The following is a 59,818-nucleotide window of genomic DNA, read 5'->3' as shown; positions in this document are numbered from 1 at the left end:
AATGGGGTCTGCAGAGCAAAATTTAAGGGATTTGCTTGTGTGTGGCATTTAGGGGTCACCTTTCAAACCCACTCTCACACCCTTCTCCCCGGGAGCTGAAAGTGTGTTTTTGCTGAAGGGAGGAGGACTCATCCAGTGCTCCCCATTTTTGGCAAGGTCCATTTATCTCAGGAAGCCTTTAGCCAATGAAATACATGACCCACTGGGGGAAGTGGCACTGAACATTTGGCTCTGGAGTGTAATATATTCAGAGAAGTTTGATTTAAAGGTAGAAGAGAGGTGGGTGCAGGTCTCACAGCCTGTTTAGGGGGAGCAGTGCCTTTCAAGGGATTTTGAGGTCATTTGCCTTGAAATCAGATGTGACAACAAGCCAAGCTCAATGACACCAGTGCTTGGAGTGTGGGGATGACATCAAAGAAAACTGCAGGAGATGCACCACTGTCCAGGTGTGCCTACACTGGGCTCAGTGGGACTTTTCCACCACTCAGAGGTCGCTCCATGACAAAGGGCTCTGCTACTTCTTGAGCTAAAATGCTGGCTGATGTCAAGATCCCAAACCTTAAATCAAAAAATATTGTAAACAAATCCAAAAAATATCATAAACAAAACAAAAATCCATCACTAGAGACCATGTGCAATGTCCCCACCTGTGCTGACTCCTGCCCAGCAGCAGGAGGGAGCTGATGCTGAGCCTCTGTCCTGACACAGGCTACTCCACAGAAGGTTTAAAAGAAATAACTAGCTACAGTAGTTTAAAACACACACGGCAGCATTCTGCTGGTCCAATGACCTTAATGAGACTGTAAAGTGTGGAAAATGTTGATAGGAAACAGTGCCTGCCTGGAGATGATAAATAAAATGCATTGATCTCTAAGCACCGAGTTGGCAATTCTTTGTTTGGAAGAAAACACACCATTAAAAGTAATCCAGCAGCAAATACAGAGCAGCCCCTCCACCTTCTGTTGTGGGACAGGCTGGTCGAGCACTGAGCTACAGGTCAGTTTTATACAGCAGCTTGTGATATAATTGTCCTTTCCAGCCTCAAAGCTGAGGTCTGTGCAGCCATCGATGTGCTGGCAGCGAGGCAGAGGGAGATTTCCTTGGAAAATCCCACTTGAACTCACAGATGGTGAAATGGGGAGTCTTTGCTCACCTGCCAGTATCATCTCCATCTCCCACCTTGTGTCATGGGCAGTCCCTGGAAGCCTCATGTGGTTCTTCAACAGCAAAAATGCTGCACTGTTTCCTCAGTGCTTCTATTCAAGTGGCCCCAGAGCCCAGAGGGTCAGTGCACTGTGCCAACGTGCTCTGAGGGCACCCAGGGCCAGGTGGAGCCAAGTATTTAACACCTGCTCATTGCCAGCCTGGCTATAAACCAACTCTCTGCAGACCCAGGAGTTCATTACTGGAGTTGTTCAATACAATTACGTTTTCTAGGGCTGGTCTGGGAGAGTGAAGGTGAATCTCTGCAAGAGCAGGAGGGTTTCAGTGCTCATATATCTAAGGGCTCTGCAGGTGATTTCCCCAGGGAGGGGTGCTGGCAGCATGTGCATTGTCTCCTTCACCCCCTCAGCTTGGGATTGCATTTCCTCCCCACAAAGTCCCTTTCTTCCTCTTTAAATAAATCCTCCAATACTCCCCAGTGTTATTCCATCTGCAGTTCATGTCTGGCACATCCACTCAGTGCTGCCCCTCGCTTAGGGAACAGAAAGGGAAGCAAGTAGGGAATTTATTTTGTTGGTTTTGCCATTGAGGTAAGGACCTTTTCATCTCCACACTCCTGAGGAAGTCAGAATATCTTGGCAAAAGACACCCCAGTGAGCAGCGTTTCTTGCACTGTTCAGTATTTCTCCTTCCCACCATTCCCACATCCACAGGGTGTTTTGCTGGCCCTTTTTCCTCTCGTCTCTCAGTCTCCAGTGCTCCTGGGACTATTCTTTCACCCCTATATCTCTCACAAAGCCAGAGGAAAGCTGGAATCATCCTGCATCTCCATACCCCAGAGTACATGCTAAGTGCCAAGAGATCAGCAAACACAGCATTGGCATCAGATTTGGAGGCTACAGGCAAGAAACCTGGAGCAGTGTGTCCATCCTGGTGCACTCTCAATTGCTCCCATCCCTCCTTTTCACACAGAAGTGCTTTCTCTGTCCAAACTGCAGTATTGGTTTTACGTGGCACGTGCTTGGTTTATGATGCCTTTCAAGGGACTTCTCTGCAGAACTATGTATTAAATTCCTTTCCAATTCATGCTTGTTTTGGTACCAGAAATGTGTTATCATACACCAGATGGAGCTAAATAAAAATACCACGAGTGCTGCAGTATATTGCTGTGATAGATATATAATAATTAGATGTGCTGTAAAGCTATTAAGGCTGCAAATCTGAAGTATCTATTATATTTTCTCCATTTCTATTTCTACAACATCCCTCAAAGCACAGTGACAACTGGCAGTGTTAACATCCACATACATCTTTTTAAGGCATACACAGACTGCAATATCTACAGGATTTATCTTGGTGTGACTCAGTCTATCTGATAATAACAGAATGAAAGCAAAGCCCTCTCCCTGCACAGGAGAACACTCCAGATCCTGATTAATTCCTCCTGGTCAGTGCTGAGCATCCCCGCTGTGAGGATGGGCAGGGACAGAGGGACAGGGATCGAGGCAACCAGGGACAGCGTTTCTGATGTGGAAGTGTCACCACACACCAGCTGAAGGTTTGCAGAGCCACCAGCGTGGGGACACTGCTCCCTGCCTGCAGGCAGCAGGAACAAAAGTTCGGCGCTGCTGCCTTGCATGGGATGCCCGCGGCTCCTCGGGGATCCCTCGGGCTTGTAGGGTCCCATTGCTCTGGCTCGGAGAGACTGAAGGGAGCAGAGACGAGGAGGACAGAGCGTGTCCGAGCCAGCATGGGGGAATGAGTTACCTCTCTCCAGCAGGTCCAGTGGAAAAACATCCCAAAACAATGCACCTGTCTGTGTTTTCCCCTTCAGCATCCCTTAAGTTAAGGGACCAGCACCCCCAAGCTTTCTGATGCAGCAACAGCAGCCGGATGTTCACAGTGCCAAGCTGCCAATTTACCCAACTTTTCTGGAGAGACAGCATCTGGCAGGGGATGCAGTGGCTGAGGCATCTGTCCCAGATCATGCCTACATCATGCTTCAGGGGAAACCCACTCACCACATGTGCCCCCAGTCCACATCCCGCTCTGCTGCCCTGTGCAGCCAAAGGCACCTGGACTCACACTTCCCTGTGCCAGAAATGCCATCACTCACTCCACTGCTCCCATTCCCTGGCAGGGAGAAGCAGCTTCCCAGCCCCACTGCAGCCCCAGCACAGCCACCCACTCTTTATCCATCGGCTTTTCCAACTGCCTGCAGGCTGTTGTGTTGGCGTTTCTCTCCCAAAACACTGGATTTTATAACTACCCTGTCATCTGTGATGAGTGGGCTCTATTTTAAATCACTCTTCATGTTATTCAAAAAAACCATGCCACTTCCAAAAAAACCCATAATGAGAATCCCACAAAAAGCCACCCCAGGAGCCCCGTGCCAGCTCCACACAGCACAGCAGTGGCTGCATTCAGAGAATCACAGAATCATCAAAGTTAGAAAATACATTATCAAGTCCAACCTTCAACCAAACACCACCTTGCCCAGTAACTCCTGCTGTGAAAAGCCACATCGACTCATTTTTTGAACATTTCCAGGGATGGTGACTCCACCATTTCCATGGTGTTCCAAGGCTTAGCCAAATTCACCCTGTTTGGACACCCAGGTGATGCCCAGGGTGTGGGTGGCCTCACTGCCCAGGTGCCTGTGGCCCTACAGCCTCCCTCTAACCTTGGAAAACGCCATTTTAAGGATGTTTTGACCAGTTCATCCCATCCTTCCCACCTTCCAGGATTGTTTTTCACTGGTTGCACTGGTGAAAAAGCCAGAGCCAAGCCCCTGCAGACACAGCCATGGCTTTGGTCTGCAAATGCCAGCCCAGCCCACCCATCACTGGAATCCCATCCATCATTGGAATCCCACTGAGGCACTGCCCAATTTGAGTCCTCTGCTCTGCATCCCAACCTCCCCCTGGGTTACCCCAGTCCCACTGGAAATCCCTGGAGTTTTGTCCCGCAGGCAGGGGATTTTGTGCCTGGGAAGAAATGCTGATGCTGCCTGTTCTGAAAGTGGTGAATGAAGGGATTTTTCCTACCTGTTTAATTAAACATGTTACGAAACTGCAAGAAGGGGGTTTATTGGATTTCCTCCCCCCTTTCAATGCACTAGGGCTCATTAAAAAATAAAGGGGAGGGGAGGTGTTTGCTGCAAACACTGCTTTCAAATAAGTCTTAATTTAAATAATTAAACAGGCAGCATTTATTTTTCGTGTCGTTTTTATTTTCCTACCAGCTTCCTTGTCAGTTCAGCTCAGCTGTAAGGTGCTTTGCAGTGGTGAGCTGGGTGCATGCCTGTGGGATGCCATGGGCTCTGGACCCTAAAAGGTATTTCAGGAGTTTGTCATGTCTTGCCAAGACCCCAGGAATGGTCCCAGGCTGCCTGTATTGGATGATGTTTCTACCCTGGTAGGACAAAATGTCCCCCCCTCACAGTCAGTCTGCAGGGGCTGTGCTGAACTAAGCAGGCATCCCTTTCCCCATAACTGCAGCCAAACCTCCAGAGTTTCTGTTTTCAATTTTCAAAGAGCTTTGGGATACATTAGACAGGATAAAAATTTTATAAGGGAAACATTATACACTTTTATATGTATAACCCTCATGTTTCAGGGTAAAAGGCACCTTCTAACTGCCTGGGATGAGGAGGAAACTCCTCCACTGGGTGCATTAGAGCCTAATTGTTTGTTATGGATGTCATGTGGTGCCCTGTAAGTTTTTAATAAAACTTCCAAACTTTCCTGAAAACACACACACACTCAGGAAAAGTCTCATGGGACAGAATACCCAGACTTGGCTGAGGGCAGGCGTCAGCATCAGCCACAGCAGACTGGGAGGAACTGCCTGCCCAGGAGCCTGGGAAAGGGCCAAGACACTCATGTGGAGATGGTGGGATGGGGAGCTGAGGAGGGGCTCAAACATAGCCCATCCCTGACATCCTGAGCAGATGGGGTCCCCTCTGCTCCCAGGCAAACCCCTCTGCCAGCCCTGCTGAAACACAGTGTGCTTTTCCCATTAGCAAACGCAGCCAACAAACCTGTTTACATTTCAGTTGTGATCGGTGTCACATCCCCTAAGTGTCTTAAAGTAATACTTGATGATATTCTCTCCTTCAGTAAACATATTGATTAGATTACAAATAAGATTACCACTAAACATGGCCCTTCACAGAGCACGAGGCACCACCTCAGCTTCCCCCTGTCAAGTAGGTTTGAGTTCATTTGTTGCAGCAGCTCTTTATTATTGCGATTTAATGTGACTCTGTTCTTCCTCCCTCCCGGGGACACCAAACAATTAGTGGCTGCATTTTGGGGTGATTATAACACACCTTGGGGGTGTTCAGGAGGCAAAGAATTAAAGAGCAAAGGACTTAATGACGTAGAAAACACAGCTATTCCCTGGCACTGTGCTGCCTGTGGGGTGGTTTGACCTGGAATCGATGCAGCAGTTGGGGCTGAGACATGACAGCATTGACAGCCAAGCCCAGGCCAGCCCTTGAGCCACAGGGTGACATTAGAGTGTGGCTTTGGGAGCATCTTGGAGGTCTGCAGTGACCTGGGTACTCAGGGAGATGGGAGAAGGGGCAGGCTCAGCCTTTTGCTTGCTGCCAGCAGTAGGGATGGGTGGCAGGGAGGTCAGGTCACGCCACTGCTGTCCCCATAGCCTGGCCCTGCACCCACCTCTTCCCACCTCTGCATCCCCCAGTGATGGGTCAGAGGACAGGAATCCCACCAAAGCTCAGCTCAGCACACATTAACTGGGATTTAGGGCCAAGAGCCACCGGGATCCTGGCTGGATCTAGGCAGCCAGAAATTCAGACCAGCCCACTCCTCCACATGCAGGAACTGTCCCACAAAGGCAGGAAACAGCAGCAAATAGGATCGTGACAAGAGCCCAGACAGACCCTGCTCTGCAGACCCCAAGAGAACTCCCAAAGCACATTACTGGGATATTTGGGATTTCTTACCTCCAGCAGCCACAGCTCCTGGCTCAGCTTATCTCCACCTCTCCAAACACATCTCACATGGAGCCTTGTAAGTTTGTAACTTGTAGGAATTGCAGTACCTGAAAGAAGGGAGGAAATTAAAAAGAGGTGGTTAAAACGTTGACTCTGTGGGTACAGTGCTTTTTGACACTGATTTTCTCACATCTTGCCATCACCAGAAGTTCCCTTTGAACATTTCTGTCCTGTTTGTAAATGTTTCTAATCGGTGGCTTCACTTTTTTCTGCACCTCCACTAATTCCCCCCGGTTTGTACCTGCCTTTGCACTTCTAAGCTCACAGACATCTGCTCCACTCAGCTACTGTGCCCTCCAAAAAAGACTTAAATACATAAATAACTAGGCTGGGGCAACCATTCTGATCAAATGTGCTGAAGCTCAGAGGGCTCTCCTCGTTCCTCTTTTTTAATTTATTTTTTTAATTGGCGGTTTGGTTTTTTTCCTGCCACATCATCCAAGCTATATCCCCTTTTCTCCCCTTTGCACTTTCTATTATTTAGCACTCAACAAATGAATAATTTATACTTTGCATTAAACAGAAAGGCATCGCCCCCACCGCGGCCCGTGGTTTCGGCAGGGCTGTGTTTCCCCGAGGAGGGATGGAGCGGGGATGGAGCGGGGATGGAGAACTCTCTCTCCGGGCTCAGAGCACCATCTGCTGCCCGTCGAGGAGCGCGGCCGCCCGTGCGCGCTCCCAGCTCTTCCAGAGGGAGAACAGGATCCGCTGCCGTATTAATGACACAACAGCAATTATCCAGAGTTCCCCAGCCGAGGGTTTCCATGGCTTCCCTCAGCAGGAATTCAGCTGAGGCAGGGATGGGATGCCGTCGGTGTTGATCCCCTCTGACAGGTGAAGGCATGGGACAGCAAGGACCAGCTGCCTCCATGATCCTGCCTTTTTTCCCAGAAATCATGATTTCCTTCTCCTTCAAGCACAGGGCAGGGGACCCCCAGCACTGACCTCTTTGCTTCCTCCCCCCTACTCTGCGCTGCCCCCGCTCTCTGACATTAAACTCACGCTGAGTGTTGAACTACTTTGTCAACACTTTGATTTCTTTTTTACCTCTCAGCTTCTCACACTTCCTCCCCTCCATCGCTTTCCAAATCCAGCCACAAAACACTCTACAAACAGAAATGTTCACTGGACACAAGGCTTAAATATCCATGAGCTTTCCTTGAAGCAGCTCTTAGCACCCCTGCCCTCAGAGTGAGCATCCCCTGCAGTTTTCATGCACAGGATGAGACATCCAAGGGGGTCCTTGCTGCATAATTACAAATCAATTCCCTCGTACACCTCTAAGGAGCTGTAACACTTACACTCCCCAATTCTGCAAAATCACCTTTTGTTGGGACCAGAGATGCAGGAGAGCTGCTGGGACACAGAGCCAGCCTTGCTTCAGGGAGAAGGGAGTGTCCCTACACAGACTTTGATACATATAAAGCAGACTTTTATAAATACCTATATGTGCATGCATATATTTCTATACAAATGTATATATATATACATAGACACATATATATGTGCATGTATCTGTCCATAAATTAGGTGGGCTGGGAGCAGGGACAGTGCCTTGGGGCAGCCCATACCATGAGGAGCCCGGGGAGCTCCCAGCACATCCTGACCTTCCTCCATGTTTGCAAAGCAACTTCATAAACTCACAGAAGAATCTTTCCAAGCCTATAAACTTCCCAAGACAGCAGTTCCCCTCTCAGGAATGTGATATTGGCACTCAGAGGGAATGAGTCTCCTCCTCACCTCCACAGCCACTGCTCACCCAGCTGACCCCGCTCACCCAGCTGACCCCACTCACCCATCACACACAACCTTCCCCACACTCCCTGCCTGCTTCTGTTGCCAAGGAGATGGGGGATGCTCACACAGACCTGCTTTGTGTTGTGTAGATACCAGGTTTGGCTATTTTTTAGGGAATTCATTTATTTTTAAAATTTATGGGCAGCCTTGGGCACATTCCCACTGGGTGAAGCTGCTCAGAGTTTCCAGCTCACCCATCCCACTCTGCCTCACACCTCAACTCTCCAGGTCTCTCATTCCCTCCTTTCCAGTCACCAGCTCCTGCTCTCACCCCTATGCAAAGGAGCACAGGCATTCAGGAAAATGAATTTTGGGGAGTTTTTCTGGGATCAAGCTGCAGCAGAGCTGTCCATGCAGGGACAGGAGGGGCAGCCCTCCTCTGGGGCCTGTGGAGGAGAGTGGCTGAATGGCAATGGTGCTCACCCCCTCTGGCACTCTCAGCTCTGCCAGCACAGCTGGTTTAGGGCTGTGCTCTAAACAGGGACCCTGAAATATCTGAATCAGGAATAAGCAAACACACACAAAACGTATGGCCACCACTCAAGAATAATAAGAATGATGAAAAACTACTGTATGGCAGAAAAACCCCAACTCCCAATCACACACCATTGCTGTGCATCAGCATGGAAAGTAAATATATATATATATATAAAGGAATTTAACTCTTATTTCTCAAATATAAATGATCAATCCCATCAATTCCACCTCCAGGTGAAGGACCTTACCTGTAACTTGCCCAGATTTTACTCTTGTCCCTCTCAAAGTAGAACAAAGGAGTCAGGGTGCTAAACAGTGGCACGCTTGACAAGACAGTAGCATTTTCATTTTCACTGAAAGAGGTTATGCCTAAACATCAGCACACTGCTCTCCTGGGAAATTAGATATATTGTTCTTCATATTCCAATCTGCCATAATTGGGCAACACTCCAAGCGTTTGCTTGAAATCAGAGCACCAAATGCATCACAGCAAACTAGAAAGCACTCACAACTTTGGTTTTGGCAATTCAATTTTGTTATTGGATTGAAAAAGTACGTAAGTGCCCAAGTAAAGCCGTACAGTAGTTTTGCAGTGCAGTAAAAGGCAGATTTGTTATGCATTTATTCAGCACTTGCACAGCAGTGTGGTGCATATCACAGCCCAAACGCTGCTCACACTGTTTGTACAAGTCTATTGACTTCGGAACAAGGAAACTCCCAGGAGGAAACCAGACAGGGTGCAACCCAGCTGATTCCAGGGAATAATAGTAAATAAGCCAAGCAGGAAAACAAAGGGAAAATATACTGTGTTTCACGAGCAGAGCTATTTCTGAAGGAGCAGAACAAAGCAAGATCAGGCAGTGGCTACGAAGCCTCCCCGCAGTGTCCCCAGAGCTCTGCTCGCTCTCCCACATCTGAGGCTGCACAGGGCAAGCCTCTCTCAGGTGCCACAGGAAAGCAAGGACCATGACCGAATTCCTAAAAGCAAGTTTTAAGGAATGCTTTTAATCCCTTTCTCCCTTTGTGTGGTGGTTATAGCACCACCACACAAAATAAAGGAGTCCTGGCCTGTGTGTTCCCATCTCTGGTGCAACCGATTCCCAGGATGCCAAGGGGAGAGTGCAGGGTTTGGTCACTTCACTGTGCAGGGGCAGGACAGATCTGTGCTATTAAAATGCAGTTTTAATCCCCCCAGAGCTCAGCCTGGGGGATATCCTAACTGGGAGGGCTTTTGCGTTGGGCAAACAAAAGGCAGGTCATCCCTTCAACAAACAGGCATCTCCCAAATTTGTCAGCCTGGCAGGGAAAAGTCACTTTGCTAAAAAACCTCCTCGAATGCTGAGGAGCAATCCTTACACAGGGGGCTGCTCACATGACATTCCCAAAAATCTAAAGGTTAGGATCAACCCATACTACTGGAACATTTTTCCTCTTGGCATTTTATACATTTTAACACATCAGGTTTGGCCTGCACTTGCCTAAAGCCCTGATGGGCAAAAATCCTGGCACAAGCCCTGGAAGTCTTTAAAGAAGGCACCTTCCCACCTTGCACACTCAAGCACAGGGCCCTGCACACTTACCTGGGAAGGTGGCTCCACACTGACACACTGCAGGGAAATGTCACTGCTCAAATGGCATCACCCCGTGTCCCCAGCCAAGCTGCCACCCCACCTGACTTACCCACAAAGGTTAAGACTCTTCTCTGTAGATGGACAAAGAACTGTAAGAAAATGGTTACATTTCATTGCATTGGAGTTCTAATACTATTATTGGAATTTAAGCAATCTGATATATGGGGAAACTTCTTGGATCACATGGAAACCACCAATAAAATCTTAATTACTGTGAATTTGATGGCATTTACCAGGGCACTCATACATGCATCTCTCACTATGTATTTCAGTATCTTTCCTGAAAACATACCTATTTAATTTTAGATCTGTGAAATAAGAAAAACAGGCTGAATTCAGAGTGCCTGATTATATCCTACTTGCTCTGTTCAATTTTTGTGCTGGAAAAAGAATTTATCAGTAGTTTAGGACATTACAGCTATGGACTGTCTCATCAAAGGTGTTAAAAATACAGAGACATCAAGACTTCTGTAAAAGACAGTAGAGAGCCCACTAAAAGTCACACACTTGCAGGCAAGAGAGAAGAAACCTGTCTCTGTCATGAGAACTTCTCACAAGTGCCACACAAGTGTTCACTCCAGTACTGACAATAAAGTTATGTGCCAATATCCCAGTACAAAATTCCATGAATTTCAACTACTGGAAGGAGTTTTTGCAAACTAACAGAACAGGAACTTTTAAAAGCTGGGAAAGATTATATGGAGTGAAGGGCTGACTGCACACTTAAAACCCATGTTATTTAAAACAAAACCAGCAACTGAGGGCTTAAAGATCTCTCCCTCCCTCCTTTGCCTCTCCAGCATATTTCTAAGTTACTACTGAACAGGGAATGCCAAGTACAGCACACCATGTCCTAACTTTAACTTTGCAAACATGTCTTGCCCCCAACTTGCTGTTGGAAGCAACACCTGAAGGTGAGCTCCTTCCCCACTTGCCCTTGCAGAGACCGTGCCAGTGGTGATTAACAATTACAACCAACTCTTGCTACAATGAAAGGAGGTTCTGACAGTGCCTTGGCCAAAAGCCAGAGGTGTTTGTTTCCCTTAATAACACGACACACTGGAAAGACAGCCTGGAGTTTACAAACAATGAAAGTCTTCAGTTCAGTGTCGTAGAGGTGAGTCCATCCCTTGAGCAGCTAATCCACCTTCCCAAAGCCACGGATGTCCCGTGGGATGAGAGCCAGCTCTGCTGCAGGGTGCTGGGGCACAGCCTGGGCACAGGTTTGTCAGGATGAAAGGAATAATCACCACATTAAGGTAACAGCATTACAATTAGGCCCTTGTGAATTATTATTAGACAATTGTGAATTAAGTTGCCCATGAGAGGAGGAGTGAAAAAAAAACAAAATCAAAAGCTAATATTCACTACAGAGCATCAGAAATACTTCTCAGATTTTCACAATGATAATCAAAAGTGTCCCTGATTATATTCTTTTATAACTGTGCTCTAAATTGTGCTGTGTGTCCCATCTTCCTCTGCAAACCATTGGAGTTAATTGTGTCTGAGGGAGCACATTGCCCTCAAGGAGAAGGTGTTTTATTAAACCTTCACTAGACAAACCCCAAACATTTCAGATCTCTTCAGACACTTTCCCTGCTTAAAAAACAAACCAAAGCCACTATCCATTGATCTCAGTCCAAGACCTCTAAAACAGCATTTAAATGTCAAGATTCATAGTCACATAACTCCAAAACATTGACAAAACAAAGCAATATAAAAACATCCCAAAGTGCATCTTTAGGAAACAGCATCCCCTCAAACAGACTCAAGTTTTACTGTACCAAGAAAAATAAATCCAAGTGGAGAAAAGATTTAGAGAGAAAAATACATTAGCAAATACAGATAAATTTGTTTTTAATAAAGGAGTTAATTTTCTTTCAATCCTATATAAAACAATAGCAATTAAAAACTTCATTTTTGAAAGTAAAATATTTACATATGAACAAGTAACTGTGCAAAATTTACATGAAAAAAAAATGGAAAGACAGGATTTCCTAAAAGACAAAATAAAAGGGGTGTAACAGTTGTCAGGTGTTGATAAAAATACTGATCAGCATTCAGTTTACACGCAAGAGAGTTAAATTCTACCATGAGAGTTCACACAAAGAAAGCCAAAGTATTTACAGTCATAAAAGTACTATCAATAGACAATTTAATACAATAACCTCTGAAAATATAAAGAACCAATTAGTATATTTGTAATAAAAAAATAGGTACAAAGAAGGGACTTTGCTCTGGACATCTTTAAAGTGGGCCCACAGCTTGCATACAGTCTTTTAGCAAAATAATTATAGTTTACATAGCCATTTTTATGTTATGTGCCAAAAATTATGTACAATTACTGACAAAATACACCAACCATTTTTCGACACTTGATTCACACTGAGAAACAGTCTTTTGATGATTCCTCTCAACTTTTGATTTTATTTAATCTAAGCTTTCACTTTAGCTAAAAAACACAGTGCAAGTAAAATATATTTATGCTGAAAAGGTTTCTCTTTTTTTCCTTTTTTTCCTTTTTTAACTTTACAGCTTTACAAACTATAGCAAATAAAATGCATTTTTACAGATGCTGCTAAAACATTCAGAAGTAACCCTCCTTTATGGGATTTCAGGGCCTCTAATAAGCAATAATGTGATTAAAATTGAGGTTATGTTTAAAATTAACTGTATATCCCTCTAGATTTTGAGCATTTTGGGGAAAGATAAATATTCTTAAAAATCAGTTTGCTTTGCTAACTGACTGTTTTAAAAAAAAAAAAGCTAAATGAAATGAGGTCATCTGCTGTAGACATATGCCTATATAATGGATTTAGTTGAATAAAACTGAACTAAAATGAACAATTAATGTTGAAACTGCTACAGGGCTGACAAAGGGTAGCTAGTTATTTGCTAAACGATTCCATCAGTCTTTATATATGGCTTGTTTGGCAAGAAGGCCACTCAATCAAGAGATGAGTTAAAGTTTAATTGTCCTTTCATAGTATCCACAGGCCTTGTAAGTATTCCTCACTGTTACAGAAATGTATTTCTCTTATACTGAAGAGTTTATTTATAAACAGGAATATAAAACTGTTCCATGTAAAGAGGTGGTTGTTTTTTAAACAATATCCCATTCGCTTGTTACAAAAAGGCGTAATTTGCAAATATATTAAAAAATGTCCTCAGGCGTCTCTCCGTCAAAAATACCTTGATCTTTTCCATTTTACTTAAGGAATGCTTTGTATAGCAATAGTGAATGGCTTGTCTCTCGCTCATTTTCTAAACAAAATATGAGGTCCCTGAGGTTCACCCGCGTTATCCTTTGTCGCGTAAACTGTCTGGTTGTTCCAACTCCAGAGCTGCCTGGGACTGCTGCACTTGAACCAGATCCCTGCAAAAGAGAAGGACAGGTCGGTCAGTCCATGCCCCCAGGTATTCCAGAATTTATCAAAGAAAATATGCAAAGTAAGAACTAAGTGACTATGTACAAAGATTTTAGAGATATTCTATTTAATTCTTATTTATAAACAATAGTTGAACAATTAGAAGTTTTCAATAATTAATACAGACAAAAAAAACCCTCGAAGCGCTGCTTATATTTCAGGAAGGCACTGGGGACAGGCAATCCCTACAACCAACCCAAACAGAAGGGACAGGATTCTTTACACCACCAGCATACAGGTTCCAAGCACAGCCCTGGAATTCTGGATGACCTGGGGAACAGTCCCATTCCCTGCACTGTGAGGCCTTGAATAATGTCTTAGGTCCCCCCAGTCTTCATGGTAGAAGTCATGACCTCTCCTTTTGGTGACAACAGCTGTAACCAAGCTCGGGACTATATTTAAAAGCAGCTTTCCTAGATATTCTGTAACCATCCCTGAATGCTTCTCCATCCTTCAGCACCACTCATCCCTCTGGTACACACTGGTATTTTCCTACACAAAGTGGCAACATAAACAAGTAGTGTATTATTATACTTGTCACTTAGAAAAATAAAGAGAAAAAAACAGAAGGACAAAAACTATTTGCTGTCTTTAGAGACACCCACATCATCCTTCACCTCCTCAGATGCACTCCGTGTAATGCACGTGAGGTATAAAGCAAGTCTGCTGGGGCCAACTCCAAGGCAATTCCACTTGCAGCAAACACAGTTCTGATAGGAAACGACTGATGCAACTCTGGGTGCGGAGCGGCAGGACAGGGATCAATCCCAGCACCGCCGCTCCCGCTGGGGCTGCAGCACCGGCAGCGACCCGCAGATGGCGCGCGCACACCAAAATCCAGGCTTTTCCCTCCGTTTTGGAGCCGGGAATCTTTTGGGGCAGGTTGTTTACACTTAAATAATGGATTCTTTTGAGAACAGGTTATAGTTCTGTGGTTCATATATGGATTCTCTTTTCCCTCCAATTTCATTTGCTGGAATAATTTTCTCTTTTCTTTTTTTTCTTAATGTAACTTTGACACCAGAAGGTCCGAACACAACTCACTAGTGAGCAAAGATTTATCTCACCAACAGTTTAGAGAACTTTAAAGAAACCTTTTCTTAACAAGAATACCCCAGACTTTAAAGAAAAACATGATTTATTGAAGTGCAAAAGTCATGTGAATAAACCACTGGGGCTCACACTAACACAGTCCTCTCTACAAGTGGAAATAATGGATTTAGGATCAGTGACCATTATCGCACTGGAAATGATCACTCTGGGACAGCAGAACACTCTGAGCAGAGCAGGTCCAGTGGCTTGACCACACTGCTAACAGTGAGGTCAGATTCTTGATTCTCAAGCAAGTTCCCTGTTGGCTCAGCAAAGAGCAAATCACCAAAATCCTGTAGTTAGAACTGCTTAAAGGCTGGATGTTCAAAGGGATGTTTTAAAGCATTTTCACAAATTAGGTGACTGTTTTCCATCACTGCATGGGAAATTAGAAGAGAGCACTGGATGCAAAGTAAGTTTTCTCAAATCCATACACATGATTACTGGACAATAGAAAGAATGGCTGGAAGGGGTTTATTTTTGGTTTTTAAATACTCTTTAGTAGAAACTCAAGCTTGATTTTATTCTGTAGATCATAAAACTTACAATGTAAAGGTAAAATTTCAGGAGTCTTTAAAAACTGTGCTATACTCCTAATAGGCATGGAATAGGTTAAGAAGCTTTTTGGTAACTTCCAGTAAAAACACGTGGACATAAAACTCTAAAACTGACAGCAACCCGTTTAGTTGAATTTGGAAACAAAACAGTGCAACTACTACTGAGAAGTGATTTTCCATGTAATTAAGATTCAGTATTCCTAGACATCAAAAGCTTGCTTTTACAAATCTGTGCCTAAGTAATGACAAACCTTATTTTCCACACCTCTTGTAACGTGCCTTAACCACAAACTGCACACAAATGGTGACAAGTGGAGCCCAATTTAAAAATGTCAAGTGACACAGCAGCAAAAGCACAGCTGTGAGTATCAGATCAAAGGCAGCTGGTTCTTAATTAAACAGACAAAAAGATTAGATTTCCAGGGAACCTGTAGTTAATTGGTTAACCAGTAAGTGATTAATCCAGGGTAACTAAATTAGTCAGATTTAGATGAAATGCAAACAAGTGTTCAGAGTAGATGTAAAATACATCCCATAACCTCAGTGACATTAACAGACCATTAAGGTGGCACAGCTGAGCGTGCAGGAGGAGGCAATGCCAACATTAACTCTGCATGAGGTACTTCAGCATATTCCTCTGAGGCAGCTTCATTTGTGTGCACATCTATCTTTGTAAAGTGCCCTATTCTGCAATTTTCATAATTTTAAACTACATTTATAAACCTTTAATACAGTTATTTGTCAACTTATATAAAAATAAGTCTTATTATCAGTAACAGACACTTCAGTACATTTCAAAACTTAAAATTACTTTAAAGATGCTCAAGAGGTTTGAATTCTTTATGAACAAAAATAACATTTTCTAGTATTCAGATTGTTCTCTAACATTTTATATCAAGTGCATGTAAATTATTGCTTCTAGAAATTCAGCATAAACCAAGGTGAACTCTTTGGAGGCTCTTCTACAGTATAAATCCTGTAGCACTGAAAATTCAGAATGCTCAAGAAATAACGAACAGGATTATTAAACTATTACTATCCTGTCACTTGCTATCAGAAAAAAAACTCCACAGGGAAAAATCATCAAATTATGAAGACAGCTTTTGGCCCAATAAATGACAATTTTCAAAAAGATTTTGTTCTCTTTAAACACTAGAGAAATCTCACATTGAATGTCTCGTGCAGAAAGTAATTTTATATAATTTTATGTTTATTCATTTGTGTAGAAATGCAGTAGATAGTTCTCTACCAGAATGTAAATTAATACTGAACAAATCACACACTGAGCCTTTTAACATTTAATATGCAGAGAAATATTTAAAAGGCCAGATTCAACAGTACAACATACAAAGGATATGCAAAACCATCATAATCAGATGGAACTGGTCAAACTGATCTGCTGTGGAGACACTAAAACTAAAGCAAATCTGCTGCTGAAGAAAAATTAGGCAAGTTCCTGTAACTTGAAGCTCCTGCTGTCAAACTTAGCTGTGATTCAATTCTAACCACCCCACCTACCTCAGCAGTGTTACTCTGCACTCTTAGATTGGCTACAATCACAAAAACATCTTCCCAACACTATGCAGAGACTTGTGAAAACTCAAATTTTATAGATGCTAAAAATTGATTCTGGCCTTGGAGTGAGCAAATCCAAGCACAAGATTCACTTGGGGTTCTCAGGAAGCCTCCACAAACTCGAGAAAAAGCTGTGAACAGAGAGATTTGCACAGAGGCAGCAAACCCAAAGGTGAGAGTGATACTTTACCTCTGCCCCTGATCCAGATCCTGGGGAGTCCACTTTCCTCTTCTTCCTGGGACCAATGGCAGCTAACGCAGTCAGGTTGGCGTCCCTCTGTCTCATCTGGGCGAGCTCCTGCTGCTGCATCTGCATTGGCCAGAACAAGTACAGCTTATTACTTTACTTTCAATTTCCAAAATAAAAGCTCATGTCAAAGTGAACACTCACCTCCTTGGCCTTCTGTTTTAACCTAAGCTGTTCTGGATCTTCTTGTCGAGATCGAGACTGTGTTGATAAAGGATGGATGGGCATAAAATGGTTGGAGGAAGAGAAAAAAAAATTCAGTTACAAGAGCAGTTAAAGATTTTAAGTTTTACATAGCATATGAAAGCTTTTCTTAAGCTTCAGCACGAAGTGGGGAATACCTACCACTCCCTGAGAGGGCAACAGGGGAAGGCAGTTTTTAGAAATTAAAAGGAGTTTCTCAATTCTTAGATTTTTTTGAAAAAGCATCTCCTTTTTCACTTTGTTAAAGACAGCAAAGGAATAGACAGGCATTTATACCTTAAGCAAAACCATCAGAAGAGACAAATTACACAGACCTGTGTACAGACACTTTGCATATGAAAAAAGGAATTAGACCTGTACTTTTTTGAAAAATTCCTTCCCTTGCTGTGTAACTATGCATTTAATCAGAACAGATCTTTCTACTACACCTACACACACAGGTCAGGCTCCTGTCTGAACAATCTGCAGCTGAGTGACCCACAGACCATTTACATCAGCAACTGCCCATTTCACTGGGCCCCTGCAATTCCTCGGATGTGTCATACGTTCAGAATCACATAATTGTTTAGTTTAGAAAAGACCTGTAAGAACATCAAGTCCAGCCATTTCCTCAGCACTGCCAAGCCCACCACTAAACTGTGTCCCTCAAGTGCCACATGTACATGTTTTTTAAATCCTGCAAGGATGGTGACTCAACCACTGCCCTGGGCAGCCTGTTCCAGGTCTTGACAACCATTTTAGTGATGAAATCCAACCCAAATCTTCCCTGACACAACTTGAGGCCATTTCCTCCTGTCCTATCAAATCCTGATTTCAGTTAATCCTACACTTTCTTTAGACCAACAGCAAAACAAGTTTGGATTTTGACATTATCAATTCATATCAGATCACAAAATCAACAGAAGCCTTAGGTTGCTTTGTGAATTATTTCTAGGGTGCTTTTATCTAATTATATTCATTCCTTATTCACTGAGTAAAACCACAAAGTTTAATGTTTACATTTGTGCTTACATCAACTGTTTCCTATTGTATTTCTCCAACTTGCAAAAATCTGAGTTCTCTTTCTAAAAGTCTCCAAAATACCTGTAGCCTCTCTATTACATTTAAGAATACCAAGCTATAAAATTCAACTTTTCCACAGTGCAAAATGCAAAACCTTAAGTTTTAAGGCCTACTTTAATTTGGGAACATGCAATGGGACTGGCAGAGAAGGTGTCTGATGTGCTTTACCATGAAAAGCAAAACTGAGCTCTAGTTAGGAACACATTCATCAAGTTCCACCTTTGAAGGTTACTCTTCCCCTTCATTGCAAGTGTTTTAGAATGAAAAGCAACTCTGGTGTTTTGATGTCAGAAATGACACTTTGCAACCACGTGTGAAATCCAAGCACTTGCCTTTGCTGCGCGCATTAAAATTTCCCTTTCTTGTTCATCTTTGCGCTGCTTTTCTATTTGATCAAGTTGTTCAAAGAACTTGAGCTGTGCCCGAACGTCACTTGCTTGTTCGTATCTTTCATCATCCTGAAAATACAGCAAATATGTTTCTCATTACTTCCTTAAAAACAAAGCTGTTAACTTGTACTGTACTGGGGAAGAACATACACTCTCAAAGCTCCAATCTTCACTGTGTCCTTTGCAGACAAACAGCAAGTGTATATTTACACCAGTCAAACCAGGCAGAACTCTTAAAAGCATTTTGTTCTTTTCCATGAATCATCAGATTTTGACTTCTAAACTAATATCATTACAGCTTTAACCTCTCAAACATATTTCACAGAGCTGTGTGGGGTTTTTTAAACACTGCTCAGGCATTTGCACCTATTAAGAACACACTTCTGTCAGGTAACAGTCTCTTGAGAATTCAGAGTAGTGCTTTTATCTGTCTATCTGACTGTACAATCACTCAGACTCTAAACATCTGACATAACAAATAGAGGGGGGGGCAGTTTCTCTGCATTTGTTTTAAAACCATTTTGTATATGCAAGTTGAAAAGTTCTAGTCACCCACGTGTATTAATATCTTAATGGCAGATGAATCAAAGAGAATAAACAACCACCTGAACTCCTGCATTACAGCCAGCATGACAGCCTGCTGAATATCTGCAATTTTGCCATTTTGTTTGTGCAATTAAATACAGTTACCTTGTAAGAAATATTCCTTTGCTGAGCAGTCTCTGATAACTTTTCCACGAGGTTTTGTAGTCTTTGCTGTGTAGCATGTGATACGTAGCTAACTACATCAGGATGGATTTCTGTTATTCCATGTTTTTTACCTACAGTCAGGACAGAAGTCAGTTGTAAATAAACATTTTACAGCACAGATAAACATGAGGCCATTCTCAGCCATGGGAATTTAAATGCCTTTTGCAAAATAATGCTTTCAGGTATTCCTCAGACAAGCATCAAAGGGAAAATGGGTACACACATGACAATTTACATTAGTTTAACCAAATTTACAATATAGTAGCAAATGCTGTATACTAAAGTATAACAATTCAAGACTGCTTTTTGTTTCCCTCTCAACTCTAAATTACTAAGTAAACATGGTAAGAGTGTTTCTGAGTTTATTTCATGGTTTATGTCACATTTGTATTTATGTCACATTTGTTACACTGTATCAATTCATAATCAGAATTTTAACCAGGTTGCATAGTTTTGATGTGGATGGCCATCACTTTAGAAGGCAACTCCATAGGTTTGCTATCCTTTGACACTCTTCTACTTTCAGTAGTGAAATCTGCTTTATTAATGTACAAGATATAACAACATACCTATTTCTAATATCCTTCTTTGTAAAGGTGCTGGGAAAAGGAAGGTTTCATCTTTACAGGACCTTGTTAATGTGCCCACCAGCTCAGAGTTTGTTGCCAATATCCGAGCACTTTCTTCTGATAAGTTGACTCCAGCCATTGATGCAACATCATTAATGTCATCATCATCCCTTCAAGAAAGGAAAACTTACTATAATTATAATATTTAGTGCCTCTCTGTGCACACTGCTACAACATCACAGCTGCATATAATGAATTCCAGAGTTCCTGAACAATTCCACAAAACCTGAACACTTTTATTTTTGCATTTTATTTGGTTTTGTTACATGATAAAATAAAACTAATTTGATTGTAAATGAGAAAGAACTGCTTTGATTTCAAAGAGCACTAATTTTGTGCTTCCTGTTTTATCAAGATCCATTCTCACGTAACGTTTCCACACCTTAAGAAACACGAGACCAGACAAATCACTACCACAAAACAGTAATAATCTGCCCTCATCACTAAGACAGGCTGTGCATCCAAATAACTTAAGTAGAGCTGAGAGAAGTGAAGGAATGAATTCCATTTGCTTGTCTAGGCAGGAATTGTTTATGAGGTTTAGTGCCAGCTAAATGCTAAAACCAGTCTGGCACAAATATGTCCAGTGTTGTTTGTTAAAGTCTTCAATGAAGAAGCAAACCTGCACCAAAAAATCCACCTCTGGGATACTGTGAGTTTCCACAGCTGGATTCAGCACCCAGGAAGGTCCCAGAGTTCAGCTGCCCAGGTAGCACAAGCACAAACACACAGTTCCTCACCTAAAAGAGCCTCCCCCAGGTTCTTTCAGTTTATTCTTCTGAGCAGCAGCTACTTGTGTCGAAACAGTGGTAATAGCTTTGTTTCCAGGTAATACTGCTGGTTTTACCACAGGTACTGCAAGAAGACAGACAGGATTTGTACTCCATCAGTGAGAGTTCAGATGTACAAGCCAGTCACAGGCAGTTATGGCAACAGATCTGGTATAAACACTTTACCCTCAAGAGTTTCTGAAAGCATTTCACCTAAAAAACAGGACCCTCCCACACAATTCCAGCACCCAAACAATTCTGCAGCTGTAAATGTTGCTCAGACAGATGCGTATGCCCAGCCACTATGGCACTACACATTGAACATTTTAGCAGTAGTACAAAAGCCATCACATAGCTCCAGGACATTTAAGAACTGACATTCACAGCATCACAGAATGGTTTGGGTTGGAAGGGACCTTAAAGATAATCTTGTTCCAGCCTCTCTGACACCTTCCACTAGACCAGGTTGGTCTCAGCCTCATTCAGTGTGGCCTTGCACACTTCCAGGGATGGGATGTCAACTTCTCCAGGCAAGCAGTTCCTAAACCACACTTCAGGTAATGCTCTCAAATGTGGCATTTACCAGGTATCTCACCCTCTTACCTGTCTGAAGTTGATTCAGTTGGATTTGAGGAGTCGTGAGCATAATACGACTGTGTGGCTGCCGCAATGCGACCATGGGTGTCTGTGTCAACGTTACTTGTGGGGGCCTTATCAATGCCCCTGCTTTTTGAGACTGTTGGATAACCTGCAAACATAAGGAAATAAAGAACTGTAAATAACCTGAGAACCAAGTGGGAAGAACAAACCCTAACAGCACTTCAACCAAGACAGATTTTAAATTACACTTTTTTTCTCAGGAGCTGTTTTCCCTGAAGAGCTCAAAGATCTTTGAGCTAAACCACTCTGAGCTGCACTTCAGCTCACGTACCAGTGGCGTGGTCTGGCCTTGTTTACTAACACCAACTTGTGTGGGCTGTGTGAGGCTGATGACAGGCTGCTGGAGGGTACTCGTGACAGTGGCAGTCGCCTTCCCTGCCGTGCGCTGGACCGAGGAGCTGAGCAGCACAGCCGCTGCCGACGGGATCGTGGCTATCGTCGCCTGCGTCGTCGGCTGTTGCTGCTGGCTTTGCTGAATGAAAGCTGCAGAGTCTGGTGTTAACTGTCTCAAGGCAGGTAAACTCCTCTGAAAAGAAGGAAGGAAAGAATTTTGTTGAGTTTTTTAATCCTCACACAAAAAGATGTTAATGGGAGAAAAGCATCGCGTTTCATTTCGGTGCATTGGATCGGCCTGTGCGCACCTGAGAAAAGGTGAGAGGTGAGCTCACAGAAATAAATGTCAGGCTGCTCACATTTAGTCAGCAGGACAGAGGAACCTTTTGGATATCAAGGGCATCTTGGTTATGCAGCCTACCTGGAACCCTTGCTATGTACTTAACAACCCAAGCCCGTGCTGCCCTCCTTGACTGTGCTCCTACACACATTCCCAGCTACATGTGAAGACATACTGGAACACCAGGGAAGATTTCAGAATAGCTCAGAGACCACAGTGTTTTACTGGATTCTTAAATTAGTTGTTTTCTTATGGCAACAATTTTTATCCTCAGAAACAGCTCAAGGTTGAACAGCATTTAAGAACCCAGAAACACCAACACACACCTACAACTATATCCCTTAATCATACATTAGTCAAGAAGTTACACTCTTACTATTCAATGCTGTTGTTCCATCAGATGGTAAAAATTTTGGAATAAACACTATTTTAAAATGTGTCCAATTACTACAAAATTTAAGACAAATGTGATTTATTATTGAGAGGTGACAAAATTCCCTGCTTATCCATACAAACAGGTGTACAGCACAGGCAAAGGACTTGCCCAGAACGTACAGTTTTCTGTCTCATTCAATCCCTTGTTTTCTTTCCAGGACTAAAAAGAGAATAATAAATCAATTCATAGGTTTGCTGGTATCCATGATAGAAAGAAAACATTTCAGATTTCTCAAAAGAGCTACAATGTGACACTGTGGTAGAAATAACATTACTTAGGAGTAGTGATGTAATTAATACTGTGCCAAGGGATCACACTAACGAACTCTTGGAATACAGATGCAAAACTATTTTATAAGGGAGCAAGAACCTAACCAAGCACCATTTAAAACTTCCATTTACATCATTTGGGAATTCCACCTACACTGGTAAAAGATGTACTTGTGTTGATGATATACAGGAAATAAAGAAAGAGCAGTGAACACAAGTTACCTTCAGGAAAGGCACAAGGTACGGTTGAGGTGAAGAATTAAGTTCTCTGTACAGCCTACTGGTAAAATCTTCTGGTTCAATTTTTCCATCCTTTAAAACAGAAAATCCAAATGAATAATCTTGTAGAAATTAACCTTTACAGACATTCAATTAAAAAAAAATAAATGTAACAATTTATTGAAGTGGCTTTATCATCCCTCACTATTTTTGGCTACAAAGAGCTTTATGGTAGCAACTAAATTTACTATAAATTTCAACTAGTAAGACCTACAGACTCTGGTTATCACATGAGATCTGGAATATGCAACTCTACCTTAACTTAAAGGTTGCTAACAACTAGGCCAAGCAATACTAGTACTCATTCTATAAGTATTGATCATGACAAGGGATTTACATTTGAATCATAAAACATTACCTTTTTTTTTCTAAAAATATGAGATTTCGTATACTCAGCTATTGCACTGGCTGTAGTGCTTGTCTCAAGTACATAATAAATCTTTTTACTCACCATTTTATCAAAATACAGAATTTAAAGAGCCACTATTTACATTACAGTTCAATTTAACTCATGTTCTCATGCCTGAATATAAGCAGTAATGTTTCATTCACAAACTTAATGGAAAATTTATGAATCTATTTTAATTCAGAAGAAGCAAAGTTGATTTATCTCAGATTTTATAAACACCCTCCACTGAAATAAAATAACCCCCTCAGTTTTGAGTCTGAATTTGCCCAGGAATTTTCTCTTACCAGCAGGTTCTGTACTAATTCTTTCACGTTGGCCGCAGTCTCTGAAGACTGTTTTCCAGATGATGCCAGTTTTATTAATGTGGACAGAAAGTTTTTGCATTTCTTCACATTTTCCATAGTTTCCTTAGAAGGAAAAGTTAAAGGGAAACAGTCAGAGAAGGGAAGATCAACTCTTTAATACAGGGCCATATACTTTGAGAAATAAAGTTCATAACTGCAGAGTATTATTTATAGAATTACATTCCTCAATGTTTAAGACATAATAAATGATGATTCTGCTTCACATATATGTATGCATTGTACATTTTTGCTATCAAAACTTAAGAAAGTATGATTCTTCATGAAGTTAGGAAACACCAAGGATTTTAATAGTGGCACATGGTGTATGAGAAAATAAGTGTTTTGGCAGGACAACAAATAGCAAAGCTCTTCTTTCACAGTGCACAGTGCCTGGATTCTCCCTGTTCTGCAGTCCTGGAAAGAGACAGCTTGAATGAATCAGTGCCAACTTTGTATCCCTTGTCATGCTGATTCTACACAGTAGTGAACAATTCACTGTTCAATAAAATACCTGTTTTAAAAAATAAGTGCTTTAAAACCGTTAGAGAAACAAAAATTAATACTTTGGCATCTGTCAAAATTCAAGTGACCTGTAACCACACCTTGTGAATTTTGTGGTTTTACTGAAAGTTCACCTTTGCAAGACCAACAGCCCACAGAATTCCTGTCCATGAACAAGAGGAGATGTTAAATTTATCAGTCTCTTACTGTGGCAGCAGTGGAGGTGGCCGTTGTCCCTTGCACCGTTCTCTGAGCAGTTCCAGTTTGTACAGCTGTTGCTGTCCCCAACGTGGTTGTTTGTGCAGTACCACCCAGAACAATCTGAGGCTGCAGAGAATATAAATACGATATTATTTTACTTCAAACGTATCAAAACTTTGTTTTCCTGAGCCATCAAACAGAAAATGAGCCCCGGGATAGGACACCTTTCACAGCTGCTATAAATAAGTTACTGTGTGATCTGTTGCAGTGGACGGAAACAGCCACCAGATGGCACTAAACACTGTCAAAACGGGAATCCCAAAAGCTGAAAAATTGCGCGTTTTTTGGTCACTGAATAAAATACCATAAATATATCTTCAGTCTCTGAGGTTGAAAAACACAACTAAAACGACTGCTGAATTCCTGTGAATGCAACAGCTTTTCCTGCCTGTTTCCCAAAGGTCGCAATTTCTAAAACGGCACAATGACACAAAAGCTCAGGTCTCATCAAGGTCTTTGATACAAACAATGGGATAAAACATTTTTCTAGTTTTGTAGACAAATCGGTAATTTAAAGGAGGAATATTCCCTCTAAAGAATCACCACTGTAAACAAGAACTTCTCACGTACACAGCTCATTCATGGCCTTCCTACACAGTCTAATTATTAACAACAACCCTGGGACAGCAATTACTATCAAGTTACAGCTGACACTCAGAATTTTAACAGATCATTTGTAAACTTGTTCTTTATATAAAGGGCTTTATATAAAAGAGGCTCCAGTGCTGCCAAAGCTAACTTTCACTGGTATTTTGGGAGAAAGTAAAGGAGACAAGGGTTTCATTTGTCTCTTTTTTTTTTTTAAATCAGGACAAATGAAGTCCATGGTGTGATTATTACAGCACAAAATATGCAGATGAAATGATTCTTACTTTTTTTTTTGTCCAGAATAACAGCAGTGCAAATTAAGGAGACTCAGTCAGGTAAATTAACCCTTAGATCTGGAAAGACCACTGGCATAGGCAAAGGCTCTCTGAGGGGAGAAAGGTTAACTGGATGCACAGCAAACCTGCATGTTTTAAATTAAAACTCTCTAATCCTGTCTACTCAAAGGCTGAAGAAAGCACAACGAGGCAGATCAGGCGACAGCAATCAAATTGTATCAGTGCTGATTGGAAGCCACGTGGAGAATTTCACACTCTTGCACTGTTTTTCAAACTCACACCATCACCTCTCAAAAAAAAATTGCCAAGCAAGCCCGTGACTCGTAAAGGCCAGGCTAAGAGGAGTCAGCAGGACTGGCACCACAGCCTGTCCTTCAGTGATCGGCCTCCAGGAGGACACAGACCAAAGCAGAGACCAGTGTGAGGGAGCAGGCTGGGGAAGAGAAGGCTGCCAGTGCAGTTGTCTTTGCAATTGCAAATTGTGCTGCAGATCCATCACAGGAATAACACCACAGCTCCAAATCCAAAGGGAATTCTTGTCACTTTCTTGAGGCAGAAAACATAAAGGTATTTCATGTTTGTCAGCTCTGTGGTTATACAAACTACTAACAGAATTAAATAGACACACATACAGGTATGACATGAAATAGTAAGGATATATAAAATTTTATCTCTACATCCAAAATACACACTGAGACCTGCAAATGTTTTAGAAAGGATAATCCAGAAGGTATTTCTTCTCTTCACTTAGCAACTGCATTTCCTGTCTGTCTGGCATCTCATTTACACACTACTTTGCACAGACTCACTTGCACAACCGGGGGCCGCTGTAACGTTGTCGTGGGTTGCACTGTTGTTTGAGCCTGAGACACTTGCTTGATAATCGTAGTTGGTGTCACCTGTCGTGCAATAATGGGCGTTCCTGGAGCCTGGGGAAGAGGGAAAAAAACAAACACATCAGTGCCTGTAGTTAAATATCCTCTGCCTTATCTAGTATTTTGTCTCTGGAGAGTTAACATTGCTACAGATACCAAAGAGTGCATCTAAACCACTATAAAACTGAGAAGGATTTTCAGACTTGAATTTAATGCAACTGTCAAAATCTCAGTGTACGTATACCCATACCCACTTTTTTCTTTTAGTCTTACATTTTCCCTGGGGAAGACAGTCATACACATTAATCATATGTGGTCTTCTCTGTATCAAAGTTTTAAACTTAATGAGATTCAGAGAGGTAAAAATATTTTTGATGAGTAAGAGCCAAACTGTAACAGAATTAGGAACAAAATGCAATACGTAGGCCATGTGGAAAGAAGATTTAGAATAGACATTAGGAAAAATTCTTTACTGTAGGGGTGGTGAGGCCCTGGCACAGATTGCCCAGAGAGGTGTGGACTCTCCATCCCTGGAAGAGTTCAAGGCCAGGCTGGACAGGGCTTGGAGCAGCCTGGGATAGTGGGAGGTGTCCCTGCCCGTAGCAGGTGGGTTGGAACAAGATGAGCTTTAAGGTCCCTTCCAACACAAACCATTCTATGAACCTGTGAAAAGCCTGTATAGTCCCAGTTAGACCTATGGTTTCTTCAGTCACTAGCACCATACCTTACTTTCAGGTGTTTTCTTCACAGGAGGAAATAAATCTTAGAGTTTTTACAAATCACTGACCTGCACTGTCGATATCTGCACTGGGGGTGCACTGGTCGGTGTGGCAGGACGAGGAGTCAGAGTGTTCTGAGGCTGAGACTGGGCATGTGCCTGTGCCTGCATCTGTGCCAGGGCTTGTTGGGGGATCATCAGCAACTGCCCATTCTCACTGCGCACAAGGACCATGCCTGGAAAACACACACTGGTCAGGAAACACACATCCTTTCCAAACAGGAATGAAAATCTTTTTCTGTTGTTTTTTTTTTTTATCCAAGTTAGATACATATGGAATTAATGTACTGCTGAAGGGCTACACAACTAACAAAAGAGGTTTAGAATAAAATCAAAATATCCAACTGCACTATGATATTTTTTGTAAAATAGCTTCATTTCAGAAATTATCTAAATGCTCAGTATATTGTACATCAGAACACAGCGAGTTGTTACCCCTCAAAAACATTCCATGTGACTCAAAATTAAAATTAACAATCATGTAAAAATCCTACCTGCTCTTTACTAAGAAATTTGTTTTATGAAACTCCACAAATAAAAGAAAATCTGTTAGGCAAGATTGCTGTGAAGAGGGAAAGAAAAATAATCAAACATAAGCCTCACCATCAACAGGAAACACAATTGTCTAAGTTCTAAATTAAATTCCCATAACCAATTTAGTAATGAAAGTGGCTATAAAATCATAATCTCTCTCATGTGCATCAGCAACTGGCTGTGTTGTGCCATGTTACACCCCAAAAGAAAAATAAAACAGAGAGGGAAACCAGGCTCAGTCACTCAGGTCAATGAGTGGGCAGCTGTGGGGAACCAGCCTTTAACAGGCACATTTTCAGAGGACACTCTTCCCTGAAGGCACAAACAGGATCTGGACAACAAGAACTGTTTTCCAGGATCTCCTTCATTCTGCTTGTGTCAGTCAGTCCACGAGAGCCTCAGGACCTCAACAGCTCTGAAAAAGCCACCTAAGGAAACAAACTGGGCACTCAAATCAGTTGGCTTTTCTGAGCAACCACAGGAGGAACCTTCACCATGAAAATCAAGAGGCACTACTGAAATCAGGAAGTTTTTCTCAAGTGGTGTTCAGTGAATCAAAAGCCCATACACGCTCCCCAACAGTATCTGGAGATCTGGTCCAGAGCATCTCAGAGCACGACCACTTCAAAAGAAACAAGCTCTTATTTGCTTTGCTGTTCCAATGAAGTGCCAAAATGTTTACAGACAACACCTAAAACAGTTTTCTTGGACTGTTTGGAAGTTAAGCTGCAAAAATCCGTACACTTATTTCTACAAAACTCAGTTCAAAAGAAAAGTCTTAGTTGATTGCCTCTAATTTTCTCCATACATTCTCTAAATTAACCCTCTTTTAATGAAAAGTCATACAGAGACATTAAACTGATTTATGTCCAAAAAGTGATTTGGCATTGCAACTTATTTAAAAGTGGGACCCACAATGTGCTATTGACAACAAGAGTTAGACCTAGAAACAAATATTCTCAAACTGTTTTTCTGTAGGAAAGGAAGATGGGCAGAAACCTATTTATAATTTTGCAGACTGTAGAAATAAATACTCTTTGTTTAGCTGTCAAGTCCAAAAAACTATTTTTCAAGCCACTCCAAACAGTAAGGTCTTTTCTCCTGTAACTTATGTAGGGACATGTATTTCCCTTAAAACAGCAAGGGCACACACCCCACCACAGCTTATGAGAGACTTAAAAACACAGAGCTTGATCTTGTCATTAGAACCATCTCTACTTTCTCTCCATCAGCCTCACACTACTCAAACTGACAAAAAACAGAGAGATTTAGTATTTTAAAGATTAGAGAGTGACCTACTACTACATGAAGTTCATTTCTGCACAAACAGAACCTGCCATCCTCTTCCCATGTTCAAACATAAAACCTTGGGAATGAACTCACATTGCCCATTTTTGTCATTCCTCATAATAATCAGCTAAATGTGGACTCAGCAGAAATCTTCAGTATGATTATAACTGAAAAATCAGTTATAATACAGTGCAATCTTATTAGAGGAGCTATTGTCAAGTCAACATCAAATATTAAGGCTTGTTGAGTACCATTTATTTTCCAGCAACTGGAAAGGCCCAATGCAACCACCTGTGTTGTGCTTTCAGGAGTCCCTCAGGGTCATTATACTGACATCCCATAGAAAACACTTTTTTCTTAAAACTCACCATTTTTGGGGTTCCCCAGGATATTCTAAGGTTAAAATACAATCCAAGTTCTTTACAGTTACATATTTTTTCCTTGCAGAAGGAACATAAGAGACCTGAACCGTAGTTTGGGAAGGGAGGGTTGTTTTTCAAACTTCTCTCCCAGTGCAAATGTGACTAAAATTATTTGAAAGCATCAAGTCAAAGCACCTCACCTGCAGATGAGAAACTTTTATAGCATCAGAGCTCTGTGATACCTGTTCCAGTCTCCAGCCCAACACACACCTCAGGCTCAGGGTCTGCACCACACAAACGTCCTGCAACAGCACAACCACCTCTTGGCACAGCAGTCCTGTCAATTTACTGGTTTTCTCCCCAAAATATGAATGAAAGGGGGAAAATAATGACAAAATGAAGGTTGAATACCCTTGAATGTCTGAACAATGAAATATTCTCCCTGAGCTACATGCAAAATTAGAACATGCCTACACATTAACAGAGCACAACTGCTCAAACAGACAGCTGAAAAGCACAGTAACGTGAGCTTTAGAAAACATATCAAGAAAGTTCAATTTCTGGCAGCAGACAGATAAAACAATCATTTGTAATGCAAACCCTGACTTTAAGCACCCTGCTAGATGTCTAACTATGGAAGTTTTGAAGCCTTTATAACAAAGTAACTCAGACAAAGCTACATTGCAATAGTTCTTTCGCACCCAATCAAGTTTGATACATAGTTTTCAATTTACTGAGTGTCCACCTCTGTTAAATTCCTGTTATATTGGGCTATATACAAACATAAAGCCAATTACAAACATCCTACTAGTTTTGCCTAAACTTTAATCTTGGTATGATGACATGAGACGTTTTATCATCTTGAAATGCCATCTTGTTGGTGTTGGGTGGTTTCAGAAGAGGTGGAACAATTCAAATTGAGATGAACTTGGTTACTGGAATTCTGGGCAGAAATTCAGCAGTACCACAGTGTGCAGGCAGCTGAGTTTGGACTGAACACACAACACCCCTCAAGCCTTGTTGGGAACTCTTTAAAAAGGGAGGTGGAGCTGCTCTCTCAGCTTCTCTCCACTCAGCCCAAATACAGACTCTTTTCCAACCTAATTGGCTAAAAAAGGAACTCTCTAACCCAAAACTATACCCAGGCTGGCACTAAGTGGATTTTCAGTGAAGTTCAGAAGGCTCATTGGCACTAACTCGATTAAGAATTAAGAAGAAAGTCCCATTTACCTCCTGCTTCTAAACAAAGTCAATGTAGGACTGGAACAGCCCCCTCTCTCCATTCACTCATGAATCTCAGTTGATCATTTGTAGCAACAAAAAGAGGAAGGTCTGACAGCCACACGTGTAGAGAAACCAACCTCTTTCTCCTACGTCCCCAAACTTCTATTTTAAATATTTAAATATGGGTAAATATAATAACCTCAGACTCCAATGCATAAGGCTGGAAATGCTGATTGAACCAACTGACTCCCAGACAGATGTTGCAGATGGCCAGAATTTTATAAGGAATTTCACTGTTTCAATAAAATTCAGCAGCATATTTAAAGTAGGATGAAAAAGGAGGAAAAACATTTTTCTGTTTCAAGTTTATCATCCAGGTTTTTGCTTCACAAATGGATAAATCATTATTTAAGCTCAAAGAGCTAATAAAGATCATTGGAAATGTTCAATTATAAAAAGGTGACAATAAAACTTGTTCATTTAAAATATCTGCCTTCGTTTTCCTAGAAAGTCTGATCACATGTGCTCTAAAATCATATTCAATATTAAAAATGCAAATATTCAAAGTCTCTCATTAAAAAACTAATTAAAATTAAAATGAATTACCATTTTTGTTAGAGGCTTAAGAGAATCCTGAAAGAGGCTCATATTTTAGTTTGAATTAAACAATTCCTCATGGCTCCAAATGGAGGATTGACAAAACTGAATTGGGTTGCTCCTTATGCCAGAGGGACTTGTGCTCCTGACCAGTACAATGGTCCTCTCACGTGCTTGTTGTGGAGACCTTCCCAGATCTCTCCTGTTTTCCAGAGTGCTTGGAATGGAAAATATCCTGATTATATGATGTAGTTGGATGATTCTAGTGTGTTGTCTTTGCCTCTTCCTTATTTGTATCCACATTTGCTATTGGCATTTCCATTTACAAAGTGCTTTGGGATTTTTTTTTCTTTGTTGGTGTTTGGGGTTTTTTTAAATTAATAAAACTTGTGAAATCATGCACTGGAATCAAAAGGGAAGAACTCTGGCCATGGGATATGTCAGAAAAACACAAAACAGGCTTTTTTGTAACACCTCACTCTTCCTTCTTTCTTTGAAACATGGCTTGGCTTAGCAAGGACTAAATTAAAAAAAAAAATAACAAAATAATAAAGAAGACTAATAAAATATTTTGTGGCCTTTGCAGACCACTCTGATTATCTGTGCAATTCCCAACACATACAACTTTCTTGCTAGAGAACCTCTATATCCAAAAAACCCTGAAAACAACCAACCAACCACGTAAGTTTCCTGGTTTATTACCAGTTTTTGCTGGTAAACCTTGAATAATAACATTTACAGAAGCTGGACTTCCCAATGAGAGATAAGACTTGCTGCAGACACAGCAGGCACCTTCAGATGAGTGTTGTGAGGAAAGCCCCAGCCCAGCAGACCGTCCCCTCTCACACCACACCCAGCAGGAGGCCACTCAACAGCAGCATATCCAGGTGTGACCTCTCAGGAGAAATGCTTTGGATCTCAGACACTCCATCCACACACAGGTGACACTCTGAGGGACCTTCATCCACACTTGGCAGGCACCCAGCAAAAGGACCACGAAAAGTAGTGCCCATGTTTTTCACACCAGTGTGCAAGGACAAAACTCCTGCTCATCTGTGACATACAAACCTCAGACAGGGTCCCTTCAGATCCCAAGGGGCACCATCTCTCTGCCTGATGCAGACACTGAACAGAAGAACAGAAGGTTCAAACTCACAGATTTTGCTCATTACCCACCATGGAGCTCATGGTCTAATCCAGATAATTCAGAACTATTACTGAGAACTTAGACTTTTAATAGGTTGGTTTTTTTCAGTAGCTGAGACACAACAGAAGAATTAAGGTATGTATGATCTTGAAAGTACATGGAGAATATTCTTGTCCAGTCTCCTATGGAAATTCTCCTCTTAAAGTAAAAAGGTAACTAAACTTTATTTCCCAAGAAAAAACAGAACTATTAGGCAGCAAAGAATCAATACACACACGTGCTGGTGTTCAGAAAGAACGTCCAAGCCTGAAAGAGTAACTAGAGGATTGATGATTCTGGTGTAGGAAATCAAAGTCTTTACAAACACCTCTAGAAAAGAAGGTTATTGATCATACACTCCACTGACATCTGACAAATCTTCAAATCCTAACTAAATTTGCCAGGGAAGCTCACTAAGATGTTATCTGCACGTCAAAGCAGTTTGGGCCTTAAGCTCTCAGCACAAACTCATTCATGGCAAGATGCTGCAAACATTTGACATGGCAGAAAATTCTGACAGTAATCCTAAGTGGGCTGTGCCATATTAGCAGGAGGAAGCTTTATGAGAGTATCCTTTAGGAATTGTCAGAAGAGATTTCGTTTCAACAAAACAGAAAGCAAATGTATGTAAAGTTGTGCAAGTTGTTAAGTTACACACCACAAAAAACATCTAAAGCAAAGGGGATGATGCTCTGTAGGTGACTGGACCAGGTTATACAGGGACCATGAGATTGAAAAACCTTTATAAAAGTACAAAGTTTCTAAGAATTTTCCAGTAGAAAAAATCTGGAATACTGTAGAGAGCTGAAGAAAAATAGAGCCCCTTATACAAACTGCAGGAAGAGCTTTCAGCACAAGTGATACATGCCCCTTACTGCAAAAAAAGGAAAAGGTAACCTGGTACTGACATCAACACTGTCCAACAAATCCTCCCACAGTAACTGACCCACCTAGAAAAGTTCTCACTCTGCAAGAATAATTGGTCAAGAAAGGCAGAAAGAATGTATGGAGTCCACTAGTCCACGCAGCTCCATGAATCTCTGGGTAATTAAGGGAATCTTCCCTGACACCAGGGACCTTCTGGCAGATTGACAATTATTTACACACATCAAAGAGCAGCATCTGTAGCAAACCAGCAGATGTGTAGCAGCTCATGAAGGACAATCTACACATCAACTCATGAGAAATAGAGATTACAAATCAAGATGAGTAACACAGAACTGTAAATGGTAACACAGTCCTGGATTAGATGTTACTGAGGACACATTATTTTGCACCCCATGAGAGGTGTCCACGACTGCATTAGATGCTTTGGCTCAGCTGAGGTGCCCAGAATCTCAAGAAGCGCAGAAAAAGATTTTACTTGAACTTTGTAGCCAAAGCCTTTCACACCATCAGAGATTCAGGCTCTCAAGTTTCACCAACGTGGTTGTTTTGTGACTTCCATAAAGGCACCTCAGCTCCACAAGGACAAGCACAGTGCTCACAGAGAAGTCTCCACAGTGCAGGTATCAGCTCCTGCAAACCAGCCAGCTCAGAATGAACCCACGACTACATGTGACTTCAGCTGCTCCAGAAGTGCCTCCCCTGCACTGGCACAACCAGGTCAGGCTGCACAAACAGCGTTGGGAGCAGACACATTCCCTGCTCGGCTGCAGGTCATGAAACTGCCAGCAGAGCCAGAGCTGTCCAGCACACCAGAGCAACCTGAGAGTCTGTCCGTGGCTTGTTCCAGAGGGTTGGGCACCCCAAAGCCACGAGGCTGAGGCTCTGCACAGCTGCCCCGAGCACACAGTCACACTGTGCCCACGCCTCTGAAAGGGGCCTGGTACATGTTCAGCACCTGCTGTGCTCAAGGTGAGCTACAACTTGGCATGAAAAAACATGCCATGACTCTCAGGTGTTGCTTCAGAGCATCTCTAACAGCAAAACATTGCGAGTCTCTCCTCCCAACAGGCACTAATATTACACACAGTGAAGCCTGGCATGGCACAGAGTTTTGGACAAGAACCACAGAAGGACATCACTCCATTTACTTTTCAATTCCCGTCACTCTGGAATAAAGTAAAATTCTAGCCAGACTCAATACCTAAAAGTTTTGGTACAGCATTAATGTACTGCAGCATTTCACTCTTTGCCATCATCCCTTTCCCCACACACCCAACCTGCACACAGAGATCACAACGAATCACTAAACACTGATTTGTGATTATTGCCAACATGAGTGAAAGACACATTTGCAAATGTCCCCAAGAATCCTGATTGCACAGAAAGAGCATTTTGTACAGATCAGGTACACAAGTCTGCATGGTGAAAAATTGCTTTTTTTCTTCCTAAAGTGTCAACAAACAAAAAATTCAATTTTATTTTAAAAGCTTTTTCTTACTCTTACCATGCAAGGGTTCAGTTTCAAATTACAGAACTCAACTGTACTGGCTAAAAGGTGAAGAAGTGAATCATTTGTAAAGTATTGATTCACAAGTCTTTTAAGAATATAGTTAGAAGAACAACCTCATACTGGAGTGCCAAAAAGCCACGAGATCCCATAAGGAAAAAATCTCACCTGCTCAGTTGGAAAGGTGTGTAAGAATTGTCCTGGGAAATGCATCATCCTATATAGCAACAATTGACAAACACTTCGACAACAAAGCCATTTGAAACTATTTTGAGTTCTCTAGAAAGCAATATTCCTTGAAAGTGTGTTAACATTCCTTTCTAGTCAAGCATACAAAGCCAGAACACCAGAGTGCTCTGTTAAATTGCAACCCAATCATCACACAAATCTGTCTTTAGTCTGATGTATAAAGAGCTGAGAAAAACACTATCAAGAGCTAAACCAATTTCTTTAATTATTGATCTCCAAGTGATTCAGACTTAGCCCTGCCACTAATTTCAGTACATTTACATCAAACAACAACTCAGTTATACCAAAATCTGATTTGGTTTTGAGAAAGGAAGGCAAAAAATGAAGTGTCAGTAATTCTTTTTATCTGTTATTTTAAATAGGAGATTTTACAGTTCAAGTAGTCTTCATTTATGACAGACAGTTTGTCTATTCCAAGGCATCTCAAGGTTGGTGCTCAATGGGAATGGCCAATCTATTTGCATTTACCACAACCTGCACACAAATACTTAGTGAGGAGTAATGCCTTAAATGCTTTAAATTAATGTTTTCTTCCTTCAAAAAGCAACACCCTAAAACAACTCAGTGCATGAAAAGCCACATTAACTTGTCCCCACTGTAAGTGCCTTACTCCAGGTACACAACCTTTGTAATTTTAGCAGTGCTGATGCCACCTTTTCACCCAACACTGGCCAAGTGGCAGCTCCCCAGGGCAGCCTCGGTGCAAAGGTTCCCTCCACATCCTCCTCTGGGATTTCAGGCCTCTCTCACTGCCCATACAGAAGTTATTCTGCTTTCAGAATATGCCAAACACTGCGCTGAAAGCTCAACACAAACCATCAACAGGGACATGATATTACATGTCATTTGGCTGATAGCAACATTTATTAAATAGCTCTGCTTTTTCAGTTAGTCTGAACACAGAAACAGAATTATTTTCACACCTGTAAGCTCAAATCCAAAAAGCTTTTAAACAAAATCAGGTCTCGTTTTGATTTTTGCTAACCATCAAATGCACAGCAGTCCTGAGTAATCACTAAGTTTAATGACTGGGTATGACTAATACTTACAAATAATTAGTGCCTTCTCCTCCCCTCCCCCCTGGAGGACAGGGAAGGAAAGAAAACCAAATGATACACTGAAGAAAAGGAAGAATGAAAGCAAGTAAGAGGTTGGAGTTCAGGACATGAACACTTGTATCTTCTCTCAATCCACCCTTAATACTCCTGCAAACACAACTGCACGTATGTCTATTAAAAACCAACAACTACTCAGTCTGTCTATCAACTTCCACACAGTTTAGTCACTCTCGGCCTTCCTGCTCCAGTTCTTCTCCTGACATCCCCTGCTGATCCCTCAGCAAACACTCTCCTGGTCACCTCCATCAGCTCTTCTGCCACCAGGGCTGCAGTTCCTCAGTCACTCCTCAGAGCTGGCACTTCTGACTCACGTGAGCACAACCGGCCCCACTCGCCACACCGCGACTTACGCTGAGGGCACCTGATGTCACTGCACATTCTGAGAGAGGTTCTAAATCCAACCTTCCCTTACAGAAACATTTCATTAATAAACTCAAGGAAGGTGTGCAGACAACTTACTACAGCCTTGCTGTCCCCTCAGACCATTTCAGAGAGGCCCAAGGGTGGCACCACACCTCATTGTTTGGCTTTGTTTACACCCTGCTATCTGGAGCAAACATTTTCCAGCTACACTGGCTGTCAGCACAGTCCCTCCAGCACGTGCTTTATTCTGCACAAAAGCACCCTGGCAGCTTTTAACAGTTCAGCCACTCTCAGAAGCGTGTATTAATCAAGTTATAATCATAAGTTAGACCATTCTCACTAGAGGGGCTTATCTGATTCAATAGAAATCATGGAGCTGTCATGTCAGTCATGTAAAATATCACACACTGCTGCAAGTTTTATGGTACTCCTTGTCTGGTTACAACATGTTACCAAAAAACTTATTTTAGTAATGCATTTTAAGGAAAAAAGCACCAAAAGATATCCATCATTCATAATTTACAGTTCTAATTTATAGAGCTCTACAATGACATAAAGTTACTTAATTTCCATCAATAGTTTTCCAAGCTTGGTATCCCAGTCAGACCCTGCACTAAATTCCCCTACAAACACAAAGCACCATCCCTTGGTACAAGGATTTATTACCTATTTCTGCACTGTGCTGAGAACCAACCTTTGATATTCAAAGTGTAACTTTCTAATGATGGCAATGTAAGGACAGAAACTCATCTTATTTCCAGCCTTCGAACAGCTCCAGACAAAAGATCAGCCACATTTGTACAATGCCTTAAGAACAGCTCTACTGAGGTATTGAGCAGATCCTGCTGCAGAAACAGGGCCCAGGTGTATCAATTCCTTATAATTATCACCTCTTTCTTGATTATTGATAATCTATACCACTATAAAGTGAGGATAATCAAGGTTTTGTTCTCATCAAAAAATATTCCATAGTTTAAAAGAAAAACCTTAAAGGCATGAAATAAGAACAATTTCATTTTATATTAAATATTATGCTAAAGACACCTGAAGAAAATTACGCCAAGACTGGAGGCTTTGTGGTAAAAAGCTGGCTCTCAGTTCCTTGAGACATCACACCTCCAAAAAACAACCAGCATTTCTGGAAAGAAATCACCACAGAACAGAACTGAGGTAAAACTGTCAGAGTAAGCTGAGGTAAAACTGTCCTAAAACCACCAACAAGCTCCATTTGTGTGTCTGTGGCCTCAATGAAAAACAAAGCCTCACCTAATCTGAAATATGAGTTATCACACAGTCTTCACACCTGTTTAATTACAGCCTGGTCTGGGTGTAGTTTTTATGCTTCTCTCAACATCTGAGCTGGACATGGGATCATTTTGCCACACTAATTTAGTCTTAAAATCTCCAGTGTGAAAACAACTGTGTCCTTGTGGAAGAAGTTCATTGTAAGAGCTATTTTGTTTGAGGAAGGAGATGCAGGAGGGCTGACACAGCACAAACTGGATCCAGACAAGAAAGGGTTCACAACTTCCAAGAAATGTGTATCAGGATAAATACACAACTTCCAGGATTTAGGCAAGATCTTAATTAGTTTAAAACCAAATTGTTGTTGATGTATTAACATTAATTGTACCACAACTGTGGGCAACTTGTCAACAGGACAGAGACATCCCGGGGGTCTGTTCCCAGAAGCAAACAGGGAACCATCAGAAACAGCCACAGATCCAATTATTTGTGCACAGGAACATCCCTGGGACCAGGCAGAGAAAAAGCCCTTTGTAACAGACTCTCTCCAGAGTTTGCCTTTCCCTCACACAGAGATTTATGGCTCATAATAAACCTGATATAACTGTCTATTAACTATAACTAAATCTCCTTCCTATCACTCCCTTCACTTGTGAGAAACAGTATTTTTAAAATTATTTTCTTCATGCCACTACCTCTTCAAATCTTCTTTCTCAAGAGATAACCAACCTAATACAAACTTGCAAATAGAAAAAGCCTTTTTTTCACATGAAGGAATGGCATCAAATTCAAGGAGCAGAGTCAGACAGATAAATGGAGTTATAAACATTCATAAAGTTTCAACACAGAGAATAACCTTGACAAGAATAGTCATTTTCAGGTAAAAATGCTGATTTTATGTATTCCTGACAAAAACTGCCTATAGTTACAGAAAGTGTTTAATGTGTAAAATGACTTCCATGTCCAGCTCCTTCTGAGCAGGCTCAATTTTTGATCACAGTCTTTATGAGAACAGAAAACAACTTTTACACACATCAGTACCTTCTCTTTGCTTAAACCCAGGTAGTTTAAGTATCAGCATTTTCAACTGTGTTCTTGAACTACTTCATAAATTTTTTTAGAATTATATTTTCATACCGTTTCCCACGAGGGAATATAAACAACAGTAAAAGTTTTCATACACCAAAACATTTCACTTGAAGAGAGTTTGTGATACCAACTAACTTGTGTCTTATCAGTGCCCCAAATTGATGCATTTTCACCTCATTTTGCATCCTGTGTTAGTGAGGAATTCCAAGTCCTGGGCAGCATCCAAATTTGTGGTCCTCAAACCAAGATGCTGCATTTTATAAGCAACCTGCTGGATTTTCAGAGATGGAAAACACATAACTTCTTACAGAGCACAAAGTACCTCAAAACAAATAAATCAATTCCTTCTGATCATTGCCCAGCAACCTTTATTGTAAGATTAATGATACCCAAAAAAACCCAGAAGATCACAATTGTAAGCACAGATAGGCACATGAAACAAATTCATAGAATCACAGAATGGATTGGGTTGGGAAAGACCTTTGAGACCATCAAGTCCAACCCTTGGTCCAACTCCAGTCCCTTTACCAGATCATGGCACTCAGTGCCACGGCCAAGCTCAGTTTAAAAACCTCCAGGAATGGGGAATCCACCCCCTCTCTGGGCAGCCCATTCCAAAGCCTGAGCACTCTCTCTCTAACTCATAAGTGCTCCTCCAGACTGTTGTGAACAACAGTATTTTCAGTAACAGAAGTGAACAATATCCAGTCAAAGTTAGCAGCTTAACAGAATTACAATTATATTCCCATTAGATCCCACCACTTAACAAGACACTCATTGTATGTGCAAAATACTGAGACACTTTTTAACAGAGAAAAAAATGTTATTGCACATCTCTCTGAGCCTCAGGTTCTTTGGGGGACAAAGCCAAGCGTGAGGATTCCTCAGTCATGGAAGTTGCAACGCGAACAAACACAACTTTCAGTCTGGCAACATATGGCAGATCTGATGTAGCAGATTCCAAATAAAGCAGAATGTTCCTTTTGCTGATGCATGATTGGAACATAAAATCCACCCCTCACCCAGAAGAGTTCTGCAGAAAAGATGCAGAGTTATCTCTCAGAAAGGGAGATATCACTTTAGGCACCAAGTGCAGGACTCCCAAGCCCTAATCCTGGCAAAATATCGATTTCCACATGGCCTTGGGCAAGTCAGAACTTCTCTAAGTTGCTCTTTCCCTCAGCTCTAAAGCAGAGTTCATACTACTTTATTTACCAACCACACAGGCAAGTTGCAAGGATTAAAGTTTTGTAAAATGCTTGGAAAGTAAAACATACTGTAAGTACTTTAAGAAGCTCCCATTGTCATGGTGCATTACAGACATTATTTTTAACAAAATCAAGTCATGCCAACACAGTTAACAGGCATAATATTGGCAGCACATGCAACACACAGGGAAACTGTAATGAGGATATGTTTGAACTTGCTTACTAGTTAGTGAGAAATAGAAACAACCACATTCCACTACTTCATAGTATTTCTGTCATTCCTTTCTGTAATTCTTATATTATGGAAGTCTGACTATTCCCTCATTATCACATCCCAGTTACTTGGGCACTTGTGGGGTACTTGAAGTAGAAAGTAACTCACGGAATGAGGCTCTCAGCATGAATAAGGAACAAAAACTGACTTGTTTGATTGTCCTCCCCTGGCACCTTTTTCCATTGTAATACCCCATCCTTTGCCCAATCACCCACCACCCCAACTCCCAAATGGATCTACTGCTGCACAAGTTATTTTTCAGCTACTCCAGCTTTAAAATGCACAACTGCTCAAGTCCAAAGGACCTGAACCCATCCTTTAAATTACATGTTCAGGGAGTTTTCCCCTCCTAAAGCCCCTATCACCAAGGCCTAGGTCTGAATGCCTCTTGGATAGCAAACACAAGCCAAAAAATGATCAGTTTCTACGTAAGAAGCTCCTGTTTAACACCAAGTGAAGTTTTGAGCCCCTGAGGCCATGAAGAAAACCTGGAGGGTGTGTATTCCCGTGGTGCATCTTCCAGGACCTGCAAATGCACAGCCCCAAAGCTCCTCCAGGTACCCTTTGCTGCTGGAAAGCACCAACAGTGAGTTTTAACCACCTGCAACATTCAGAACTCTGGAATGTTCCACTGTTAAAGGGCCCCCAGCAGATTCTCAGCCTAGAAAGGGCCCATCCTGTTCCCAACACAGAAATGGCACACGAGATGCCCTTCAGGAAGAAAGTAAGGAAGAAGTTTTGTCTCATCAGCTACTGACAGATCCAACTGAGTTTTGGGAAAGTAATAAAGAAGTTTTATTTTCAGATACAAAGCAAAACAACTCTGTGACAGCAGTTCTACTACAGTGCACTACTGCTGGTGGGAATATTGGTCAGGATTGCAGAAGTGAAAAAAATACACAAACTATAAAGACAACCCATCCCACCTGCTCTCTTCAAACAGGACTGTCACAGAATTGTATTTGCTCAGGAAAAAAAAGATCTAGTCTTTAGGATCAAGCCACCAAATTTTCATTGGTATGAACAGTCAGTCAGCAGGTAAAAGGGGACAAGGGGAAGTGAAAGTTTCTAGATTTCAATTTCACCTAAGCTGGTAGAAGAAACTGCTCATACCCACCTGCATGGCACTGTTCTTACCATGCACCTACAGCACTCACCAATCTGCTCCTCTCTCTGAGCAGGCACCTTAAAAACCTTACTATGAGATGGTTGTACATAAAGCAGCAGAATAACAACATAAAGCACTTGCAAGAGAGAAAGCAAATCTCTGAACCCCAAGTTGACAGCACTGCTAAAGGAGGTATAACCTCACAGTGCTGGGTTTGTACCACAGCACTGCTGGGCAAGTGTTAAAAAATTTTAAGTGATTTTATAGTACACAAGTTTGCCATTTACCAAGAAGATCCTACCCTGCTTCAAGCAATGACCTCTAAACACTTTCCAAACTCTTAACAATGCAAAAGATAAATCTTAGGGCACAATCCCAGTCACACTTTTCTGCAGACTTTTCTAAGCATGAACACTGACTTACTGCTTCAACAAACTCAGTGATTTTCCTACTTCTTACCATATTATAGCACAAAACAAGCTTCACATACTGAAGTACTCAGAACAACAAACTCCATTCAATTTATTTTCAGTCACAGCCTCAGTAGATGCTGCATCCTTAAGGCAGTTTTGTATGAAGAGAAACTTCTGTTCCAGCCCCCTACAAAACCATCTCACAATAGTCCCATGTCTTTGCTAAGAAGGTATAAATAAGGTCATTTTGAGACCTTCATTACCCAAATCTGTCCCATTGGATCACAAAGTTCTCCAGGAGCCTGTTTTTGGAAAAGACAAAGTGCAACAGTCTCTCCCTCAAAGGTGTCAGTGGTGGAAAACCACAGACACTCTCAATAGTCCAGTTGCTTGGAGAATCAATACACCAAAATCCAGCAAGGTCACAACAACTCTGGCCCTCTGGCTCTTCCAAATCTCCAATTTGCCAGCTGAGGTTTGTTGCACAACACAAAGGTTTGATGCCATACAAAGCATTATTCTAAAAGTTGCACGTTTTAAACACCACTGAACATATTTCCCACATGCTCCTTTTAAGAACACATTTGAAGCCTTGAAAGGTTTCCAATTCTCAAGTCCCAGGTTAATAAAACTTACTGACATTTTATATTCTGCTTTCCATACATGTGACATTGTAACTGTATTTTGGAGAGCTACAAAGAGGGATTCTGGGTAAGGAAAAACTGTGAGCCATGTGCTGCTTATTGGTCAAACCTTTCATCAGAACCCTCATTTTAAGTGTTTGGTAATTCTTGGTGTAAAAAGCTGTGTGTGCAGTGGATGATTTCAAGCACTGTCTTAGAAACTTAGAAACACACTTCCAACTTTTAAAAACAAACTCGGGGATGCAAATGTGATGCAGACAGTAAATGCACAGCACACAAGCACAGCAGCTGCAGCTTCTTACTACCAAACTGCCTCCAAAAATCTGGCCTGTGAAGCTGCCATTTGAAATACAATTTCAAAGGTACAGCCACATATTCTCCTTTCACTATGAATGTACCTGCACTCTGCAAGGTCACAACATTTGCATGTGAGGCCAGACCTGCAGAGGTGCTTGGCCTGGCACCTGTGAGAGATTTGTAAGAGCTCAACAGCCACCAATCCTTAAGTGTTTTGAAAGAAATTATTTACACAAAACATTTTCTTAAGTTGGCTACTTTGGAAAGTATAACAAACAAGCTAAAGCAATTTAAAAGAAAAACAATCTCTTTCACTAAAAAAATCTTTTCAATATTAAGTCTGTCTTATCATGCAAGAACCCAATTTCCAATTTCTATGTATCCAACCTCATACACTTGCTTATTTTAAGTCATGCTTATTCTTTTGAAGTTATAAATATTTCTCAAAGTATAGAGCAGACAAAAAAAAGTGCTTAATAAAAACCAAGTGCTTAGAAATTATATTGTTGTACTTTGATCTATTGAGAACTCCAAAGGAGCACATTTATAGTCTAATTTTGCTTAAGGACTGGCAGTGCTGCTTCTAAGAGTAACACATTTCAGTACACTGGGGCAGTTGGGAAACATCAGCTACCTGAAAACAGGTCCCACTGGACTCCACTGGAGTACTTTTCCCCACAATCAGGTTTATAAGGCAGTATTAACAAAAATGTAGGTATACATGGCAACAGACTAAACCTGAACAACCCTTTGATACACTACAGCAAAAAATAAATAAATAAGAATTTTCCAGCCTATCAATTTATAAGCTTCAAATGAAGAACTGGGATTTCAAGATCTGAGTTTTACTGCTGTTTTTAAATTAACAACTTTGTCATTCAAATTACTCATATACAGAATAATCTTTTACACAAAAAAAAAGAGAAAAACTTATGCCAACTTGGATACACAGAATGTTTGACAGACTTCATCAAACTACATGGCATCACATACCACTGACAGTGTATTACACAAAAAGACAGTGTGTAGTAACACAACACAGTTCCTGATCTACTTCATGTGACAGGTGCTTTGCTCTGAGGTTGGTCAGGAGTTCCAAGAGATGTATTTTCACCAAGACCACTTGAAACAGATGATACACAACCACCACTGACTTCACTCAGTATCAGTAGCAAAATTTAATTAGTTGTTCTTTGTACACTGCCCTGAAAACACTGAAGAGCAAGAATACAGACAGCTATTGTATGTATTATTTGGAAGACAGGAAGCAATGTGGGGGTTCACACAAGTATTTGCAGCCAAAAATCAAGGCAGATAAAAGTAACAAGCCTGGCTCAAAATAACAGCAAATACATAACCTTAAATCTCCAAATTCAGGATATTTAAGGTGGGACAGAACAGTTCTCAGCAAGGATATGCTTCTCATCCTGCCTTTCACTCACCCTCTGAGTTCAGGACTAGATTCCTTGTCCAGAGATGCTCAGCACTAAGCATGAGACGAGCTACTACAAACGCTGCAGCCCCAGACACAACAGGGTGAGGTAAGGACATAGCAAGTCTGCCTTTTCTATCAGAATGCCAGTGACTAAAAAGATGATCATAAGCTTCAAATCTGTGAGTTTTAAAGTCAGACTTTGAGGGTATTTAAAGCAAAAGAAGGTAGTTTTCTGTTTTGTATCTGGTGCTCCTCTGTTCCAGAGAGCTCTGTGGTACTGGGGGCATGCAGGGACAGAGAGGGAACTGAGCAGCACGTGAAGGTTACAAACTACTGACAAAACTGCCTGAAAAGTCAAAATGTCTTTCTTGAAAATGAAATATCAACATGTCATTGCATAATATTCCATTGTCACCCTTTGGCAGCTTGCAGCTTCATCTGTGCTCACACTGGAACCAAAACACCAGGCAGAGTTGTTTTCAAATTATTACTGCTGAAAATATTTTTGGTCACCCAAAGACATGCACTGAGTAGTAGAATGCTACTCTGTCACTGCTCCACACCAGGTGATTGTCATTGTCACATGTAATGCCTTTCCCACAATTCACAATTAAACAGAAAGGAATCTTACTTAGATCCCTTCCTCCCTGCAACAAATACACTTCCAAAACAAAACCCCTCAATCCTCTTACTTACCTGGTGGTAATTGAAAATTCTGAATGTTAGTCGGATTCTGAGGTGGCTGAGGCAAACGAGGTGCTAAAACTGTAGGAGTCAAAGTTGCTCTGATTCCACTTGTAGTTGGTGTTGGAGTCCTTGGCAGACTTTGTGCCACTGTATTGGCAGTGCCTTTGGCCATTCCCGTGGGGGTGCCAGGAGCTGCAGGAGGTATCCCACCAGGATTGGGGGCAACATTGGAGAGCCCAGCTTGCATAGTTTGCCCAATAATCATGCTACCCCCTGTAGTACTGGGCTGGCCACCAGTAGCCAGCGTCTGCTGCTGGGATACTGCCTGGACTATAGTTTTAGGAGACTCAGATTTGATGACCTGTGTGGCGGGAGCTGCTGGCACAGTGGAACCCGACTGGCTGTTCACCATTGATGTCTGGAGGGAAACTCCAGATCCCACAGTGGCTGCTGCAACAGCAGGAAAACTCCCCACACTGATGGTTGAATTGATCACAGTATTGCTCCCGTTCTGAGTGGCTGCACCAGCTGCAGCTGCCGTGGGTCCTGCTGTGTGGATCGGGGGCCGCACGAGCGTCACGGTGGGCGCCCCTGTCCCCACGCTGGGTGGGGGCTGTGAGGAGATAACTGTGGGCGAGGAGGAAGATGCAGAGGACACAGCAGTGTTAAGGAAAGAAGCCTGGATGACAGTGCTGGAAGCTGACGGCAAAACAGCATTAACAGCGTTTCCTTTCCCCACAGATCCAGGTCCATTGTTAACGAGAGGGGCAACAGCAGGTGCAGGAGCGGGGTTGGCAGTCACAGGAGTCCCAGGGAAAGCAGCACTTCCTGTGTGGTGAGAGTTCATCACCACGTTACTCCCATTCAAAGTCTGCACTGTTGTGGTCCCAATCTTGCCATTCCTGGTGGACAAGGCAGTTGCCATGGTGCTGATAACCACCGATTTGCCCTGACTGAGGGTCCCTGGAGCAGCAGTGACCTCAGATCCTCCTGCTGCTGCAGTGGTGGTGCTGGTGCTCGTTGTGGTGGCTCCATCCAGAGCTGAAGTCTGGGACCTGGTGTTATGATTAATAACACCCCCCTGCACTCCTCCTGTTCCTGCAAAACAACAACAACAGTGAACAGAGAGAATGAGCAAGAACAGAAGTCCAGCAAAGACAGAATGTTCTCCCTCATCACCAGGTCTTCTCCATCTCCCAGGGTGCCTGTCCGGAGCCAGGAACACAGGACAAAATACAAACTGGATGTGGCTTTGAAGACATTATCTTGAAGCCTTCAATTTTCCACCAAAGACTGGCAGACTGAATATTAATTGTAACACTCCTGCTGTTGACACTACAGTAAGACAAAACAGGGAAAACAGATTTAATATGAACCAAGTGAGGGGAGGAAGAAAATCATCTTAGACCTCTTCCCCATTCTAGAGCCTGACATCATATTTAGCAAAAGGACTGCAATTGGAAGGAGGGGAAATTGACCATGGAAGACACATTATTAAGACATATTCACTATATCCAGCATATATGACCCTCTAATCCTGTCATCTCCTACAGAGTAAGTCAGTCAGATCACAAGGCTCAACAACAGCAAAATATGAAAAGTGAAAGGAAAGAAAAACACCAGCCTGGCAAGATAAGAAGTAGTGTAAGACCTGGAGTAGGTTGCTAGAAGACCCCTTCTCTTTATTACAAAATTTGTTCTTATGGACCTGAAGTTCCCACAGGCAGAGATAGCTAAAAAATTAAATAAATAAAAAGCAAAGCTGGCTTTCAAAAGGGACAAGATGATGTAGCTTCTTGTCCTGATTAATCCTCACGCCCCTTGATGAGGCCTGGTGTTATCACAAGTACAATCACACACAGTCCACGTCCTGGCCCTAAGGAGAGAGAAATGGGAAAAGAGTAATGACAGATCGACACTGAGATGCACATCATAAGGGTCAAGGAGATCCTCCTAGAAGAGCTTCATCAATCCTAACAGAGGGTCTGTAGTACCTTCCTACACTTCAGCAAGTCGAAAGCAGGAAAAAAAAAGGAAGGGGGAGGGGAGGAATTGCAGAGAGATTCTGGGGAGACATTTCTCCCAATCCCCCTGGAAATCAGCTTCCCTCCCTTCCCACGTAGTGAGCCCTCAGTCCCAGCTTTCACAGTGCCCCCCTATAACCTCAGAACGCCAAGTGGGGAATATTCCCAGGCAGCTCCGGGGGTGGGCGGGTGGGAGAAGACGCTGTGCAAGGTGGGGTGTTGTGGCCTGAATTCCCCCCCTTGCCGGGACCCGGCGTTGTGACAACCCCCCCTTGAGGGCACAGAAGGAACGGGAGGTGTTGGATATCCCCTCCAAGCCCCTGGAACAAGGGGAGGGGGTGCGGGAGGGGATATCAAGGCAGGCAGATATTGGGGGGGAAGCATTTTGAGGGACTTCCTCCCCTTGAAATCCCCCCTCGCTTCCTCCTGTACAGGAAATAGGTGTCATGATTAATAACACCCCCTTCCACTTCAGCAACAGCGAAGGGGGAGGGGAAGGAGCATTTACACAGACAGCTAAGGCGGCATTATCAAGAGGGAATCCCCCCCATAACCTCCACCTCTGGAAAGGGACGGACAGCAGGCACAGGCGGCATGGGAGGCACAGCCATGACCGAGGGGGTGGGATGTGCCTCCCCTCAGCCCCTGAAATTAACAGAGCCCTTTCGCACTCCAGCAACAAGGGCAGGAAAAGCAGAGGGGACCGGCGGAGTCACGGCCGGGCAGTGCCGGCTGCTCCTGCCCCCACACATGATCCAACACCCTCGAGTAAGCACAGGCGAGGAGGGAAAATAAAGGGGAGGGAGCAGAGGCGCGGATACACACCGAGGGGGCATGATGAGGGGAGGCTCTCCCCCGTATGATCGATACCACCCTTTGCACTCCCGCTCCTGCCACAACGAGAAGGAGGAGAGAGGGAAAAGGGGGGAAAGCAGTGAGGGAAGGAGGCAGCGGGAGCCGGGGATGGGGGGAGGGGAGGGCCCCTCTCCCTCGGAGCCCCCCACCCCTGCCCACGTTACCTGCTTTTGTGATCTCTGGGGCACTCAGTCCCATCTTGCTGCCGCTGCCGCTCTCTGTTTGGGCATTAGCATTGCCTCCTACTACTACTCCTCCAGGGCTGGGGCTTGGGCTGCTGCTGCTACTGCTGCTGCTCACAACATGGTTCCCCAGCAGCCCCCCAGCGGCCCTCAGGGGCTCCTGCGCCTTGTGGTGCTGGTGGTGGTGGCCGGAGGCCGCCAGCTGGGACTCCAGGGAGCCCACCAGGTCGCTCACCACCTTCTCATCCACCTCCGTGTTCAGGAAAACCTCATCCAGCAGATCCGAGCCCGCCGCCATCTTTTTTTCGGAGGGTTCCTGTGAGCGGCTCCCTCCTCCCCCCCCTCCCCTCTCACTCCTCCCTCCTCCCCCCGCCCCCCCGCCCCCCCCGCGCCGGGCCCCCACTGCGCACGCGCGCGCGCCCGGCCCTCACATCGCCGGGCCGGGCAGGGATCCCGCCCGCCGCTGATTGGCTGGCGCGCGCGCTATAAGAGGCCGCGCAAATGGCTGCGAGAGCTTAGTCGGGCGCCGAGCGGCGGCGGCGGCGGCTCCGGGCGGGGCGGGCACGGCCGGGCCGGGCAGGGCAGGGCCGCACTGTGGGGGCTGCGGCGGCACCGGCCGCGGGTGGGCGCGGGGGGCCCCGCGCGGGGCAGGGCGGGGGGCGGCGGCGGTTGCTGCTGCGGACCCGGCGGTGGCGGCTCTTTGTCTGCCTCGGCCCCAAAATGGCTGCATGTTTTTCCCCGCTGCGTCCGGGTCTCGCCGAGTCTGAAGGGCGCCCCGCACCTGTGCCAGCTGCGTGTAACTGATCCACCGGCGGCCCGGGCGGGGCACACGCCCAGCGCCGGGCGGGGGCAGCGGGCGAGGAGGAGCCCCTGTGTGAGCCTCCCTCCCTCCTCCATCCCTCCCTCCCTCCCTCCGCCCGCGGCGCGACCCGACCCGGGGGCCGCAGCCCCTCGGCGGGGGCGGGCGCGGTCTGACTCAGCACGGGAGGAAAGGGAGAGCAGCGGGGAAGGAGAGGAGGGAGACGACGATTTTGAACGGTCCAGTGGCAGCAGCGGGGCCATCCCCGCCCGTGTGAGAGCCGCGTTTACACCCCCGGAGCCGCTTAACCCTTGGGGGGGAGCGGCGCTGGCAGCGCCGGCAGGTGCGGCTCGGGAGGCGCCCGCACTTCGACCTTGTTGTGCAACCATTGTAAAGGAAGTAAATAACGTAAAAAAAAATCAAATCACACAATCACACACACACAGAATTTCAATAAACGCGCTGTTCTGACCAGCCGCGGTTTCCCCGGGAAAACTGGATTGCTGCTGCTGGAGCAATATTAGCAGATGCTGTGATTTATCTTTCTGGGAATAACATTGTGTAATCGTCAAGGTTGGAAAAGAGCTTTAAGATCAAGTCCAGCCATAAACGCAGCACTGCCATTGTAAGCCCTGAGCTGCCAAACCACATCACCCAGCGCCAGGTGCAGGTGCCCCTTGAACACCTCTGGGGATGGTGACTCCACCACCTCCCTGGGCAAACTATTCCAGTGCTTGATTTATTAACTTTCAGTTAAGTTTTAAGGGGTAGCAAGCTTAAAATAGCACCGGTTATATCAGTATTTTAAAATAAGCTTTGCTCTTATGTTTGGGGAATGGGTGGCATTAGAGGCTGGAACTCTTGTTGTGGTGGGATGGGCTCAGCTGGTCAGTGATGCCCAGAACTGACTGGTCTGAAAGGGCTGCCTGGAGGCTGCTGGAGACCTGGGAGAACAAGAGCTATGAGCTATCTGTGAGAAGTGGATCACTTTAAATACATCAGGGACAGACTATTCTCTACTCAGCGTGGCACAAATGTGGGTGTCAGCGCTTCACCCATCCCATATTTGTGGTGATCACTTCACTTGTACTGCTGTAACATGAATTAAGTTGATCTGCTTGGCCCCTGTCTGTGAGCCATGGGAACAGTCCTGAAGTGCCATCCATGTCTTACCCCACCTCCAAATTTGCAAATATACCTCCGAGTTGTTTGCCAAAAGTTTGCACGGAAAACATAAAAACTGATGAGTACTTGTTCTTAGCATACAGGCCTTAAGAATAGTGTAAGTACCTTTAAATTGAAAATCTTAGAAATTCAGTTCATAGTAAGGGATATTATTCTTCTAGTTTCTATGTTGTCCTCTAACCTGCAGTAGACTTTGTTGATGATTAAAAACTATTATGCTGAGCCTTTCCCAAGGCTCTGCTCACTTTACCAGGTGGCATCAGTAGGAGGGACTGCCTAAGTCCTTTGAGAAGTTTTATATTAATCTCTTATTCTTGTACTCAGATGTTTTCTCAGTCATCACCCGAAACTCGGGGGAGAGAAAGAAAATGCCCCTTCCATCACTATGACTTTTAGCTTCCATTTTGCCAATTCTTGACAAATGACAGTGCTGCAAAGTAGCTGTGATTTTGCAGACATCACTGCAGGTCACATTGCCCATTTCTTACAAGACAGAAATGCTGCTTCGAGCAGGGCAGTCCCAACCTCTGCTGCTGCCACAGCCGAGCACGTTGCTAGTTTTAGCCATGGTGAAATTCTATAAGCAACATACCAAAGAACTCTCTGGAATAGAAGCCTGGTCACATTCCCAAACCAGCAGAAGAGTTAATCTACGTCAGCTGCTCAAATGATTTATTAAGGATGAAAAAGCTTGACTTAAGCTAAACCAGCCCAAACGTGTAGTGTGGCTGAGAGTCTCTGATGGCATCTAAGGAAGGGACAGCCCTGGCTGGGTCACAGTGCCCAAGGGAAGAGGGAGGAAGAGGAGGAGATGGAGGATGTTCTCAAGTGGCAGCAGCAGCCAGCATGAAGGGGCAGAGCAGCCTTCATTCTTCCTCTGTTCCCATTCTAGGACAGCTTGAATGTAGTTTACAGATGCCTACAAAACTAGAAATAAAAACCTCGAAATCTTCACGTCCTCATTCTAACACTCTCTTTAGTGTACCATATGGCACATCTACCATATTAGGTAAACAACTTTACAAAATTACAAGAGCAACTGAGATTCATTACAACTTGTGCATTATAAGTGTGTAGGATTCATTACAGAATAATTTATCTTCTCATACTTCCTGTCTCTTGTTTGACATTGGAAGTAAGTTTCTAGACTGAATTCTTCAGGACAGGAACTCCATCCCCCTGTCTGTACTGCTCATGTTTTAAATTACATAAAAGAGCAACTTGCATAAGAATTCTCACAATGGATTACAGGTAATTATCAATGTTGGTGTAGAAATAGACTCAATATACAGTGAATGCTGTGGATTTCACTCATCAGCAATTCCACCAAAAGATCTTGAATATTACAGGCCCATTTGGATTCTCCATGTGTCAAAGAGGAGAACATACCAGGAGCTATACAGGAAACATGGAGAACTGTCAGTTCTTTTAACCTGTTCCCTGTAGGATATTATAATTTAAAATACTCATTTTCCCCCCTAGAACTAGACTATGTAGATCTTGGCTCAGAGACTGTGTCTCAGGTTATGGTAATGACTTTTTCTGCTTGTTTTCTGAAAATGTATTTGGCTCAGAACTCATTACAGGAATATCTGACAGAGGTATGGATTGGGGTGATAAGGGACAGAGCAGAAAAGCCTACAGATGGTTTTAGTCTTAATTGACCTGTCAGAAGACTAAAGGCCCATCAATAAACCAGTGAAAAAATGACAGTGATAATTTTGACTGATAATTTTTTGCTCACCTTTCCTGCCCTTGTCTCTGCTCCTCACCCACCCACCAATCATTTAAAATTGTGAAAGCTGAGATTTAACCAGTAATACTTTGGATCCACAAGTTCAGTCAAACAAGATGACAAACTTCACACAAATTTTGAGCTTATTAGAAAGCTTCACTGTTCTAGCAGCCAGTATTCCTCCCTACCTTTCTGCCTTGTACCCCCTTTCCCTTTCTTTTCTTTTTTTTTTTTTTTGAGGAGTATGAGAGCTCAGTGGACACATTTAACAATTGACCAGTTATGGCCATCACTGTTATCCTCCTTTACACACTTCCCTCCACTCACTCACTCACCTTCAAAAATACATAAATAAAGATAAATGAAAGAACTGAAGATGAATCTTCACTTTGTTTGCTCTTGGTCAGTGCCAATAACAGGTACAGTCAGTGCCTCAGTTTTGAAGCAGCAGTTGTTGTAGTTGAAAACATTTGTCCTATGGAATTTGATATCACAGTGCCTGGGGACTGCAAGGCACAGGAGCAGAGCTGGACACATTCTTTGCCCCTGTGGCCCTATTTAAATCACTCAGTGGCCCCATGGCACCCTCTTTAAAGATGGAAGAGTTATTTAAAAAGCAAACTGTGTATGCCTGAATATACACTTTTTAGCTCATTAATAGCATCAAAGGAAACTTCCAGGCCAAAAAGTTGGTAAAACTTCCAGCATCTTTTCAATATTTGGGACAAAATCCAGATTCTTGTCAATTTGAACTGGAAGAATAACCACGTGTGCAAGCAGTTCTGAAAGTCATCTTCAGATGACAAAAATGGCTAAATCATTTTCCCTACTCCATCTCTAGTTCATAGCCTGTCAAATGCTCTTATCGAGCCTTATGAGCTGATAGGATTCCTCAGAACAACCTGCCTAATCTTAGTGACATTAACAACAAAACAGACCTGAAAGACACTGAGCTGGAAAGCCAATGTTGACAGAAGAGGTATGGAAACATCACAGTTTAAAGAAAAAAATGAAAGCAATCTAGTAAAGAAGGTTTGTTATGGTTGTAATGAAATGAGATTTTATCTAAACGTTTTGTGGATCTGGAAAGGAAAAAGTATGTCAGATTTTGCCGAGTTTTTGTATTGTTTTGGGTTTTTTAATGACTTCTCTGTAATAACTGATTAAAATAAATCATGCTGTAGCTTCCTTATTGAGCTGTCTCAGATTTAATGAAAACACAGCTAGAAAGGCTATTAGAGAAGTTTATTTTTTTTCTGAGTTCTCCCGCAGTCTAAATAGTTAGGGATGTGATTCCAGACTGTAGGTTACTTTCTTACACTACCTAAAATATATTCCCCTATTCCTTTAAAAAACTTTTGCCTATTTTGGAAACTGCAAACAAACCTAATAGCTCAGTTAAATATGGGTTGTGTTCCCACAGTTGCCTGAAGAAACTAGTACATGTTTTGAAGCAAATCAGACAAAAGATTTTATCTCTCAAAATACAAGATGGGCAAAACTTCCAACCCATAGGAAATGACACACCCAGATGAATGGCCAAGGGATTTATGTTAAGTTGTTCCTTACTCTCAATTTTGTCTGTATGGGGTACCTTGCAATACTCTTCCATCACCACAGAAATATAACAAAATTGCTGTCACCAATACTTAATTTTCTAGTTAGGACAGTAATTCCCTCCATCTGTGTGCAAGAACCATTTATTAATGACCAGACTAAATGGCAGGCAACAATTATAACTGCTTGATTAGGAAAGATGATTAGCTGGGGAAGCAACAAACAATTTGTATGTTCTTGTGTAAGACAGTCAATTTGGTTTTATGAAACTATAAAACTTGTTTCTCTCAATTATTTTCAGCAGAGCAAAACAGGGAGGGAGTTTTGCTGCTCTGTGAAGTTTAGTGGGCCAGTGAGTTTACTCACTCACCTCTATTCCTTGTGATGAAGCCATGCAAGCAGAATTGTAGGACTTGGCAGGCTGAAGCCATCCCTGCTCAGGCTCATCCCAGCAAGAATCCATCAAAGGTAACATCCCTGTGACTTCCAGAGCTGTGTGACACTGGATACTGGGACACACCAACATTGGGGTGATCATACAATGCTGCCTCTTACCCCCGGACTGTAACCAGCGTTTCCACTGACTCAAAGAGCAAATAAAATTCTCTACAGTGCCAAGTTGTCCCCTTCCTCAAGCTCTCCTGTCATGGGAAGAGCTCATGGAAAATAGGACCATGACATCTTCTCTTACAGTTTGACTGCTTTCTAGTGTTCTGAAATTCAATCTTTTAATTCAGAAGGATCATCTCCCTGCAGGAACCACACCATCCTCTTTTATATCTGGATGGAACAGTGAGGCACCTGCAACCTACAGGGTCTGAATCACTGATTCCTGCCCCATACAGACCAGAGTGGGTTATTATCCTACTCCAGCTCAGGCAGTTGAAAACTTGTGCATTCTTAGTTCATTCTCTCACGGATGAAAATATCAAATTTCTTTCAGTTTAGAATAAATTCATATTTTTGTAACTCGCCCTCAACTCTACTTGGGGTTATTTCTTCTTCAACAACAACAATTAAGATTCTTCAGAGCATTTCATGCTCCAAATTAAACTTTTTGCCTTCAAAATGTCCTACTATCAACTGTATGTTGCAGACAGGCTTTAGAAGTTTGGCACAGGTGTGTCATGGGCAGAGGAAATGCTGAGGATGCTGCTGAGTAAACTTCAGTCCAAGATGAAGCTGTGGGGCTATCTGGAAAAAAATTAAACATATCAATAGGAATTAAGGGAGAAAAATTGAAATGCCAAATCTCAGATGTTTTGGTTCCTGTACAGAACAAAAATGTGGTTTAAAAGTACACTATTAAACCCCTTGTCATATGTCAAGTAATAGAGAAATGAGGTATAAAGTACAGATAATGCAAAGGGTTTGGAACAGCAAATGTCAGAATTTTCATGTTTATGTGAAAAGTGTGTACACAAATACTACAACAGTAAGGAGAAGTACGAGTTAGAACTCACCAGCCAGAGAGACACTGCTGTCTTCTGTGGAGATTGATTTACAGTTTAGCTTCTGAAATGTGAAAGAAATTAAATGCCAGTTTATTGTCATACAAAAATAAATTGCTTTCTGAAACTGCACTAAATTCCTATTGCTATGAATTCTTTACCATTCTTGGTATCTTTAGCCTAAACCTGAATTAAAACCTATAAACTTTAAACTCCAAAGCCGATTTAGTCTGATTTTAAAAAGGAAAACAGCAAAGATAAATGAAGAACACCCCAGCAGATAAAACAATGACTAATAATTCACGTCCTCCAAGACATTTCTGAAACATGCCTTTTAAAACAAGTCCAGGAACAATTCAAGCCATGAAAACTGCAGCAGATGTTACCCAGGGAAAGAACAGCTCCCTGCCAAGGGTGGGTAAAATGATATGTTACCTCATGGAACAGAGAGAAGCCGAATCTACAAGTTATTTTCAAAACAGGTAAGAAGAGGGACATTCATTTCTTTGGCTGAAGAAGAGTCCACTGTAAAGAATTAATGCAAATGAAGTCTCTGAAGTAAAACATCTAATAACGAAGCAGCTCTTTCCTGTGTGTTCTCAGCCCAGTGATGTGTGTTGTCCTATGATTTGATCTGCACCAGCAGGGATTGTGCAGCAGGGTCTTGGTTCAATCCCATTCAAGTCTCAGTGCCAAAGAAATAGTGCTCAGAACTGATGGCTGGAATGTGCTCAGTAATTTGTAGGGAGAGAAAGAGGTACAGGGAGAGAAGGAGGAGCTCTTAAGGCAACACTGCTGTGGAGCTTTCTGGAATTTTAGCCTGACCCAGCCAGTGAAGCATCAAGAGAATCCCAATGACTTATAACCTTGACAGGTTCTTGCAAACAAACACAACTTCCATAAGTAAATTTAAGAGGTACAAACAGAATATACCAGGCAGGTCAGACCAGCACTGTTGGCTTATCCCATACATTTAGGGAATCTATTGAACCTAACTAAGAGTTTAGAAGTCAGATGAGTAATTTGAGTCTTCCATATGGAAGTACTACACAAACAGAAAAAAATCTCCAGCATGTTTTTGTAATTTTACCATTGGATTTCCACAAGTACAAAAAGAAATTATCATTTTGTATTAGAGCAAGTAATTATCTTTTCCCTTAGAAAATGGTTGATTTATCAGGGAAAGGAGTAACTGACTACAGTGTGAAAAGTGGGACTGAATGCACACATGGAACAAGAGAATAAAAATGTATCATTTTAATGTGAGAGTATTTATAATAAAGCTGGCTAAACAGTGTAGATTTAGAGCCTCTTTACTCTAGTAAATAATATAAATTGCTGCTTTTTTAATCTCTATAGGTAAGGACTTATTTCAGATGCTGACATATGCTATAAGCACAGTGTGTCTGTACAAAACAGTAAGTTTGTCTCCAGCCAAACTCACACAAACATTTCCCCCTTTTATGTTTGTATTTCTTACAGTTGGAGTGTTCAAATAAACAGCAGTGCCCACACTTGCTTTCGCACTCACAAACTTTGAGGGTCTGGAAGAGAAGTTGAATCTCTTTACCATCTCTTCCTTATTGGTAAAATATATTTTGTCCTGGCTGTGCCCTGCCCTTGGACTGCTGAGAAGTGCAGTGGAATAATGCAGATTTATGCCAGTGCCACTGAGTACACAGTCGAGGTACTAATTAAGACAGCCAAACCCACACAAGCCTAAAACTAAGACATTTTATAAAATATTTCATTTAAAATCGGGATTCAAACTGACTTTAAATTTGATATATGGGGGTGGAATGAAAGATGTCAAAATGGAAGTGCTTGAGGCACAGTCTCAAAACTGAGAAAAAGAGAAAGAGAGAAAGAGGAGAGAGGACAGAACAGCATGACAGGTATTACAGTCTCTGTATTTATTTCTGAAATTAAAAAAACCCTCAACAGTTATTGTTTTGATGGATTTTTTTCAGAAGAGAGACCCTTTTTCCTGAGATGTAAGAAAAATTATTGTAATGAAACTCTATTTCCTACATAGATCATTGTATCTCTTTTTTTAGGCTGTGGGAAATACAGAAACTAATCATATTAACCCCACATTGTCTAAATAAAGGTTACCCAGTTTTCAATTTTTTCTATTTATTCATATTTCCATTTGTTTTCTTCTCCTTATTCCATTCACCTTCCCTCTCTCTTCCCTTTATGTTAGTTTCCCTCAATTGACTTTACATGCTTTTTTCTTTATTCTACTTCCTCTGCTTTTCTTTATTTAGAAAAAAAAACCTTACAATGATGGATCTCTTTTTTTAATTTCTCATCTTTCCTGAATTTTTTGCCGTTTCTCCATCTTGTTCTAGTCCCTCCTTCATTCCTGGGCTCTTTTCTACTCCCTGTTTCCCACACCACTACAGAATTGTGTTCTGTCCTTGGTGACCTTTCCTTCCTTCCCACCATCGTGCACCCCACAAATTTCCATCGGTGCTGCAAGTCTCTTTTAACTGCTGTGAAATGTCATTAGATATGTGGATGGTGGTTCTCCAAAACGCCACTGGAAAAAAAATAAAGCTGCCCCAGGAGCCTCCTTAGTTCTGGCAACACAGGTTTTCCTGTGAATGAATTAACCCCGTGGTTACATTTACTGCACCTGCCTCCAGTCTCCCAAGACCACAGTTACCTGCAGTCCAGATTGCTGTTCTGTGGGTCCTGTGTCTGCTGAGATCACAAGGGGCCTCTCTGCCAGGTTTCTTCCTGGTGCCATGATAAACTGCTGTTGGCTTCTTCATGTGAAGCCAAATATCTCCTCTTCATATGAAGGATGCCCAGGATGCCACACTTGTCATGGATTTAAACAGTGAAAGATGCTCTTTCCTCCCCCCTTTCAACACTTAGTGGGTGAAGAACTGTGGGGTTTTGCAGAATAAATAACACTAACAGGGCATTTAAAATCTCAAGTGTCTATTTCTTCTTGCTGATCACTTGTTATTTCTGACTGTTGTCAAACAAAGGATATTGAGGAAATTCATTACAATACCTTCCAGAATCAGGTTGATTTATGGCCATGATTATCATAACTAAAGTTCTGTATGTCTGCATACCTCTCCTTACCAATGTGTAGGTCATGCCACTTTGGTGTAGTTTTCTTTTTCCTCACTGTTTTAATTAGCTCTCCTGCAGGATCCACACCACTGTATTGGTACATGTGATTGTCCCTTTCACCTTTCTGGTATTTAAGGGGAAAAAAACCCATGAAAGGATAAAACAATCGTAAGAAGTTTTGTTGAATAAATAGCAAAATACTGGGACTAGTGGTACTTATGAACCAGCAACACTTTGATTTGCATAAAGAAAAACATTAATTGAACTGCAAAACCCAAGGCTCCATTTACTATTTCTAAACAATATTTTAAGAGTGGAAATAAGGAACATCAGGTTAAACACACTGTGGAGATGGAGGTTATAAACCAAAAGAGGGAGTAGTGCTTCTCTACCTTCGGTTCTATTGCCTATACTGGCATTATTTTACTAATTATAAATAATTATTCTGGCTGTCCCAAGCATTTTGTTATTTCCTGCCTGATTTTTTCCCTGTTTGAACTTTTCCACGTTCTTAGACTACACACTCCTCATATAGGGGAACTAGAAGAGTTTTTTTCATCAAGGAAGTTTCTAAGCAGTAATTTGCCCACTAAAGGGCACTGTTTACTGCAGTAAAAAAGGAATCCCTTCTTTTCCTGTGTAGGTTATACTTAAGGCTGAGCTAAAAATCTGAAATGATTGACTTTAAAGGCTGGCTTTCTTACTCGAAAAGTTCTGCTTGCTCAATTAATAGGTACAGATTATTTACTTTATATTTTTTTAGCAACTCTATGTTAGAACAGTGTCAATTTAACAAGAAGAAGGAGAGTCTGTAAGAGAGAGTGGAAAGGAAGGGAGAGTGTTCTGGGAGGGAGGTCGGCTCCCTGCACAAACAGCATGGAGAGCAGCACCATAGGTCACAGGGCAGACAGCTCGGGGCGCTGGGAGAACAGCTCTCCAGGCCGTGGAGTGCAGGGGAAGCAGGTCCTGTGGATGGATAAACCCATGGGCTGCACCTCCTGTGTCGCTGTTGTGTCGCTGATGGAGGACACGCAGCCAAGGCTTGGGCGCCCGCAGCTCCCGCAACCTCCCCGCGCCCAGACAATGACAATGGCTCTGCTGCTTTGTCTGCGGCTGCTGCCTCTGCGTCTGATGCATTTGTGTCACACAAATTAGCGAGGTTTGTGCTCTCTGACCCGCTGTCCCCGGTGCACCGCCCCGCCCGATCCCCATCCAGGCTGGCGCTGCTGAGCGATCCCCCCTCCCGTGGCCGCAGATGCTGCGGGAGTGTCCCTGACCCGCAGGTGGCTCCGGGGGGACCCGCGTGGCTCCCTGGGGACAGCACAGCGAGATCTCATCCTCCAGGGTCAGCCTGGCCACGTGTGACCCGCACAGGGCAGGCTGGTGGCACCCAGGGCTTGGCAGTGCCACCCGTGCGACTGCCGCGGCCCCGAGGGACAAGGGCAGGGGTGGCTGCCCTGCCAGGGGAAGGGACGATCCCCCACTCCGGGTGTGATGTGACAGCAGCACTGACACACGGGTGAGGAGCAGTGTCACACCAGGGGGCAGTGCCACATGAGGGGCAGTGCCACAGGACGGGCAGTGACACAGGAGGGACAGTGACACAGGATGGGCAGTGACACAGGAGGGACAGTGACACACGAGGGGCACTGCCACACGAGGGGCAGTGACACATAAGCAGTGTCACACAAGGAGCGGTGCCACACAGGTAATGCCACACGAGGGGCAGTGCCACATGGTCAGTGTCATACAAGCAGTGTCACAGAATGGTCGGTGCCACATGGGCAGTGCCACACAAGGGGCAGTGTCACACGAGGGGCAATGTCACACACAAGGGGCAGTGCTATACAAGGAGCAGTGTCACAGTGTCACACAGTGTCACACACTGTCCCAGGCCCCTCATACACAAAAGGGGCAGTGTCCCACGCACGGGCAGTGTCCCACAGTGTCCCCCAATGTCACACACGGGCAGTGTCTCAGTGTCCCACAGCGTCCCCAAATGTCACACAAAAGGGCAGTGTCTCAGTGTCCCACAGCGTCCCCCAATGTCACACA

The 59,818-nt window shown here is 42.8% G+C and overlaps 1 protein-coding gene across 1 annotated transcript; it reads right to left on the bottom strand.

Moving 5' to 3' along the window:
* Positions 1–11,828: 11,828 nt before the first annotated feature.
* On the bottom strand, positions 11,829–48,263 carry TAF4 (TATA-box binding protein associated factor 4). Its single transcript, XM_071573036.1, has 16 exons — positions 47,926–48,263; positions 44,892–45,980; positions 27,174–27,340; positions 26,321–26,440; positions 24,574–24,693; positions 23,806–23,928; positions 23,056–23,145; positions 21,727–21,981; positions 21,399–21,543; positions 20,766–20,880; positions 19,966–20,135; positions 19,337–19,467; positions 18,590–18,715; positions 17,136–17,192; positions 16,935–17,054; positions 11,829–13,468 (listed from the first exon to the last, which is right to left on the bottom strand). Exons 1-16 carry the CDS (start codon positions 48,239–48,241, stop codon positions 13,301–13,303), a joined length of 3,312 nt encoding a protein of 1,103 aa, XP_071429137.1. The 5' UTR covers positions 48,242–48,263; the 3' UTR covers positions 11,829–13,300.
* Positions 48,264–59,818: the final 11,555 nt, after the last annotated feature.

The sequence above is a fragment of the Pithys albifrons genome, chromosome 18 (genome assembly GCF_047495875.1).
Source record: "Pithys albifrons albifrons isolate INPA30051 chromosome 18, PitAlb_v1, whole genome shotgun sequence".
Lineage (NCBI taxonomy): Eukaryota > Metazoa > Chordata > Aves > Passeriformes > Thamnophilidae > Pithys > Pithys albifrons.
This window is presented reverse-complemented; position numbering and strand designations above follow the sequence as displayed.

Coding starts and splice junctions, on each gene's coding strand:
- TAF4 (XM_071573036.1), bottom strand. CDS start 48,241: ATGGCGGCGGGCTCGGATCTGCTGGATGAGGTTTTCCTGAACACGGAG. Junction 21,544..21,726: donor AAGGCCAGACCACGCCACTG/GTACGTGAGCTG, acceptor TTATGTTTGCAG/GTTATCCAACAGTCTCAAAA. Junction 13,469..16,934: donor GATCTGGATCAGGGGCAGAG/GTAAAGTATCAC, acceptor TCTCTTTTGCAG/GGATCTGGTTCAAGTGCAGC.